We start from the raw sequence: 70,816 nt of genomic DNA on the forward strand, positions 1-70,816 counted from the left end.
ACATAGGCAGCTGTGACCAAAATGCCTTCTCCCCCTCTGGTGACCAAAAGAAAGTGCTGGCCATCCACAGTGGCCCTCAGCCCTGCTGTGAGGGCTGTACTGCGACTTGGCATGGCCCCATATTCAACTGCAGGGACAACTGAAGCTGGAGGGAAGGTCTGCATAGGGTGGATCTGCTGAAGTATCCCAGGGGCTTTGATGGTCCGACTTGAGCAGAAACAACAGCTCCACCTCCATCCCTATGACACCTCCCTGTCCATGAGCTGAGCGGATGGATAACCCCTTTCCTCCCCAGTGCCCCTCTTCTCCTCCGACTAAGAGGTCACCTTCAGCCCTAGGCGGTGTGCCCCTGGACCAGAGGCTGAAGAAGGGGCGGAGCGTCACGCTCAGCCCTGTAATGCCTGGCAGCCCCTCCGGCTGTTCGACACAGCCTGGTTCCAGCCCAGAGGCAGCGGAGGGGGAGTCGAGGCTGCCCACGGCTGTCTGCCCTGCACTGCTGGAGAAGGTGAGAGGCCTGGGGGAGACGGAGAGGGTGTGTGAGAAGACGGGCTGCAGTCGTAGTAGGGTGAAGGAGACTGGACAGGCAGTTTAAGGGGCACAGCTGGGCACCCCCCACGGACCAGTCTCTGGCTTTGTGGGCTGCCATAACATGTAGCGTACCCATTCCTGACATTTGGTGCTCAGCATGGTCTGGTTGGTGGTGAGCTCCTTTGAGCAGCTGTGCCCCAAAATGTTTCTCTACTTACGGGAGATTGCTCAGCGGTTGTGTGTGGTGCGGCAGTGCTGTGGTAACGGCACGTTGGTTGGGAAGAGAGCGTGATGTGGTTTGGTCCCAGCGAGATCACTGCCGATTTCTGATTGAGGTGGCTGTGGTTTAGGACTTCCCAGAGCTGTCTGTGGGGAGGCTGGTGGGGGTCTGTGCCTAAGGAGAACACTGCACAGTGCTGAGAAGGAGGCAGCCAGCAGTTCTCTCAGTGAGATTAGCTTGCTGGCCTGTTTTAGAAAGCAACTCATAAATCTATCAATAAAAAGGCCAGAAAAAACACTGTGATAAAATGTTCTGGTACCTTGCCTGTATCCACAGTTCACACTTGAGAGTAACTTTTAAGGGAAAAAAAAAAATAAAGCAAATTCAGGTTAGAAGTCCCGAACACATAGGGATAATCTTGCATAACATTTGATGAGGTTTTTGGGGGTAAATGACCTTCTTCATAAAATGTGCACCACATTTGAGGTCTAAAACCACTCATTTCGGCTTCAGTTATTGGTTCTTGCTGTAATGCCTTGAATTAGTGGGAGAGTGTCTCCAGTGAATTTCTAGAACCAGTGAAGGAGTGTGCAGAAGATAAAGTCACTTTCTCACTATCTATTTAATAAGCTAAAAAAACCTACCACCCTGAAAATTTCCCCTTTTGTCTGTACTTTCAGCGTTTTCATGGTTCTTCCCATGATTATTCTCTGATCCCTTTTTTTCTGTCAAATGTGGTCAACAATGTTAATTTGCTGAGTTGTCTCATCAATTGCATTAAAAAGATAGCATCCACTCACTAATTCTGTTGACCTTCAGACATCAGCCATCCTCCATAACTGGTCAGGAAATTTATCCTAGGGAAACCAGGCTTTCACATTAGTAGATTTTTGATATTCCAAAAAACACCATAAAAAAAGGAGATAAATAATAATGCAAAGCAGAGCGAACTGAAGGAATGCATTTCTAATGAAAACACAAGTCTGATGGTGCACAATATTCTCAGTTTCAGCGCAGAAGTCACTAGCAGGTGGCCAGCTCTTTAGAAATACAGCTTTCCCAACTCAGCTGATTTTCAGAGATTAAGTTTCAGACTGTCTCAAGGCGTATGCATGTAGAAACCTTGCAGAAAAAGATTTCAGCGTAAAAGGCATATAATCTCACAACAGATATCTTCTTTTATTAGAACTACTGCAAGTAAAGTTGAATGGCTGTATCTGGTTTTGGTTGCATTTTGTTTGGTTGGTTGATTTTGCTTTTTTTTTGTTTAGAGTGAGGCTTAATTTTTAAATTACTATCTGTCAAATTCTAGTTTATCTCTTGTTGATGTTTCATGCTTCTGATGCTCTCTGGACATTCTCTTCAGCAAGTTGAATGCAAAGATTGAATTTGTAACATCAGTACCTCATAGTCATTATTCTCTTATGCTTGCCCCTGTATCATTCAGGTGTAATCTGTATCAACTGCAGTCTATTTCTTAAGCAATTCTAAATCTTCCAACACATTAAGACCTACAAAGGATGTGAGGGCGTAGCAGATCTACATTTATGAGTTTACAAAGCATTCACTTTATTGAAAAAGTGGCACAGAGAGTTTAGATGAATCTGATTACCATGAAATTTAACTTTTTTTTTGTCCCTCAATACCTGATTGAACTCCTGTCTTCTTTGATAATTTGTAACACTTTTGATATGTGCATACACGTGCGTTTTATCAAGCAACACATTATTTATCTAGCTCCATTTTTGTGTTTTCTGAGGATTTCAATGCTTTTTCAAGATCCCTGTCAAAGGTAACATTATTATGATAGAGTTGAAATTTAATGAAATGTGTAACATGAGGACAACAATAGAACATGGTAGTTTCCACTCTACCGAGTCTTGCAAGTTTGCTTGTTCTTAAATCCATTGAAAACTGTGTGGCTTGTTGATTTTGATCAATGTCAGAATGAATTTGTGCAGATATTTTTTAGAGAATGTTCACTGGGTGGGATATTTCCAGCAGGTCCCTTACAAACAAAAGCCACAAGGCTGAGAATGGTTCAGAACATCCACCAAACATTTAGTGGTTAATGGAAAAATCCCTGAAGGTCAGCTCCTCACACAACCCTGAAACAGAAATTAATGTGATGGTTTGATAAAAGAGACACCAAGTGATATGAATTACTTGATAACTGAATCCAGTCAAGCAAAATTTGCTTCACTGTGGGCAGGGGAAAGTGCTCAGGTAGAAACAAAGGAGCCAATACTCAGAAAGGTATGTGAAGAGGAAGCAGAGCTGCTCCCCTGCAAGAGAGTAACGTGGAAAAGCACTGGAATCATAATGGATTTATAAGGTAGTGCAACTCTCAGTGCGTTGTTCTTGCTGAAAGATGTCTGGGGGTCACAGGAAAAGGCAGAAGGTAATTTTGGCTCAATGTTTCACAGGAAGTATTCCCACAGAAGCAGTCTGTGTTATAAGATGGTGCAGCAAATCTGGCAAAGTTTCAGAAAAGAGCTGTGAAATGGATCTGGGAGCTGGAGAAAAGGTCTTATTTTGAGAGCTGAACAGAATGTTGTTGGAAGGTGGCTAACGAATAAAGAGACTTAAAGGTGTCTTGATCTGCTCCCTCAAAGTGCAGTGTAAGTGAAAGCGTACAAAGTACATTCAGGAAACATTCTCCCTGTTTTTAAACTAACTGCTGTAGACATTGCAGAAGCAAAATGTGCCGGATGGTTTGTAAAGCCCATGCAAGGTGTTGATTAAATACACAGGCTGAGTTTCAGGCTGTGCCCTGCTGCTTTTACTCAGTCAAAGTAGATTAAATATGTGTCTTCATAGGTTGTAGCCATATCTCTGAACACAACGTCTCTAAACCCTGCAGTGGTCAGAAGGAAGGACATAAGAAAACTTTTCTTTAGATAGCAGCATCGGGCAGGTAAATTCAAATTAGGAAGTCATATAAATACGTAATGCACTCAATCACAGTTTGCCTTTGGATCAAGCGTGCACGATGGAGGTGCCCTAAATGCTGTTTATTTGGTTTGTATTAATGCTCTGTAGAAGGTTGGACTAGAAAATGATCCCAATGTGCCATATGCTCAGGGACATTTATAATAGAGAATTTTTTCTATGAGGAGAAATGGAGAAAGCTGAGACTCTTCTGGTCAGAGAAGAGAAGTCTCAGAGTTATACAGATACCTAATGGGAGGCAGTGATGAAGATGGATCCAGCATCTTTTCATCAGGAGATCCCACTTACAGGACAAGAGAAGATGTACACAAATTAAAACAAGGAATTCCACTTGTACGAGGTAAAACAGATTTGAAGCACGGAAAGGATATGCAGGAAAGCACAGTTCTGAAAAGGGATCTGCCTGCTGCCTTCAGTATACCCCAGCCAAATGGTGAGTGTATCTTGGCCTGTGCCTTGAAGGCCTCCTGTCCAAATCTGGTCACACAGCAAAGGGCAAACAGCACTCTAGAAGGTAACAGTGGTATATGCAAAGCACCCAAGCACACTGTACTCACTGGTGGCCCAAATGTAGCCCACACTTAACTTCCTAGTGAAATGTCAAACTCACATCAGCATTACCTCAAGGACAGCAATGGCCAAATCCTGCAAAATGTTCTACAGTGAATGCAGTTGATTTCTAAGGAATCCTGATCAGAAATATGGGTTTGCCATTCTCCCTAAAGACAATTTTAGCCATGTTATGTGGCTGATCTGCTTTCCCATGCTGGCTATTTCACTGATTCTTTGCTTTGTGTCTGAACAGTTTACAAACTGAAATATGTTGACTTTGAGAGCTGGAGTGAGAACCAAGAACATACAGAGAAGCATATCCTCTCACTTACAAGAGCAAGATATGGTATAGTGAATATGAGAAAATTATATAATTAACAGAATAGTTGAATCATATATTAAATAATTGATGATAATAAAAACTGATAAATTAATATATAGGTGCTTGAAAATTATATCACTATTGAATGACTCATTAAGTGGATGCAAAGATAAGATTCCAGTCTTTGGATTAGATAGTGCTAACAGGTGGCCAGCCTACAGTGGGAGAAATTTTATCTAAGTCAAGTTGAGAAATTAAGTTATCTGAGAAGATTGTGAACCATTTGCTGACAAGAAATTGTATAAGACCATGAATTTGATATAGGAGAAATACTATCATCAGAAGAAATCTTTTTATGCTTTATCAGAAATATAAATCTAACAAGGCAAGCTGATATCTTTCCTTTACTCCATTCCCTAGTTAGTATGACATTAGCCTATCTAATATCACAGAGAGGACTATGTGCTTTAAAGGTCTATTACATTTAAATCTTTTTTCTCTATATTCCTAGATAGGACTCTTTTAAAGGCTTTCTCAGATATTCCTTCTAATGTCTAAATATGACAAAATCAGTTTGAAAGTGTCAGCATCAAGGTGGATGCATGGACAGGTTCTGCGATGCCTTTGCTGGTATGCAGTTTCGCAGGCTGTGGTGGCTGAACAGCAAACAGGAGGACATCAAAACAAAATCCCTAAAATACTTTCCAGAATGACTTTACTGTGCCTCCCCACCCTTCATTTATCCCCTCCCCTGCACACACTTGTTCAATGTTGAATACCCCATGGACTGCGCTAACTTTGGTTGCTGTTGGCTCTCTCACCAAGCCAAAGCCTGTTCAGAAATGTAGGGCCAATCACTTGGTAGTTACACATTTAACAATACAATCTAGGTGAGAAGGGAAGCGAAATGAAGGGGAATGTTCCACAGGCAGTCCTATGCTCCTGTAGAAATCTAGCCTTTTCTCTTCAATAATTCTGTTTCTACATTACTGGACTCTACAGATTTCGCAACACTGGGGGCTAGAAATTGAAGGAACTGCAATAAGCTCTTGTTGCAGGTAGAGCAATGTAAAACTTAAGAGAAAATGCTGCATTCTTTCTTTCACTCTTACTCCCACTCATATTCCTAGGATGCCATCAGCCTTTATAACAACTTGAGATCCTACTCCCTTCCTTAAGGTCAGAATGTTACATGGAAAGAGATTTTGAGTTTATGGTTTTACACTACATCTCTGTCTCACTGCACAGTAAAGGTCGAACCTTCAGGCTTTGTGTTGCACTCTGGACTGCAGTAGGCAGTAACCAGCAGCTCCAGAGGGATGATCCTTCCCAGGGGAGGTTAAGTTGGATATCAGGAAAAACTTCTTTACTGAAAGGGTTGTCAAACACTGGAGTGGGCTCCCCAGGGAGGTGGTTGAGTCACCATCCCTGGATGTGTTTAAAAACTGTTTGGATGTGGTACTCAGGGACATGATTTAGCAAAGGGTTGTTAGAGTTGTATGGTTAGGTTGTGGTTGATGATCTTTAAGGTCTTTTCCAACCTGAGCAATTCTATGATTCTATGATTCCCCTCTGTGCAGCACTGGTGAGGCCACATCAGCAGGTTAGGTCTGGTTCTGGGCTCCCCAGCGAAAAAGGGACATGGATGTAATGGAGAAAGTCTGTCAAAGGGCTGTAAAGATTATTAAGGAACTGGAGCATCTCTCATACAAAGAGACACTCAGGGAGCTGGAATGATTTATCTTTGAAGGGATCTTCTTACTTGATGGAAGGGTATAAAAAAGGTATGTCTAGAGTCTTATCAGTGGTACTGTGTGACAGGACAAGAAGCAGTGGGCACAGACAAACTCAGAATTCTTATATAAGCATAAGGAGAAACTTTTTAACCATAAAAGTGGTTAAACACTGGAACAAGCTGCCCAGAGCAGTTAGGGTATCTCCATCTTTGGAGATATTCAAAACCCACTTGATCACAGCCCAGATGAACTTGCTCTTATTGACCTTGCTCTGAGCAGAAGTTTGCACTCAATGATCTCCAGAGGTCCCTTCTGACCTCAGACATCCTGTGGTTCTGTGGTTCTGTGACCTTGTCCTGAAACTGAAACTTGGAGGGTTTCCCAGGACCAGGATGGCAGAGTCTCTATTTTCAGAATAAAATATAGACTGTGTGAGAATGTTGATACTTTAAAAAGTTCCCTTGTAGTATGCTAGGCGCACAGAAAACAAACAAACAAAAAACAGCAACAACAAAAAATATTTATCTGAAATGAGTCTGAATCATTTGGTTCTGGCACAAAATGGCACTGATTTTCCAAGTTTCCTTCCTGCTTAAGTTTCTTGGCTGCACAGATGAGTTTGGGTCAGAAATGTCAGAAGACACATGAGTTACTGATATCCCTTTGCCTACTCAGTGCATACCACATCTGCTCATTGCCTTTTTGTCATGGGCTAGCTGTGCCTCTGTCTAAGGCACCATTTGTGCTGCTGCCTTAAACTTTCTCTTCAGTAAGCACAAGGGCTGGGGCTCTGTGTAGAAAGACACGGATGAGGTGTCTGCAGTAGGCTGACGAAGGCAGGAGAGTTGGGTCTTGCTTCACAATCTGGAACGCTGTTGATGTTTTACTTACTGATGAACATCAGTACGTAGAATAAAAAGAGGCCTGGAAAGCCAGTATCCAGTACAGATACGGCAAGACAGTTCAAGTATTTGAAATGAGAGGCCTCAGGCCTACAATTAGAGAGAGATGAGCATTTGGCTGGAGGCCAGAAAGGATTAGAAGTTCCTTCAGTACATGGGCCTTCCATATGGTGACAGCCTTTGCCTAGAAATGCACTCTAAAAAAAACACCAACTCAACCCTAGTGCAGCCAAGAGAGTACTCAGAATCCATGTAGCAGAAATATCCCTTGCCATGGTACGGTTTGTGGCGTATGTGATCCATTTTTGCTCTGTGCATGTTGTTCTGTTTCTGACTCAGGCTTTGGTGTTTCTGCAGAGCTCAGCAATGGCTGAGAACTCATCTGTGGCAGTGGCACCAACAGCAGCACCAACCATGCTAGAGGAGCTCCTGGAGATCACGGCTCAGAGCCTGGTGCGCACTGAAGTGGCTGAGCACTATGAGGTTATTCGGGAGCTGGGCAGGGGCAAGTACGGCCATGTGATGCTAGTGACCCACAGGCAGAGAGGTAAGGAACTGGCTGCACCCTGTGAGCTGTTGTGCTCGGTCTCCTCTCCACTTGCCCACATGCATGGGCTGATAGGGTCTTGGGTGTTTGGTGCCAGGAGTGTCAGGAGATTCCCAAGGGAACCAACAGGGCAGGGGCCTTCCAGACAGGCACCTTCCCATTGCACACAGCCAGTGGGTAGATAATGACGGGGGAACAGCCCAGAGCAACAGGCAGGACTGTGATGATGAGATAGGCCCAAGGTCAAGCTGGGAAGCCAGTCAACCGATCAGGACCATCAGGTCTCAGGGCCATGCATAGGCATGGATATCATACAGCTAGAAACCAGCGCCCCAACAACACAACATAGGCAGGGAGTGAAGCACTGGGCTTAAGTTGTTCTTCTGGGCCCATGGATCACCATGGTGTGGCTGAAGGTCTAAGGTGGAACTGGCCAAGGCCATTAAGGCCTATGAATGCCCTCAGAGCATTGAGAGTACTCATCTCCAGGTTGAACTGATGAACTCAGGTAGCCTGAATTTCTCTTCCCCTACCCAGTGTTCCTATGGCATGAACTGAATAGCTCAAAACTCACATGAGCAGCAGTATCTGTTTTCTTATCCCAGTATAAAACTTATCTCCATATAAAAGTTCTAGGCAGAGACTCCTGTGGCCCCTAATGAGTTTCTAGGCTCATTTCTGCTCAGTGCTCTCTCTGTCTGGTTTTGGTGTGAGTGACTTTCAGGGGAGATCTAACTCATTCTTCCCATCCCCAGGAACTCCTATGGCTCTCAAGCTGCTGCCCAAAGCCAGTACCAAGCTGCACACCTTCCTGTATGAGTACTGTGTGGCACTCTCCCTTGCCACCCACCCTGCTATCATTGGCATGTTTGGAATTGCAATCGAATCCAGTCAATATTATGGTTTCCTGTATGAACCAGCAATGCACAAAGACCTCATATCAATCATCAAACCCAGGGTGAGTGCTGAGACAAAGGCATGGGAATTGGGATGGCAGTGTTTGGCCTCCGCAGACTGGCTGGGGCAGAGGGAGAAAGTCAATGGGATGTGGGTCTTCCACTTCTGAGATCTACAGCTTTGAACAAGATTTGAGCTTGCAAGAACAGAAACTCAAAGACATTCCCTAATGAAGAGCAAAAACGAAAGCCCCCCACCTTGATAGGACTGACTAGATGCTGAGCAAGTGCAACATTGTTTATCTTTCTCCCTCTGCAGGATGGGATCCCTGAACCAGCTGCCAAGCATTGTGCCAAGCAGCTTGTGAGTGCTCTGGAGTTCATCCACAGCCGGGGGCTTGTGTATCGTGATGTCAAGCCTGAGAATGTGCTGCTTTTTGACCCTGAATGCCGGCGCATCAAACTGACTGATTTTGGGCTTACACGGCCCAAGGGTACCAAGCTCAAACTGGTGGCTGGAGTAATCCCCTACACCGCCCCTGAACTAAGCAATACCACTGATGCCCAAGGGGTGCCCATAGATGCCAGCATGGATGCATGGGCCTTCGGTGTGCTGCTGTTCTGCTTGCTGACTGGCTATTTCCCTTGGGAGCAAAGCCTGCCCAAAGACCCTTTCTTTGAGGATTTCATGCTGTGGCAGGAAACAGGCCTGGAAGAGAACTTGCCTCGCCACTGGAAGCGCCTGACAGCTGAGGCCGCTCTCATGTTGCGGAGCCTGCTGGCTCTGGATCCTGCCAAGCGTTGTCCTGTTGGTGGGGCTCTGCGCTATGTCAATTGCCCTTGGCGTCAAGATGAGGGGCACAGTGGGGACGCTGCTGTGAAGCCCTAGAGCCTGCTCCCCACAGGGGAGGGAAGTCACCTTGCAATGAGGTGTGGGGCTGAGGGCATCACAGTGGGCCTCCAGCAGTGTGGCTGTGAGATGTGCCATGGTAACCCAGAGATCAACTTCTCCACAGCACTATCCCTACCATCATGGAACCAAGCTCCTTCCCCAAGATGGTCCTCACTCTAAGCTCATCGTTGTCCATTGCCACCTCCTTCCTTGGGACTTGAAAATATCTCCTTTCTCACACAGATGAGAAATGTTCACACATGATGCTTCATGTGTGAAGCATCAATTTGTATCCTGCCACTGGACACTCCGAGGTGGTTTCTGGGGATGCAGCACCTGCATTACCTTTGAAATAGAGCAGATATCTACTTCTTTGTTTCCACGTGTGGCTCTTCTTCTCTTGTAATAAAATGTCTGCAGGGGATCTGTTTGCTGTGGGAGAGCATAGGTATGACAATGCCAGTGGCCTTCTAAGGACAAACTGCCAGAAGCAGGGGCCATATGACTCCACCAGGGCCCTTGAGGGGTGGCTTCAGGTATGTGAGGTGGAGGTGGTGGGAGCCCTCAGCATATCACTGCAGATGTTATCTGAGGACTGATGATGATGCTGAGAAAATGGTGGGAGCCAGTGTGGCGGGGTGTTGGAGGAAGGACTGTTAGTAAGAAGTAGACATAGAAGAATGTTCACAAGATGCTGCAAGGAAATGAGCAGAGGAAAAGGGTGGGTAGGAGCTAGGTGTGAGTGAGAACTGTAGCAGTACAGATCTGTGCCTTGCCTCTATCATGTATTCTTGCATTAACTTTTCAGAGATTTTCCCATCAACAGAGTTAGACATACATTTTATGTATTTCTTTGCTGTCTACTCCTCTCACTGTCTCTGAAGACATTTGTCCTGTTAATTCTACGGTGATTGCTACTGGTTGGAATTCTCTTTTCTACTTTATTTTCTTCTTGTAAAGTTTCTTAATACAAAACACATAGGTTGCTCTGTAGGATTTCCCCTCTTAAAGGTCTCCCTTGTGAACAGGAAGGAGATACAAGGAACCACAGGTGATGTCTTTATATATTTCTTCCCATTTCCTTCCGTTGAGGAGCAGATGACAGTGGGTTATTAACAGCTGAAGTTACAGTTTTAGTTCATGAGTCTCCTCATCTAGTTCCTTTTATTCAGGAAAAGATCCTTTAGCAAACACTGTCATCCTTGATGAAGTACAATTCAGCCCTCTCCCTCCATGAGTGGCCAAAGCACAATTTGAAAGGGAAGCTCAGTGCCATGAACATCTTGATTTGTGATTCAGCTGAGAAAACAGTAGTGCTGTGAGGATGGTTTGTCTGGGTTTTGCTGGGAAAGGATAACAGAGGAGCTATAGTCACAGGCAGGGCACATTAATTTGTCCATTAAAACAATTATGAAGATACCTCCCAACAGTTTTACACTGTTGTCTTGCTCTCAATCCTAACCCTCCTTCACTTGGACCACTCTCTCCTCACAAAGCCAGGCCCCTTCTGTATGAGCATCTACTACCACTTCATCCTTCCTCCTGACCTGAGTCCTTCAGACCCAAGAAAGAACTTCCAGTGGCAGCCCAAGAATACCTCCCTTGTTCAGCTTCCAGGTCCTAAGACAACATTGCCTATCTTTTGATTCCTGCCTTTCCCTCTAGAAGACCTTCCTTCTCCCATTTCTTATAATCTCCCCAACCACACCCCATCCCCATCAACAACCCTCTCCTAATCCTGATCTCTGTAGGTATACATTTTAATCTTGAAAAAAGTTAACAAGGAGAGAATTAGGAATTAGAAGCTCTTCTTAATTTCCTACCATTTTCTTCAGGCAACTGCTCTTGGTAATTCTTTCCAGCTCAAATCACAATGCTGTTGGAAATGTCTTCAGCTCAGTTTTCATTTTCAGTGATTATATAACTTTTAAAAATGTGTTACCTAGCATCCCATCCTTTCAAAGACCAAGGGATCTACAGGCCAGGTAGCTAATGCCTATCCAGTGAAAAAATAATGCAGAATCTAATAGAGGTGCTAATTGAAAGAGAACTAAAGATCAGAAACATCATTTTGTGGACTGCAACCCTCAGTGTTCTACCTGAAAATCGTGTTTGATAAAGTTGTGATTGATAAAGTAAATCCATAGCCTTATGGTGCAAAATTTTGTAAGGCATGACTTATTGATATAAATAAAATTATAGTACATTGTATTGGTTAAAACAATACACTATGCAAAGTCATTAAAGTATATAAAGAGAATTGAGAACTTGCAATTTAGAGAAGAAATAATTGGGAATGGTCTTTGATTATTTTGGTTGGTTTCTGCAGGGAGCAGTAGTAGAATGAAAACTATCAATACTTGAACCAGTGATTTGAAGTTATATACAAAACCACTTCAAATAAAAACCCACAGATAACACAAAACTGAATAGACTGATAAACAGGCCACTCAAAGAGTTCTGTATAACTTGGTGAGATGGGTGTATTCAAACAAAATGCATTATCTTGCAGATAGAAGAACTGTCTTCAGGTAGGAGCACATAGGAATAAAAATCGTACTTATACAAGGATTCCTGAAAAGCACACAAAAATCTTTGCAATACCTAGAGGAAACATAAGATTGTGTGAGTTCTCATTGTGGTATTCTGCCAAAAACACTGACGGATCCCTTGCAGGGCTGAATGGAGTGCAGACACGCAAAGTGGTCAAATCTCCAGCAGAGATAGCTAGCAAGATTCCTGCTGGCCTAAACAGGAGCGCAGGAAGTAGGAGCCTACAATCAGGGTTTGATAACTGTAGAAGGAAATTCTGGAGATGGTACCATTTACATGCAAAGTAGAAACAGGAGACAATTTAGCAATGAACCCTAGTTCATTGCTTGAAGCTGTAAGAAGGCACTGTTACAGTCCAGTCCTGAAATTTTGGTGGAAGGTGTTTCTGCTGCCAGAAAGTTGTGTGCTATACGACTTAGTGATGAAATCAGCACTGTGACCGCACCAAGCTCTTGATGTTGGTTCAGACAGTGTTACAATGAAGCAAGAGCAGCAGCCAGCACTGTGGCCAAAGACGTGCCTGGATCCAAGTGCCCAGCCTGGGCTCTTTTATCAGTGGCTCACCCATAATTGCAGCTGGATTTCTTAAATCAATGAATAAGGGGACCTGTTGAAGCCTATCCACAGGGGGTCTGAAAGAAGATCTACTTGTCCCCATCACCCCCACAGCAGCTGCTGGGAGAGACCGAATGGAACGGAGCTGCGTGCAAACACGCTGGCCCTTTGCACGCTCTGCTGCTTTCTGCAAGTAGGCTGGCTGAGTGCCTGGTGCAGTAAAAGGGCAAGACTTCAGTTAATGTAGGCACAAGGTATGGGGTGGATCTGGTGTCGTCCCCAAAGAGGCATCAGGTGACTGCAAAGGGAAGGGAAAGACCTGGTACTTCACTCCTCTCAGAGATGGAATGAAGAGGTAAATTGGTCAATTACAGATCTCATTGCACTCTGTGAATTTTGGATGCAGCAACTGCAGAACAAGAAGTGTGAACACAGCTCCTGATGCCCTAGTGCATGCATCCCATGGCTCTGGAGAACATGTGGTCTGTACGGTTGGATGTTGTGGTCAGTGCCATCTCACCCTTCTGTAGATAGACAGAGGAAAGTCACACTGTTAGACTGGCTCACCCTGTAACAATAAGCAGAAAACAGGTCCAGCTTTCAGGATCTCTATAGTTAAGCTTCTGTGCTCATTTCTAGAAGCTTGCAGCATATAATCTTCCTTCTACCATCTGCAGTTTCAAGCCTGGCACTCAGTTACTTCCATCTCTTCCCGCTTGAATCATTCTGAGGACTGTGCCTTAGGTTTATTAGGAAAGTTAGAGAAGGACTAATCCTCTGTATTCCTCAGACTTCCCTTGTAGCGCTGTCTTCTGAACAAGGCTCCTGCTTTACACTCCTGTGATATCAGGTGTTAAGAGTGTCGAAGAACTGAGCAACCCAAAAATGGGTGCAGGAAAGCATAGCAAGCTACGGAATGTAACAGGGCAGATCTGAGACTACATACTGCCATTGCTGCCTCCTCCTTCATTGCTTTTTCTTGACTTTTGACATTCACCTCAAAGGCAAAATGGGCCAGAGCTTCGATAAGCACAATTAATCAAACAAACAAAACAAAAAATAAGACACTGCTCTGAACAAGCATCCTTCTGAGCACAGGAGTGGAAAGAGACAATAACTGGAGGATAGAGACAGTAAGGATTTGTTACCTTTCATCCTTACTGACGTGGGCAGTCTGGCCACAACTGCAGCCCAGTTGCTTTCTTCTAGAGTTTCTAGAGCTCTTCCCTTCCCTGACTGGAAAATATGAGATGGTTCATGGAGTGCCAGCCATAAATCTTAAATTAAATTTTTTATTACTGAATCTTATATCCTTGAGTGGAGATATGTGAACAAGAGAAAAATGGCTTAGGCAGAGAGATCAAAGGAACAGGTTCCATATTTCCCTCATCCCATACCTTGGGTTGCACTGTACCTCACTTCCCATAGTATAACATTAAATCTCCTTGTGCTCTGATGGGCTGTCAGTGTCAGTGTTGACCACAAGATGACAACTGACTACTACTAACTCCCAAAACTGTTCTCTGAATCCTAGATTTCCCTGCTCACAGCTCTCACAGCCAAGCTCTGCCAACCAATAGTCTGGGCCTGTCCATATACAGGCCTGTCCGTTGCTGTGGCTGTGTTTCTGTTTTTCCCTGAGGCTGACAGGCAGTTGGTCATGTGTGTAAGCCCTATCCCTCAGCTCAGCTTTGTGCAAGAGAGGGAGGAAGGGATATTTGGCTGGGCCTAGGGTGGTGACAGAAGGTGGTCACAGTTGTCACGCAGACTAATTGCACTTGTAACGTGTCTTTGCTGTTTACAAGCTGCCCCCCACCAAGGAGTTGTGTCTCTGGCTGACCCCGATGCTTCAGGATGGAACAACACAATTTTCCTGCTCTCGCTTGGGGCCCTGGCAGTACCTTTTGAGTGCTAACTCTGACCAAGGTCAACCTCTGCCAGAACTTTCCTGATGAAATTTACTGTAAGGGATTAATACAGTCTGCTTTTCAGCTTATCGCTGATGTGCAGCTACCGGTTACTGGTCACTGGTTATAGGCTTCAAACAGTCCCTTGAACAGGCATCTCTCAGCCCCATGTCCTTGTCCCCAGCCATGATCCTTGCCTGCCTCAGATGACTGTCTTCCACTGATGGAGTGGGAGACAGAGGCACAGCAAGGACAGCCATGTGCTGACATTGCTTGGCTCTGCTGAATTTGCGCTTTCCAAAGCCAAGTAGGAAACAGGGACAGCTTTCACATCCCCTTGTCCTTCTGTTGACAGTTGTTGCTATTGACACTTTCTCTTGAGAAATTGTTTCATCTTATTAAGGACAGTAAATTTTGAAGAGATTGCTGAACAAAGGGCTAACATAATCAGCATTCCCAGGAGCATGTTGGGCAGGCTTAACTCCTGGCAATTCCTTCTGCAGAGCCTCTTTGCTTGCATCCCTCTCAGAATCTAATGAAAAATTCATGGCTGCTCAGCCTTATTGGTAGGAATATGCTCAATGGCCTGCACTGTTATGATGTGCTGCTACAGGTCAATGCTCTGAGGTTCATGGATGTGGACAAGAGATGCGGGGACAGGGCTGAAGAGACAGACAGGTGGAGCAGAGACCAAGAAAGGGAAAGAGAAGAAACAAGAGCACACAAGGAAGATCTCTGAAAGCTCCTCAGGTCATGAAGGAGAGAAGTCGTTAGTAAGTGTCTTTCTTCAGTGTAAGGAATGTTAGTCCATAGCAGCATGAGCATTGCAATGCCATCCAGGCCCCACATGCATGGAGATATTCTCACCACCCAGATGGTCCCTTGGGCATAGCACAGCTTCCATGTTTCCATGATCTGTGTGGATCATTGCATAGAAATGCAGTGCTGCTAGGAGTCTTGGACTAGGACAGTCTTGTGTCATCAATGGTTGGATCTATTGCATAAATTAGCTGTACAGTGCAAAACTGCTGCATTCATTCCATATTGACTAGTCCAAAGGCATGGAAGTTCAACATCTGCTCATGTTGCTCGGTCCCTGGACTCTGGAAACTTATGTCCTCAGGCTTGCCCTCCTTCATACTCACACTGCTCATAGCACATCAGAGAAGACTGCAGCACCTTTATCCCACTAGGACTGCCCATCACTCAGCTGGAAACATATAAGCACACTTGCCAGAGGAGCAGCTGCTGTTTGGGTAGGATGGGTACCTTCTATTCCCAGTACTGGAAGAGTTTAGGGCAAGGGGATGCTGGGGCTCCTGGCAACTTTCTGCATGGCTTTGAAGGTAGCCATTGCCAATCTCTGTTTAAGTTTACTGTTGCTGGGCTACCTCCAGGAACTGCTGAACTGGTTGGCATCTTCTGGACTGCTTCATAATGGAAATCTGGGATTAAGGCGAGCTGTGATAGGCAGCAATTCTGACCAGCCCCTGAGCAGCCTGCAATCCTCCCACTAGTCTTTGGCTGCACAACGGCATGTCAGGAATTGGATAGGGCTGGCAGAGACTGGGCTGTAACAGGATGCCCCTGTCCTTTTCTCTCCTTCCATCACTGGGTTTATGGCACGTGGTGCGTAGGGGCTGCCAGGTGGTCATAGGAATGTTGAGGCATCAAAAGGGAAAGTATTGTTGCTGCAGCAGGGTAAATGGATGTCATTGTCAAATTCTACAGCCTTTGCATATTTGGCCACCCACCACCAAGATTGGTTTGGTTCAGTTGGTGAAATCTCACTGATTAGAAGTTTGGACACTGAGATGTAAATTAGGTCACCCAGAAGATGGGAGCGGGGAACAATATTCAGTAATTCTGACTTCAGAACTCCTTAACTGGCAGATATGTTACTATATTCCCAGAGCTGGGCAAAGAACCAGAAGTCCTAACCCTGAGTCTCAATTTTCCTTTCCACCACTTCCTTTCCATTGCCATTAACCCCCACTCACTGGACTTCATCTTAGGATTGTATTCTTTGAAAGGAGACTTTGACACATTAACAGCATAAGATTGAGCTGAGTCAGGGAAGTATGAATGCCTAGGACTGGGGCTAAACAGATCAGTGACAGGAATGTGTTTTTCAATAGGGAGGTCACCAGACGTGCCCACAGAAGTCTGTAGAAATATATTTAGAAAAGAACTGTGAGAATTATTCAAGGTCTTGAAGCTTTGCTGAAGGAAACAAGAAAAGAAGATAAATTTTATTTAATAGCATGAATCTGAACATGCTTGTATAGGACAGTTGATTGCTGTCATGATGCAGGTTGGAGCCCTTCCAAGGATCTTCACAATGGAGTCTCCAAATGAATTAAGCTAGACTTCATAAACTGTTGTTTTGCTAAATTCTTATATCCAGCACCACAGTCCTATGTATCTTCGCTAACATATGCATAGTCTATTGCTATTACTTTTCTTAAACAAATACATCTCCTGATTATCTGAACTATGTACAAAAGACTGTTCTGTTCACCCATTCCTTCATCTGCTGAAACAAATAGAAACAATTAGAAACAAACCCTAACCCTAATTACTTATATATAACTTGGTGAGTGCTCAATTTCCACATTAGTCTGTGAAGTGGTCAGATTCTCCACTCATTTAATTTACATGCTGAAACAAAAGAATTGGTTTGGGCACAACAGGAACTGCCTGGGAGGAATCTCCATAGAATTCCAAAGCACACATTTGAATGCTCCTGCTGCAATTAGTTAAACAGTTGTGAATGTGGATAGGAGTTCAGTCAGTTACAGAATCATAGAATGTTAGGGGTTGGAAAAGACGTCTGGAAATCATCTAGTCCAACCTCCCCGCTTAAAGCAGGTTTCCTACAATAGGTTGCACAGGAAAGCTTCCAGCTGTGTTTTAAATATCTCTAGCGGAGACTCCACAACCTCTCTGGGCAACGTGTGCTCTGTCACTCTGAGAGTAAATAAGCTTTTCTTCATGTTTGGATAGAACTTCCTGTCATTGCTCGTCAGTCAAGGGAATTAATGTCTTGTGTGTGCTAAATGTGGATAAAGGCAGAGACCTGCCATCCAGCTTCACAGTAGGTTTAACCTTTGGACGAACTGGAGTTTGACACTTGTAGCTTAAATTGCACAGCTCTTGCTACACACCAAATGACTAGAAATAATGACATGGTATCATTCATAAACAATACAATTTTGCTGTAGCTGAAGAATGAGGGGCTGATTGGCACAGACGTACGTCTTTCTACACAATCCCATAAAGAATTCCTACAGAAGGAGAATGTTTGAGGACTTTAATTGCTGGAGTTATGTTCTGGCAAAAGGCTCTGAAAGCAGTATCTCTCTGCACAGTCAATATGCTAAGCTCTGATACAGGTTTTGTTTCTCTTTAGTGGCTCTTTGGACTCTTTTCAGCTTGCTGCCCATAGGATGGCTAAAGCAGGAGCGTTTGCAGGTTAGAATTGTGCGAGGAAGGGCAGCAGGTCAGGATGAACACTCAGGATGGATTTCACAGCCCTGCCTCTAAACTTTCTTCTTGTTCTTAAGGTCTGGGAACAATTGTACGGGGAAACTGCTGTTCTCACATAGATAATCAGAGATAGCAAAGAAGAAAGAGTAATGGGAACGCTTTGCTGGAGGCCAGGGACCTTTGCTTACCAAGCAGAAAAGCAGACATTTTTTCTGAGACAGGGTCACTTTAGGAAGGATAGTGTTCCACTCCCTTTTCCAGCTTTTCCCTTTATCTCAGGATCTCTCAAGATGCTGGCAGAAATGTTCACGCTGATTCACAGAGCCATTGCCTTGCAGATCTCCCTCATTAGCCTTAGTTAGCTTCACTGTCTTTATTTGTATTTGTGACTTGGACAGATCACATGTGTCACATGCACAACCTGTGTGCGTGCCGCTGCCTGTCACTCATCTTCTGCCTTCCTCAGAAATTCTGACATACAGACCATGAACTACCAGGACCAGGGCTATGATCTGGGCAGCTGAGACACCAGAGCTGCTAAATTTCTTTCTGCGTGGGCTTGAAAAGGCATCTATTATCATCTTATCACCCCTACTTAAATCCGTATAGGAGCTAGCCCATCTTGAAAGCTCGAAGGAGCTGGTCTGTCCCCATCCTACCTCATCAACAGAGCAATTCTTCCTCCCTGCTTAGTTTCTAAATGGTGTCCTGTTTTTCGCAGGTACCTCTAGGGGGTGTTTCACTGCAGGAATTCTCATGACCATTTCTCAGTCCTTTGCATGCTCATACTGCTGTGTTTCAGCAGCTAAGCCTCCAGTGCTGGGAGTGAACCAAGGACCCAGACACTCATACCCACTAGCTCCCATCTCAGCAATCCACATTGGCTCAGGATTTAGTAACACAACCTGCTTTTCACTGCTGCGAGCTTCTCCCACTAGGACCAAGTTCCTCCCATGCTCAGTTTCAGATGGAAATTGAAGCTAACACTTCAAATCAAGCTAGCACTACTAGTATCTGCTGAACTGCATTAGCCCTGTTAGCACTTGTACTCAAAAATAATGCTCAGTGCTCAGTTTTGAGAGCTGTATGCCTCTGTTTAGGTTCTCTGCTCTTCCTAAGCAACCAGGACCTAGGTAGTTACACGCTTTTTGCTTTACCAGAAAAGTTGCTGCAACTTTCCACTGTCAAGGAAGACGGGACAAGGCAGCTCTGATTTGTTGCTCTCCTATAAACTTGCATGATCCCAAAATGAAGGGAACAAGAGAAAGATCCTGTCAGAGATCCTGAGGAGTCAGAAATGGAGCTCCCATGAGATTTGTAGCAGTAGCTTTTCTTAGAGAATGAGTCACCATAGCTGAAAAGCAAGGCAGCACAACCAGCATTAAGATGATGTTCCAGTGCAAGCCTGTGCCAAATCTATGCAGCAGAGGATCTTTCCTAAGCAGGAAAGATCCTTTTCAGATATGCCTGCTTTGCCAACTCTCTCCACAGATCACCTTCCATCTCTCTGGACTACCTTACCTCTTGTAATTACTTAACTTTTGGCACTGCCCTTAATTCAAAAGCAATGCTGGAGACTTGCCTTTCCTGGCCTTTGGCCTTTTTCCACTTACTAGAGACGTGTTAATGAGAAGACCTCATATCTAATCACCTAGTCAAGGCACTAGCAAAATGCCAGCCAGCACAGTAGCTGAATGTGAAAAATAAGAAACCAGCTAATGTCAGCTTAGACTGCTGCTTGAAGGGTCCTTAGAGGAGGGTTAGGTTCACTGCAAAACCCAGCTGAGGGTGAGGGCCATCAGCTCCTGCCCCCAGTTGGTGAGACAGACCTGGCAATGAGCAGCAGAGAAAGTGGCGATGTATGCGTGGGAGAAAGGTCAGGAGATTGCAGAGGGCTTTGCACCTGCAGCCTGGGTGATGGGAATGGCCAGTGAGTGATGAATAGGAGCAGCTGGCAGAGAGGCTCACCACCAGACAGTCCGGTTAGAGAGTGGGAACTCAGCAATTCTCATGCTGGACGGGTTTTTTACGATGCACTGAGAACTAGGTGACATAAGGCACATAAATCAAGGCAGCTTCTTGAAACTGAGACAATCTGTGGCCCTGATGCCCTCAGGCTGGAGCAGCTGAGGTGACACTGGATAGTCCCTGTGTACATGGGCCCTGTCTGTGCTAGCAGGGAGACCACTCTCCTGCACTGGAGGAAGGGACAAATGTTGTTTTTTGAGGATCTAACTTAGTTACGTATGAATTTTACAGAAACCAGCAGTTTTCTTCTCATGGTATAAAAAGACACTATGCCGTATCAGAGATAATGAAATCTAAGCTCCAACCAAACATTTAAATATTTCGTGTGCATTTATTTTTTGGCTTATTATACTATGAAATCACACTAATGAGTTCTATTACATTTGCCCATTCACATCTATGAATCATTAAGGTTGAAAAAGACCTGTAAGATCAGCCAGTCCAACCATCAGCACACCCCTACCATACCAACTAGCCATGTCCCTCAGTGCCATACCCACACAGCTCCTGAACACCCCAGGGATGATGACTCCAACACCTCCCTGTTTTTTCTATTTCTTGTCTCCTCTTCCGTTTCTCTCTTGGGGTCTCTGCACTGCCCACCTCAGAAAATGAGAGTGTACACATGCCTGCCTGCTCCACTGTCTCTCCTTGAGTCATTTGAGGCAGGCCTTCATTTCCTTTCAACCCCTGCCACTCATGTATGGCATTAAAAGTTCATTCTCTCCCAAGAGACACCAGGAAGAGCGAGTGCTCCCTGTGGATGTGACGTGGGGCCATTGTCAAGATGCAGCAGGAGCAGGCTGCTCCACAGGAAAAGGTGGGCCAAGGACTGAGGCTGACAGCAGGGCAGGCAGGGACAGCTCATAGGCAAGGGGGACAAGCAGGAAAAGCAGGGCATCCAGAGATGGTGACCAGGGTCAGCCAAGAGCCCAGTTCATCAGGCAAGCCCTTCACAACAAGGCAAGTGCGAGTCACTCAATCAAAACAGCACTGGGGTCAAGGAACAGACACAGATAAAAGGTAGCTCAGGTGAGGAGCAAGGGACTGGGCCTGGGCTTAAATGCACCTCCTGGGGGAAAAAGAGAGGCATCTCCCACTCCACACTTTTGATGGCAGCCTAATTGAAGATGACACATCTGTGCTTCCTGCACAAGCATTCAAACCATGGGAAAGAGGCAAGGAGAGTGCTGTCAGAGCCCCGGAAGTGGTGTCCCATATTCAGGGAGCAGGCAGATGCCAGGATTCCTTTCAGTGCCTGTACTGCTGCTGTTCAGTACTAAACACCAGGAGCCTCACTGTAGCACTGAGACTGGTCCTAAATAACCTAGGGAGAAACACCATAAAGATGCAGATTCTAGCACATGTACAACAGGTTCAGTGTCTTGCAGAGAACGTACTGAAGCATTACCCTCCTATCATCTGAGTTTAGCAAATTGTCTCTGTTGTATCACAGAGAGGACTTGTTTACAAAGCAAACGCTGTCAGTCCATTTAATTGACTCTTTAACATGGTGAGAAATGTTCCCTGGCAGAGAGCTCCTGGGAAGCCCTCCAAGATGTGAAATGGAGAGGTACTTCTACGCAGAGAGGACAAACAGGGCTAGTTCCTCCCAACTGAATCATCACTCCTGGGATGATGGTACAAGTTCAGGAGTTGCAATAGCCACAGCCTGTATAATAGCAATTTTTAACAGTGCTTGGCATGGTTATGATGGAGGAGGGAAGTTTTCCCAGCTTGTTCTTTATGGTAAAATGGCTCAAGGTTGGTTGTTCCCTGTCCATCTGAACTGTGTAAGGGATTTGCTGCTGCTTATGCAACATGTGGCATCTATGAAAAGGGAGCAAACGTGCCTTATACAACAGAAGACAGTGGATCCCAGAGTCTCTTCTTCACAGCTTTAGCCCAAACAAATACTGCCTGGACTGACTCTGGAGCCAGTCAGTTTAGCTTGTATAGGCCACGCAACTTGGTAGTGCAGAGAAAACTAGCAAGCCTGCATATTACCAAGACTGCTCAGATCCATTTGAAACCCTGCTTTTGATTGCTTGTGCTTTTGTCAGATTGGATTGCTCAGGCTGGAACTGCTCAAGCTACAGTGCATCTTCCCCCTGCAGGACACAGTCAGAAAACATCAATCTGAAAGGAAGCAATTTTTCTAAGCATAGGAGAAACACATTTGTAGCAGAAAGGGTCAGTTTGTAGAGAAACAAAAATGTTGTTTCATAGCTCTGCATAATCATCTTCCTGGAAAAACCCACCCAGATCCGACACAGCTGAGTCACTGCTGTGCACCCAAAGCCAGGATCCTAGCCCTGAACGGACTGCACCCAGCAGCTGCTGGCTGCCACAAGCTGGGTGTGACCACGGGATGGAGAGGAATCTGCAGACTGTGCTTGGGGAACCTCCTCCAAGCACCTGCAAAGATGAGCATTGTCAGTGCAGAGAGAGGAGATGGAAGAAGGAAAGGAACTAGGCCCAGGAACACAGCAAAAGAGGCTTAGAAATGAGTCTGAATTCTGATGCCAAATGGCTTTTCCATGAGTTTAGCTGCACAATGAACGATCAGAGTGAGGGTCCTAGGATGACATGAAATGCTGGATTTAAGAGGGAATTGTTATGGAAACAGTTCAAGAAACTGAGCTTTTGAAGATTCAGATCGTGCTGGTGACAAACGTATGGCATGCTGGTGATGCTGGGAGAAAGCTGCCATTCTTCAGCTTACTGTTCAGTCCAGCTGCAGTCCCCTTATGGCAGCGATATACTTACATTGCCCTCCAGTGGTGAGCATTGCGTTTTGCCAGGTTAACAGAAAAATCTGAAGGCCACTGAAACACTTCATTTCGGTATCCCACAATTCAGATTCGGCCCCAAATCGTAACAGTGGGTTTGTGGTTAAACAAAACAGTGGGCATGACAATTACTCCTGTCTTGAAAGCATACCACCTTGAGCTGCATTGCTTTCAATAATCTGGTTTAATGCTTTCAGTTGCATGCCACTGTCCTCTGTGCAAGACTTAAACGTCAACTATGTGTTAAATAACATTGATGATAATGCTACATGTTATTTTGAAAACCAGAAAAGCCTCAGGAAAAACCCTTCATTTTTAGAATTTTGTCAATGTTCCACTACCAGTCTTCAAACATTCCACATGAAGGTCTCATTTAAGATGAGATAATACTCACATACATACAAAGACCTGTTTCCTTAAGTCAGATTAATGAGAACAGGGAGAAGCCTCCCTGCAGTAAAAAAATAAAAATAAAAATAAAAAATCCCTCCAAAACTAAACCCCAAATCCAACCAAGTTTTAATTTTCACATCCCCTGGCCTGATGCTCTGCAAGTCGTTTTGGAATTGGGAGTGATCTGATCTACGTTACTGCCTGCAAGCTGCAAGCAGCTGTGAACCAATGCAACATACACAGAGCAGAGCACTACCACAGCTTCCTCCCCTCCAGTGGCAGTGCTGCTGCACAGAGCCCTCCTTGCTTCACAGCTGTAAAGCAGACAAAATGTTCAAATGCAAACAATAGAAGGGGTGCCCAGCTTTTCTCTTTCACCCGGGCATCCCACATTTCAAACAAACGTCTTCTAAACCACGCTGAAAAAAAAAAAAAGTAACTGTAACAGTTAATAGGTGAAACTTTAAAACAATTTGACAATGGAATTCAGTTTTGGAGAAGACAGGAAACAGGATTTCATGAGAGAAACGAATGAAACATGAATAACAAACCATTTTCTCACTTGCTTTCTATCAGATGTACAATTTCACCATCAGGTAGAAAAGGTACAATACAACTCCTATGGAAGTTACAGCAACAGTTGGTTTTTTTTTTTGTTTTTTTTTTTTTTTTTTTGCTACAGAGCAACAGAAGAGACAGCTCTGTATGAGCCATTAGATTTATGGGATATTAAGAATCACTATTACAATCATGAATTGATTCAGAATGCCAGACTTCAGCAGCAGTAAAAGCAATTTACTGCTTTGCTCATTGGACTGCGTGTAAATAAAACAATTTTTGAACAAGGCAAAAAACCCCAAAACCAATAAACAATCACGAAACAAGTTATGCTACTCAGTTTCTAACAATTACAATAGTGCTTCACAGTCCTTAATTAGTTCTAGAAATACATTTTTATCCACATTTTAAGGTGGAACTTTCTCATCACAAAAAAATCAATTTTCTTTAGCCTTCCTCTGCTGACACTCGCTGAAGGACATTCTTTCATTTAAAGTAGTGCATAATCTTAATGCACTACTGGAACAAAACATACCAGCTAACTGTACTATAGGTAGGTTTCTCTGTTCTACTATGCTCTGAAACTTAAAACTCCGTATATGAAATATAACCTGTGTAATGCTGATATTTTCAATACTCTGTGCAGTTCTGGTGTAACCCTTCTGTGCATGGAAGTAGTACTTATTGGTCAATTTTACTCGTCACTGAAAATGCACTCCTTCATAGCAGCACAGGTAAGTTCTAGAAAAACAAACAACAATAAAGAAAAAAAAAGCCCACACCTGGATGAATGTGCATACCTCTGAAAAAAAAAGAATTCTTGCACATAGCTCAGCAACACCCTACAAGGAAAAGATTAACCTCGGCTTTTATTGTGTTGATATACCAAATGAAGATTAAAATACTCAGAAAAGCTGTTTGAAGATTCTGCACGGATCAAATAAGATTATTATCTTTCTAAAACCTTTCAGAGTGGCACTGAAATGCCCAGAGGCACGTATTTTATATATGGTATAAAGCAGTTCATTCAGCTCGTTTCTTGTAATGCGATGTTCATTCGTGCCAATATTCAAATGGCTCTAACACTGAATAAACTCAAGGCTGTCAAGATCTGGGAATGCATCATGGGTGTTTAAGCAGCTGGTATTAAGTATCACAAGTGAAAACTGGCAAGCAATTGGAAACATGTTATGTGGTACCTTAAATCTTCAAATGCAAACTTCATAATCAATATATTTAGCATGTAAGAATTACTGGAGGCTGTAACTATTTTCAGCTTCATGCACTACAGAGTGACAGGTTTCTTAAAATGGAAATCTGTGGGCTTTGCTTACAAGCAGTTAAAGACCTCAGCTGTAGGAACAATGGAAAAGGACCTATGAAATTCTATTCATGCACAGAATCATAGAATCACAAAGTTGGAAAGGACCTACAAGATTATCCTGTCCAACCACCCTCCTACCACCATTACTACCCACTAAGCAACTAAACCATTAGCATTATCCACACCTCTCCCCCTCTACTAATGCTTTTTCAAAATGTTTTTCCTAAGAATATTTACAACTGCCTACAAAAAGACGCAATGCCAGTTCTGAAACAAGTCTTGAAACCATCAGTGCTAAATTGCATTTTATTTCCAACAATTAGCCATTACAGTATCTGAAACAGTGTCCAAAATAAATAGCTGAAGATGAAGCATCAGAATACTACCGTCTTCGCTACTGCTGTGGCCCCCATAACTTCTCTAGATTTTTAACCTTTACTCTTCAGACTCTCCAGGCCTACGGATATCATCGATCTTCAGAATCATTCTAACGACCTGAGTTGCCAGAGAAATCTGCTGTTTCTTACCAATCAAGGTTTCTATAACATGTTGCTGTTTCATATCTGTTAAAAAAAGATGTGAAAGCATTAGATACCCTCCTCAAAACAAATGTAATATTTACCCAAGACAGTTATTTTCCATGTAATTTTAAAGAATGTAATAACATTATTTCTCTTGGCAATCGTAATTAATTTGTATAAATTACAGCTTTAAGCCTGGGTTCTTCCCAAAGATCTTAGAACATTAAACTCTCTTTTCACAACTAACTCTTCCTCATTTGTTACTTTATCTTCCTGCATTTCTGTATACAGATATCAGAAGCATCCTAAGAGTAGAGCAGTCAGTGAAAGCTGAAGTGCCACAATACAGAAATATCAAGGAACTACTATGCATTTACATAAGCACAACATCTGACGTTTCAAAATTTCCTCTTTCCCCCATAAATAAACATCAGAATAAGAATTTGAAATCTAAGTTCAGATGAAAATAAATGCCCATACAGTGACATTTTAAATCTGTCAGTTACAGATTTTCTTCTTCTTGTACATCATCTATCTCTCCACCCCCATTCCCACTTACAAAGTAAGGTAAGAGACTTTGTAATTCTGACAGACATTAAAAAATAAACGAAAAAAAAGAGTGCTGATAAAATAGAAAGTTTTCGAATTTCTGAGGAAGGAAGTCCTATCATGTTCCCTTTTCTCCACGTTACACTTCTTACCATTTGTTCCTTTCTGCAAACAATCAATGCCAAGAGCGGGATTGTTTTCCTTCACTTGCCTAGCCCGCACTTCAGTCATTGTCTGAATTGGATTCATTCCACTGTTCTCTGAAAGGGCCATGGGGATTACCTCCAGGGCATCTGCAAACGCCCTCATCGCATACTGTTCCAAAGATGGGCACTAGGAAATACAAAATAAAAACGATACAGCTTTTATTTCCAAAGGGAGCAAAAGTGCACTATCACACTAGCTGTAGAATACAGCATGAGGTTTTCTTGGCAATATTCACCTCAATAACTGAAAGAGTATTCTGAGTAACTACCCGCAAATAAAAACCATTTTATACTGCTCGTATCAGAAAAAGTCCTTGCAACACCTTTATAAAAGGGTGAAGTAGAACTTTAATACTGGTCATCAGTAAATGTCAGGAAGTTCCATAATATGAGTTTTCTGGAAACTCTTTGAAGTTTTTTAGAAGCTCTTCAAATAACAGACTGTAATAGCATTCAGCTACACAGACCTCCCTGGAAATTATGCGAAGCTGGGCTCAGGTTGAGCTTGGACTTGATGATCTCGTTGAAGGTCTTTTCCAACCTGAGCAGTTCTGCGATTCTATGATTCTACAGTCTCTTTCTTTCTCAAGGGAAATAAGGAAAGTCGTAAATGCTCCTCCCTTACCTTATCTGCTGCTTCACTGACTGCCAAGGCACATGAAATTTCAGCTGCACCACCACCATACACAATGCGGTTATCACGAACGAGATTCCGGATCACACACAGCGCATCATGAAGAGATCGCTTTGCTTCTTCAATAATCTGAAATGGTACAACAGCACATACTTCATACCACACACAACTGAAGAATATGAAGATGCATTTCCTAATATAGAAAAAAAAATGCAATAAACAATAGGCCTTCCAATACTTGAAGGAAGCATATTAACAGGAGCGGGAATAGCTGTTCACAAGGGTGGACAGTGATAGGACAAGGGGGAATGGTTTTAAACTGAGACAGGGGAGGTTTAGGTCAGATATTAGGAGCAAGTTTTTCACTCAGAGGGTGGTGACGCACTGGAACAGGTTGCCCAAAGAGGCTGTGGATGCCCCATCCCGGGAGGCATTCGAGGCCAGGCTGGATGTGGCTCTGGGGAGCCTGGTGTGGTGGTTTGCAACCCTCACACAACAAGGGGTTGAAACTAGATGATCACTGTGGTCCTTTTCAACCCAGGCCCTTCTATGATAGGATTGATGCGACTTTAACACAAACAGCATGGCCTACAAACCCCCACCTCCCTAAATTTTTCCACACTGCAGGTAAAGTTTAGACAAAAGTAATTGAAGAGTTAATAGGCTCTTAAAATGAAAGAGACTACATATTCAACAACTTATGTATAAAACATCACTAACTAGCTGCTGTGACTTGACCCAGCAGGTTGCCAGTTTGCATCAGCTGTCCTGGTTCTGTCACTTCCCAACTCCTTGTGCTGCCTCAAGCCCTCAATGACAGGGCAGCATCAAGAGCAGAAAAGTCCTTGGTTTTGTCCAGAACCACACAGCAACAATGAGAACATCTGATACACATATCAGTACTATTTCCCTAAATCCAAAACCTATCACCATACCAGCTACTAGAGGAAAATTAACTATCCCACCCAAAACCAGGACACAAACCAAGGATCTTACCATCTTATTTCCTCCTCTGATGAAAATGGTCACAGCTCTAGAATTCTGACACTGTTCAATGACAAGCATTCTGTCCTTTGTTGTGCCAAAGGAGATTTCTCTGACAATACCAGCAAAACCCAGTTTCTCTGGTGTGAGCTCACAGAAACGAGGAACGATGCGTCCTCCAGTTGCAATGGCGATTAACTGGAATTAAACAATCAGGTATTTTGAGAAAACTTTTCCACAATGACTTTTAATAAAGTAAAGCTAGAAGAAGTGAACCTGTCAAATATCTCCAAAGAAGTTACCTTCCCATCTTGATTCTAAAACAAGACAGAAAGCAAAACCACTCCTAGCCACATAAAACCTGTAAGGAGAATTACGCATGGAATCCAGTACACACCACAATCCCATTAACTACAGCTTCTTTCCATGTACAGATCCCCAGTGATTTTGCTTCAGCATCTGCCAGTACTACATAATGATAGTATAATTCTACTCAGAAAGCTTAAACTTCTCACTTGTACAGCAGACTACTCAACGAAGGCTTGAGATCTGGTAAAAATCCCAGTTTGAGAAGATTTTACTTACTTCTATTTCAGGTCCACCAACCCAACGAACAGCAGGCAGCTCATTCTGAAGCAGCAAGTGGTTTGCCTCATCATCAAAACCCCACTGGCAAATAGCAAGGTTTGCACCAGTGTCTTTTATCTGAAAGTAGCACATAATGACAATCATCAGCACCAACACAAAAAGTGAAGAATTTCATGAACAAATTTCTTAGTTGTTTTAGTCCTACTTTTTTCAAAACAGCAGTCTGAAAGAGACACATTTATCTGCACATAAAGAAATGAAAGTAAATTTCAAACGAGAGTGTTATCTATTACTTAGATAAACTTCACTTTCATTCATACACTTAGAACTGTCTACATGTTGTCTCTTATCTGGATTATTAGCTTATCTGTAGAAATAAATGAAAAAAATACAGAAACGTAATTCTGAAGACTCTACCTGTTTCACCATCTCTTCAAACTTCTCTTTCTCGTATTTCTGCAGTGCCTTGTAATCGTCTACAGATGTGACATCAAGCTTATGCTTGGTTTTAGGCTTTGGTGGTTCAAATGGGCAGGTCAGGATTGCAATTTTAGCATCTTTAAGTTCCTGTACAAAAATAAAAAGTTGAGGGTTTGATGACAGTCACACCTTCTTCTTGTATTTGCACAATGGAGACATTCCCTTTAAAAAAGTAGAGACTGTAGGATCCTTGGTGATCATTTAAATGATTCTAAAGTGTTATACTCAAACAATTTTCTCAGAAAGTTCACTTGAAAGAAACTGCACAGCGTCAAAATACAAGTGTTTAAGCACTCATCAGTCTTCACTCATTTAAATACTAGATGTTTAAAAAAGAAGAAAGCTTCCTATCCACAATGGAGATTGAAAATACTTCTCACTCACTTTCACAGACACTTCAGACTGTGTGACTGGTATTTTCCTCTAGCTTTCCACAGGATAAACATCAGTGCAAACTAAATGCTATGCATTAAATGCTATTTAAACTGTTACAGATGAGATGCAGACACAGGACTCGCTCACCTTAGGCATCTGTGGATGACTGAAATCTTTATCCACAATCACTCCCTTTATTAGCTGTGTATCTTCCAGTCTGCCTCCCACTTTGCCCTGTACTTTGATCAGTTCAAAATCAACATCCTTACGTTCCATATCTGCTACTGTCAGTACAGCATTCACAGCAATTTCTGCCATTTGTCTGTGACAACGGTTAACTCTAAATTTAAAGAAAATACAATGAAGTTGTGTTATATTTGAACATTCAGAAGAAACTGATTCTATCAATTTTGAACAGAAAAAGAATATGTATATATAGCTAACATATTTTGTTTGCTGCATGAAGAGAAGGCATCCAGCTCACTGATGCACAGGAATATGAACATGCTAAATGTGACAGAAAAAAATTGTATAGTTTGTCTACATACCCTTTGTGAACATAGTCTCAAGACATCAACAGGAAACAAGTGAGGAGAATTAAATACTACTCAAAACATTCAAGTCACACAAGCCACTGTTAAGACAGGCCTGCCAAGGAAGGTCTTACAATGATAATCATAAACTGCACTTCACAACAACTTCTGTCCCAAAGGAATTAAAAATGGCACACTGCCATCTGTATTTTTCTGTCTTTAACTTTCTCTCATGTCTTTCCTATGATTTTACATACTGACCTCACAACGGTATCTTAAAAAGCTGGTCCCTAAAGAGTAACAGACAAAAATTGGCCAAAGAAATACAGTTGAGAAATAACACTGATGCTTATTTGTTCTATGCTGCATAGCAAAAAAAAATTATATACAGTGAAAGCATCTCCATCCCTAGGGTCTAAATTTATATATATATTGAGAACCTGTAACGAAAATTGCAATTGTGAATACAGAACTTTTCTGAGTCTGTTCAGATAAAAAAAACACAAAAAACCAACAACTTTCTAAAAATAACTGGATGTTAGGACTCAAAGTTTCTAAGTATCAAGATATAGTAATACAGAACAGAATGGGTAGAAAGAAAATGATTTTGCAGCTGTTTAACTTCACAAAATCGCTCCTTGGAGAATAAGGGGTTCACAATTTCTTATCCTGAAATACGAATTCATTGAGAAATTTGCTGCAAATATAATAAAACCTTCAGCAGCTTCTCCAATAACAACAACAATGTAATCATCCATCAAAACACTTCTTTTTTCAACTAAAGAGTATGTATGGAAAACATACACACTTTCATTAAGCTTTTACAAACTTACACTTTAGAGCCTAGCGTGGTCTTTGCTGTCTGGATCAGAGGTTCGATGTTCTGTGGATCAACTGGAAAGCTGTCACTGATTTTGTCCAGATGCTCAACAGCAATACGAGCTGCCTGCTCATAACCATCAGCTATTCTGATAGGGTGAATACCACGATCTAGTAATTGTTCAGCCTGTTCCAATAATGCTCCAGCCAGAACTGTAAAACAGAATTCAAAAACAGACGTTTACTCTTCCACAGATGGGGGCATGATACACAGTCAAGAGCTCAAAAGTATGCCTTAAGATTTCTTCTACCGTATTTTAATGGTTTGAGGTTTATTAGGTAATAAGAATGGTTATTCACCACCAAACTCATGTTCACTAAGAAAACTGCATTATTTAGACAAAAAAAACCCAAAAACCTCCAGAAGGCAATAGTGATCACTATGGAAGAAAACCATGAAAATAAGTTCAGACAAATAGGAGGACTTTCAACAGTAATTTTAAACGCAACCACAGTAAAAAAATTAAAGTCACAAAAACATCTTTCTAATTAAAATGCTAAATGCTAACATCTTTCCAATTAAAAGAAACTAAAAAGAGTACTGAAGAAGTAAATATTCCAAAATGCACTATGGGAAAGCTACTTTCCTTCTTAAAATACACTTGAAAATATGATTTTATAACTGGAAATCCCACATTAAGGAAATATTTAGGTTGGACATCAGGGGGAAGATCTTTACTACGAGAGTGGTGAGGTGCTGGAACAGGCTGCCCAGAGAGGTTGTGGATGACCCATCCCTGGAGGTGTTCAAGGCCAGGCTGGATGGGTCCCTGGGCAGCCCGGTCTACTATTACATGTGGAGGCTGGCAGCCCTGCCTGCAGCAGGGCTTCTGGAGTTTGATTCTGTGGTTTTATGATTAAGCATAAACTGCTCTTACCCACGACTCCAGTGGTTCCATCTCCAATCTCATCATCCTGAGATTTGGCCAGCTCCACCATAAGCTTGGCTATCTGGTGATCCACATCCATCATGTTCAGGATGGTGGCTCCATCATTTGTCACTGTCACCTCACCATCTTTGTCCACCATCATTTTATCCAAGCCTGAAAAAAAAAAAAAAAAAAAACCTCAAAAAGTGAGTGAAAAAAGCTAGAAACCCACAGAAAACAACAGCAGAAAAGAATTAATATAGTCATTTCATTGTTACCATTGGGCCCAAGGGACGTTCTCAGAGTACTTGCCACAGCCTTTGCTGCCATGATGTGAGACTGTAAAACAACGGAGAAAACAGGTAAGTCGCTGCTCGGCCCCAAGCCGTAATACAAAGGTAACTTCAGGGCCGTAAGCTCAATGCGGACAGCCGCGTGTGGCTGAAGGCAGACCAATCCGCACGCGGCCTAACGGCGGCATGGCGGCACGGCCCAGTGAGGTCTCCCTCTGCAGGCAGATCTGGGCCCGCCCGCCCGCTCGCTCACCTTGAGAGCCTCGAGCCCCATGAGGCGCGTTTTGCGCTCCTGGTCCTTGAGGATGAGGAAGGGCCGCCCATACTCATCAAACGCCAGCGTCCCCATGGCCGACATGGCTGCAGTAGCGCCCACCCGAGCACAAGCCGGATCCCGCCGCGCCCGCCGCGTCGTGACGTCAGCACGCTCGCCCGCTCCCAGCGCCGCGCCTGCGCAGAGAGCCGCCCCGAGACTTATTTCTCGGCGGGAGCTGTGTGGCGCCTGGGCTGGAGCGTTCTGGAAGCGTCTGAAGCTGCGGTAGTAGCGCGGTGCTGTATAGCCCTGCCCAACAGCGCGGGGGGGCGGGTAAGGAAAGGGGGTATCCTTGGGTGGAATACAGGACCTAAGCGGCCTGCGCAGGGGTGACGTGAAGAAGGGGAGTGAGGACAGACGCACCGCGGGTTCAGAAAGGTGCTTTCTCCCCTCCCCCCAGATCGCAGTGAGAAGGGTGCTCCTGCGCTCCCTCCCCTGCCGTGTTGGGATGGTGTTGCCCTCCTCTAGAAGTAGCGCTGCGCGCGGCGGTTAGCGGTGCGTGCGCCTTCTGGTCTGCGTGCTGCCGTGCGTTCTTTCGGGCTGTCCTGCGCCGGGTAGGACCCCGGCTTTACAGACTTGTAGGAGGTGGAGGGGACTTCGTAGTCTCACCTTCTAAAGCAGGTTTCCTCCGGTGTGTTGCCTGGGGAAGCATCCCAGGCCGGCCTTGATTATCTCCAGAGAAGGAGGCTCTGCAGCCTCTTTGGGCTTAAGCACTACCTGCTTTACTCTTTCCCCAGAAAGACAGCCTAGCACCTCGGCTTACTAAAAACACAAACTTACCACCTAGAAATCGACTGAAGAGTTATAAGAGGTTTTCCTGCCCCTAGTGTCTTCGTTGTACCTGTACACGCTGTACCATCATTGGTACAGTGGTGTATTGCTTTTTCTGTTCAGGAAGCAGTCGGTAAACGTGCTATAATGTGTCTGCTCTCAGGTGTGATGCCTGGTGCCCCGACAGCAGACAGCCCCTTGCCAGCAAGCTCTGAGAATGGTTCTGGAAGAAGACACTGGGGGCTGTGGATCACGGCTGGCATTGGTGGGACCCTGGTGGCGCTGTATGCTGTCGTCACCCCCTTTGTGGCTCCGGCTCTGAGGAGAGTCTGCCTGCCCTTTGTTCCTGCAACTTCAGCTCAGATTGAGAACGTCCTGAAAATGTTACAAGGCAGAAGAGGCTCTGTAGTTGACATTGGTAGTGGGGACGGCCGTATTGTAAGTTGTAGGCATCTTCCTTCTCTATTTCTTCTCAAGCGTGTGGCAAATACTCCAGCTGTGATCTGTTTTCTCCTATTTTATGAATATTTTGTCCCTGGCATCCACTGTTTTTGAGTCCCGTGCAAAGCTGCAAACCCAAGAATGTTTTACGTTCAGTTTGGGTGAGCGATCAATAGTTCTGTTCCTTTCTTACCCTCAGCTTGACAAAGTGGTGTTCAGAATCATAACCTTATCCTGTTCCTTGGAAAGAATTATGCTGTTCACATAAAAAGATGTAAGTAAAGTATTGGCACTGTGTTTCCCCGGAAGTTGTATTCTGTGTAGGTTTATAGCTGTAGTATGAGTGTCTATGAGCTTAAACAGCCCTCTTCTTTTGGAAATGCAGCTCTGCCTTTACTATATAGAAGTGATAGCACAACAAAAGAGAACAAGAAATGAATGATGGATTGAAAAATGGAAATGTCATGGTGTCATTAAAGCTACAGGCTTCACACCTTTGTGCTGTGCTGGGTGCCCCTTTTCAAAACGGTTATGGTAAAAAGAGAGAAAAAAAAAAAGATAGTTCTTGAATGCTATCTTTGTCCATATTTCATGTGAATATGGTTCAACTATTTGTCTGTACACAAAGTTTGATTTGGAAATCAGAATCTGTGAAGGATTTGGGCCTTTGTGAGAAACAGAAAAAAGCACATTGGTACAAGAGGATTGCAATTCTTGATGTCCTTTCTAGTTGGTATTCTGGCTTTTAACCCTCATGTGATGCACGTAATTTGAATGTATATGTGTGAATGTATGTAGTACCTGAGCATCTGATTTGTGTGTGTGTGCGTGTGTATTAAAATGTGTGTATGCACATCATTACCTAAATGGAAACTGAAGACCACTTGGAGGGCCAGGTGCCTAAAGCTGGGTGCTAGGTATTGCCTTAGTGCATCTGTGTTGAAGAAAGTTAAGCTTCTGGTCATATATTCTTAGGTATTTAGCACCCACTCATGTTGTATGTGGATAAATGTGACTATATCTTTATTTTAAGCATGGTAAAAGTGTTTCTGTATGCTTGCAAATTGGTGTGCATGATGGAAGAAGAATAATTTTAATAGCATGATGTGCAGACTACATATGGGATATTGTGTGAAAAAACTTGCATTTCTTCCTGACTCCACCTTGTCTCTTCTGTAATTTATAATAAATCAGGCTTTTCGTGATTAGAGCTTGGCAGTAAGCTTTTAAATTATGACTGAATCCAGTTTTTTGATGTTTCTAAGAACTAATTCAAAAGAGCATACTTAGAGTCCTTCTATTGAAAGATGCCAGCTTGAAATCTAAAATGACCTATCAAATGCCTGCCTGTCACTGCTTCTCAACAAGGTTAAATGCTCTGAGCACATCTGCCTGTGTGTTACACTGCCTACATGGTCAGTTTTAGTACTCTTTAGATCAAAGGTGGTATCATGAATATGTTAAGTTTAACTTTGGTGTAAATCATAGATGTACAAGAAGCTTGCAGCTTTGTCCTGTGATGTTTAAGTGATTTATTTTTTTTTGTATCAATATCAGTTTCAATGGAACTTGTCACAATAGTAAAATACAGTTTGAATTTTTGGTTGCTATACTAATATTCTCTTTGGAAATAAGATCTGATTACTTACTGAAGTGCATTCCTTTGATTTGCATTATAAATAAGTCTCTTTTCTCTTATGTGTTGAGGTGAATGTACTTTCGAGCACTTTCTCTGTTTCTAAGTGAAGGTTTCTTTTCTTCTTTGTAGGTGATAGCAGCTGCAAAAAGGGGATTTGAAGCTGTTGGTTATGAGTTAAATCCCTGGTTAGTCTGGTACTCCAGATACCGTGCCTGGAGGGATGGGGTACATCACAACGCCAAGTTTTATATTTCAGATCTATGGAAGGTAGGTGGTGAAGAAGCTAACAATGAATCTGGAATGTCTGAGAGATTACTTGGTTTGGAGGTTACTTTCTTGAAAGAACTAGAATGCTGTCTGACCACAGGTTGCTGTACTGGACTTTGGGAAGAGTGCTTCAACTGTAGAGGCAAAGGTCACCACACAGCACGCTGCTTTGCTGCTTTTGTGCTTCAGTGTCTTGCTGCACTTGCACACTATGCTCGTTGAGCATACTGTGTTGTACTCCTATGTTGAGTGATGGAGGCTGCTGTAATATCAAGCTTCCCTGAGACCCCTTTCTGTTGAGTCAGTAACACACAAACTTAATTTGATATTTCCTTAGATGCGTGTTCTTTTATGCAGTGTGTTATGCCATTTCAGGTGTTGCTTTAAGCAACACTTAAGGTGCAACTGAGAATTTTTTTGCAGTGTTCAATTATTCCAATCAAAATCGCTTCTTCAGTTAAATTTTTTTGCTGTTGTATTTGTCTCTCTCCAGCTATTCCTATCAGTCTTCAAGTGGTATTTCATAATTGGTAAAGTGAATGCAAGGAATTTGGTGAACAAGTGCGAATGTACTCTTTTTATCTCTGTTCAAGTGAGGAGTGTTGGAAAACTGGGTGCTGGTGAGAAGAACCCAGGCACTGAAATTGGGAACTTCAATTTTTAGCTAACATCTAGCATAAACATAACAGACCTCAATATAAATAGGAGTTCTGGCAGAACTTAGCAGTGAGTGAAGTTCCACAAGGATTTTCTTGTCCTCCTGGAACTGATGCCACATTCTTGACCAGGCTGTAGTTGTCTAGTTCACGGCATTTTAAAGTGGTCTGTATATGAAAATTCATGTGAAGTTGATACAGGATTTCAATTCTTGGTATTTTTTGAACTAAGTTCCTGTTAAAAGGACTGTAGTTAGAGGGCTTACACTAGAAGAATGATGAGAACTTTTGAAATTATAAATGGTGTGGGGTTTTTTTTGTTTTTCATATATATTTTTAAGATTTGTTATTTTTTTTCTAGGTTTCTTTTTCACGTTATACAAATGTTGTTGTTTTTGGGGTACCTCAAATGGTAAGTTTACCAATTTTGCGTTGCTTAAATGCTTCAAAACCAGTTCATCTGCAAAAGAAATTAACCTACGAAACATCAAAGGCAGTACTAATATCTAGGTATTTTCAGTTGTTTATGTTTGTGATAAAACCTGATAAAACTTGTGGCAATATACAGGCTGGGGTTGTTTTTGGTGTCTTTGCTATCCGTTAGTCAAGGTCAGAAGTAAAATGAAAACTGTTGTGCTGAAGTTGCTTTGAGAAGGTGATAGATTGGTTCTTCAAAATTTCAGTTTTTCGCACTGGAAAGAAATGGGATGTTCTCTGCTCGATCTCCCTGCAAACTGTTTACAGCTGCTTTCTGTGAACTTGTTACTTGCAGTGTTGAACTTCCATTGTGTTATCCAAAAATGCTTTCACCTCCGATCAGGCCAGCAGCTAGTGTACTGAAATAATCCCTTGCTCGTGTTAGATGGTGAGGATTTAGAAAGAGAGGCAGATACTTCAAGTGTAGTATGTGTAAAGGCGCGTATTCTTTTTAGGAGAGCTTTGTAGCTTGTGTTGATCCACACACGTCTCTGGTGAAAATGGGTTATTCAAGATTGCTGAGATATTGTTGCATAGATGCTGTTTACTTGGTGTGTTAGATCAGTCAGAGTTTTCTTTTGCTTTCAGCTTCATCTAGTTCTTATTTTTCTCTTTTTACTAGAATAGAGAAAAAAAAATCTTAAGATTTGCTATTTTGATTTTTTTTTTTTTTAATTAGTGTTTTCTATGTATGTTGAATGAGCACATGGAAATTAAATTGAAATATCCTATAGATGCTTCTGTATTGCTCCTTCTTCTGCTGGGGCAGGTGTGGAATGAAAGAGGTCTGCAGAGCTCTACATGATGCCATGCTGCATCATACACTGATGGTATTGCTGGGGTAGCAATAGGGAGGTGTATTTGCCGAGAAGCATAGGGATGTTTCCCTGCAGTTTGCTTGTTCTTTGCAGTATTGGAATTAAATGCTTACTTCACATTCGTGCCTAAAATCACGTTGAAAACCAAAGAGAAAATGCACTACTTTTTACTTCTTTATTATTTTTCTCTAGTGATGCTTTAGTGAGAACTAATACAGTGCTTGTGCTATAGATGTTTCCAGGTTTGAATGTTGTGTGTTCTCTAGCTTGAGTTCCAGAAGGGGGCAGTGTGAAGATTGGAATCTGGAGTCAGAAATTCTGCATTTGCACCAAGGGCAGAAGTGCAGATGAAGAAAGCTATTTCCGTAAACTAGAAGTAAACAAATACCCTGGAAATACTGGCTGAATTTTTAAAGTAATTGTATAAAATGGGGGAAAGTTAGTAACAGATATGGTGGAAAGAGTAGCTATAAGTTTCAGAATAACATTCAGTAAATACCAGGCTGAATACTTCCAATAAAAATCCCGTCAGAAATGTAACAGACCCAAACATACAAACTACTGTGTTTCCTCACAGTTAATTCCCTTGTTCTCTTTTAAATTTACTTCTCAAGTTGTGAATGCTTAGCCTTCTGAATGCCTAAATTGATTTTGTAGAAACTAATGCATTTTTTCTTTTTTTACTGAAGGCAGTAGATGTCTTTTAGCTTTTATAGTAACAATGGTCTGATTTGATGCTGTCACACTGTGCTTTTATTTTACATCCAAGATCAGCTAACAGAGCTGGGATGTATTGATCTTCAGGGAAAACTGTGAGACCTCTCTGGTCTTACAATCATCTGGGGGAAGATGATATTTTTCAGTGAGTCATTGCAAAGAGACTTATTTGTTTGGGATGGGATGGCAGAATTTTTACCAGGTGTTCATGTTCACAACTTCTGTTGAATTTTAACTGTATGTATACTATACAAAAGGTTTTACTGAACTGTATATCTATGTAGACATTTTAAAAAGCAATAAAATCATATTGATACCAAATAAAGTATGGTGATAGCATCTAAAATTACTGTGCGTTTTATCTTAACACTACTTTGCCTCAAAGATATGATTCTTTTTGGCTGAAGTATTAATGAAGTTTTCTAATTTGAGACATGAGATGTCACTATCTTTCAGAGTTAATTGTTGGACCAGGTCCACATTCGTAACCTATTGTAATGGCTATACCAACTTAGTCCTTCCTTTTCTGGTGTGTTAGCTCAGTTTGAGAGATTAAATTGGGCTTGCTTTTCTCGTTTATTTAAGGTATAGTAGCAAAAATGTTTAAAAGCATTTGCTATATGGACAAAATCAGAGCAGGCAATGCTTCATAGATCTGATGTACCAATTAGTTACCTCTGAATAATTTTACTAAAATATTTAGTTGTAATCTAAACCTAGCTATAGTGGGAGGCTGCATCAAAAATGTACAACTTACAAGTGTATGATAATGGAAGTCAGCTTCAGCTTTTGGAAATATTAGAAAACAACACAAACTGAAAAAAAAAAATGTTCTGTTTGTTTTGGTTTTATCTCGTGTCCTTCCTGACTTAAATTGAACTGTATTTGTCAGTAGTTTCTGTCCTTTTAACCTTTTTAATAGCTAAATGCTATGCCATTATATCAAAGCATATCAAAGATCAACATGAATAGATTTTAATTCTGGAGCTTGCTGCTGTAATTACTTGCTATAGTAGATAGTGTTTGTAGAAAGGAATTTCAAACTGATATGTAGTGATCTACTTAAGCATAACATCAGACTCTTCTAAAGGAGAGAAAAGATAGATCTGTAAAGTAGGGTTTCTTTTTCTTCCCCTTATGATTAAAATATCTCTCTGAGGTTGGAAAGAAATTCTTTTGAAGTCTAAATGTGTTAATACATCTCTCCAGTCCGTAATGGAATTTTTGGCATATTTAAGATAAAATATTTGGGCAGTGTTGCTCTGCTCTGAAGGAGTAATGATATATATCCCCTTACGAAATTGGGCTGATTCAAAAGCCAGTGGAAGAAAGCTGTACTGAGCAGCTCTTTAGCCAAAGCATATGATGTTCCATACAGTACTGCTGAAGGTGCTCATGTCAGTGTGTTAATAGGCAGGGGGAAACAAAGTTCAATTTCAGAGCTGCTTAACACGGCAGTACTTTACTGTGTGGTGCTGGCAGAGAACTTGCTTTGGATTGCTGACCAAACGTATTTTGAGTGTCCCAAGAACTGATTTGAGGTTAGACAGGGAATCGTGAGAGGTTTTGGCTTTTGAGTATCACACAACAGTTTATGCAGCTTAGATGTTACAAATAGTATAAAGTCAGGGTGCTAAACTCTCATGCTCTACAGAGGAGAATCATGAGTGAAGAAAATAATGAATTAGAATTTGCTAAGTATTTTCTTCTTGTTTGTGGTTGTTTTTTTTCCTAATGTTTTTTTTTTTTCCCTCAAAATCGCAATCCCTGGGCTTGTCTTAGACACTTGAATTAGAAAATGCTACCGGTTTATACTGTTTCTTAAAGTATTCTATTGCTGCTCCACAGATGCCGGAGTTAGAGAAGAAACTCAAAGAAGAACTTGAATGTAATGCCAGAATCATAGCTTGTCGTTTTCCATTCCCCTGCTGGATCCCAGATCATACAGCTGGAGAGGGAGTAGACACTGTATGGGCCTATGATTTGAAATATTCTGGAGGATTTGAAGCAAGAAACTTGAAAACTACACCAGAAAGAGAATCGTGAACATCCAGTGTGTTTATGTACTGAAACTTTCAGCTTTGACTTCATTTGTTCCATAAGTGTAATGCAAAATATACCTCAGGGTATGGAGGGCTATGTTCTCTAAAATGATGGGGAGTACACTGATTATTTGAAAACACAGAAAGGTATAGTTTAAGGATGTAATGCGGTTGATAAAAGAATGAGAAATCGTTACAGAAATCAATAACTGGGATATGGAAAATTGAGTAAAACAAGGTACAGTAATGTTAAGGGGAACTTGTAAGTTCAAATACTTGAATTGGCTAACCTAAAATGTGTGTTCTTTTTGATCTTATGTAACATTTGCTACTGTTTTTGGGGGTGGTATGCCATTGGCTTCTCAAATGAGCCGTAGTTCCCAAATGTCTTCATTAGTTAAGCTAAACAAGCATAATCAATATACATCATACATCAAACCGATGCAAACTGAGTGTGGAGAGGCTGGTATTTTGTACTTCAGTCATAAATGTGTGTTTTTAAATGGGATACGACACAACAAGCAAATATAATGAGTACATTCGTTAACAGAATTGCATCCCTTCATTCTGATTGTGCATCTTTATTTCTATGGAGATAAAACTGCAGGAATGAGCTCTTGCTGGCATAGGTCTTCGCAGATGACCCTGATTTTGTCCTAAGGTCTCTGATTTGCAGAGGGGAGCTATCACTGCTTTAAGGTTGTCCTTTTCTAACATGGTTGCAACTCTTGTCTGTTTTGTAACATTCTGCTTACTTTACCTTTCTTTTGGTTCTTGAGTAAAGTTTGACCATCTTCTCCAATTAACAATAAGTGAAAATAAAATAGTAGCCTACCTTGGCCCCATTATAAAGCAACAGAATGGCTGCAAGGGGCTTCCAAAGATAATTTAGTTCAATCCTCCTCAAGCAAGGCTGGCTAGTCAGTTGCCCATGGTCGTGTCAGTCAGCTTCTGAACATCTCTGAGGAGGGAGACTTTGCTATGTAGTGTCCATGTAAGTTTGTCAGACCTCTGTATGTGAACTATCTGTAGAACTAAGCTGGAACAAGTTAGGAATTTGTCACCTGACCAGACACTTTTTTTGGGTCAACAAAATGCCAACAAAAAGTGATGTTTCATTAGCAGTTGAAAAGGTGTATTTCTTGGGCTTACAGTATGTGACTTGAAAATAAATGGTACAGTAGAATCTCATGTACACAAAAAGAAGAAGGGAGCAAATGTATGTGCTAGAGCCTGCAATGGAAAGGATGATTGCAGTCTTGCATATGGTCAAGTGCAGCTGTGAACATCAAGACTATCTCTTGATGAATACTTATTACTGGTGAACCAACCTTTACAGCATTTCACTACAGTGTCACATAGATCTTGTTAAACTACGTTAAACCCTTTCAATGTTATTTAAGAGATGTAAGTATTACAGTGATATGACTGGGTACAGTGGTTTATCTAAAACGTCTATGTTTAATATCCATTTAATGGCCTTAAAACTACAATCTCAAAGGATGTCTGAAACTGTTTCTACTAAAGTAGACTATACAGAAGGGATGTTAGCTTACCAAGCCGGGAGTCCTTCCCTGACTATTTGTAAAAGATTTTGATAAAGTAAGGTTTGTCTCATCTGTCATGCTTTGCTTTGACCCATCTTTCTGCTACTTGCTTTCACTGACATTCACTCATGTTAGATTGCCTGGAATAAAGCAGATATATTTTCCCTTGTGTTTGGCTATGTATTTGTCTATTGTATTATAATTTACTTGCCTGTTAACACATAAATCTGATTTTCCCAGTTCTGCCTTTAAAGACTGTGGTGTGGACTTCTTAGTTATCACCTACTGCTCCACAAATACTTGTTGAAGAGAGTGAGGTAGAATTAATGATGTGGTGGCCTGAGCTTCAAGAACATTAAGTGCTGTTCTCAAGGCAAGGAGGAATTTATGATAGCTTTTAAAGCAAAGCAGAGGCCTATTTCTTACTCTGGACATACACCATTTGTTAAGGATCTACACTGAGATAAGCAGTGGTCTATAGGGTTTTTATTCCTTATTATATTAAGGAATGCAGTGCATTTCTTGTTTTCATGCCTGAAGTGCAAAACAAAGTGAATTGTTCTGATTTATACAGGGAACTGAGAAAGCATTTTCTTTTTATGTCATTTTCAGTTTTCCCGATCACTTACTAGTATTTAATCGAGTAAGGTATCAAACAAGCATAACCATGGCTTCAGTTTTCACTGTATGAATTATATTGCTACACTTCCAATTGCTCAGATAATTATGATTTCATTGATGTGCTGCTTCAAAGTACCAATTTGTTACTTTTGAAAACTAAAAAAGCCTTTGAGAACAGGCTTAATCAAATTATAGTGCCAGACTAAAGCCACAAGAAGGAAACCCCCAAGCTATGCATACTGCTGTTCAAAATTAAGGTAATTCAAATGCACAGAAAAAAAAACAAAAACAATCGTTTTATCTTTGATTGTTTTCTAGTAGAATCACCTGAGTTTTGGGAGCTACTTGTCCCTTGATGTATCTTAGCAGAGAAGAAATGTTGCTGCGTTGCCAAATGAGTAATGCTTTACTGAAGTTCAGTAGAATTTGATCTGTGTGAAAATAAATCCTAGTTCTTTGGGCAGTGGTTTGATTATGAGAGAGCCATCTGATATGCACATTGCTTGGTGTGTGTTGCACAGTCAGTATGGCTACTCCAGTCTCAACCAAGCTTGTCCAGATCTGTGTATTTGTTTGATGAGCTTTAGGCATTTCTGTATTACTAGGTGTTTTCAAGTTCTTGACTTACCCTCTGGAGTGTGATAATATGCTGTCATTTAGTCTAATACTGCTCCAAGGAAGCTCATCCTCCATCTCTGCATTGCTGTTTATTTGTGACTCATGAATTGTAGCCAGGTAAGGAGATGCAAAATAAAATTTATAGTACAGTGCTTCATTTCAGAAGGGTAGGGGAATGAGTATTATCTGTGGGGAAAACACTTCCAGGGCCCAGGCTTAGGGAAAGTCTTTTAACTTTAATAAAGGATATGTCTCATGAGGCACCAGAGATCACCTACATTCTGCACTGGTATTGTTTTTAAGACATTTCTCATCTGAACGTACTTTGAAAAAATGTTACCACTATTGCAATACCATTAAGAGATCTGAAGAGGAAGTAGGCATAGGTAACATCTTTTCATGTTCTATGTTTTGCACTGTGGGGTGAAGAGAGGAAGGGTATCTATAGGCAGAGTATGGCACTTTGAACCATTCCAAAAGCAGTGTGACAGACTAGCATCATATATCTGTGTATTACTCATTGGATTTGTGCATTCATATTAAGAATGAGCTGTGGGGAAATGAGAGTCAGAAGTGAGTCTGATGCCATTAGGCGTGATTGGAACAGGGATTTCTCATTGATTACCTCAGACTTCTGTAGTTTATTTTTATTATGGTTTGCAAATACTGAAGCATTATTCAAGGAAACATGATTCTTTCAAATACATGATTCAAGAGGGCACTCTAACATCGGATTTAATGACAATAAATTCTGATTTAAGTTATTTTTCTTTTCCTAAGTTTGCAGTTTGCATATGTCTAGATTTATGATGTAGCTGCAACCTGTTCCCCCCCCTCTCCCCCACAGAAATAGCTCATTTCTGCCAGAAGAATTCTGGAATTCTTGATTAAAAATGTGGCTTCTATATTTAATTGTTAAAAAATTACGCCTGTGTGTGAAAGCTGTAAAAATGAATCTTGGTATTTTTTTTTTGTTGTTGTTTAATCTTTATTCATCCTCGTATCCTTAACTTAAGAAGACTTTATTAGTTGTTGGCTCTTTCTTCATTCTGTTTTTTTATTTCTTCCTCTTATTTCAGCATTTGTTTTTATTTTTTATAGTGTCTTACAGTTTTGATTATGTGCTCTCACAAATTCTTTTTTGTAAACTGGTAGCTTTATTTTATCAGCAAACCTTGTAGGAAGACTTAGTGTTTTGCAGGAATGTCTTTTTTCTCTGTAGATTTTTTTTTTAAACATGTATTTAACTTTAAACCCCTTGTTTTATTTAGCTGTCTGTATGCTGACACAGCATCATTTTTATTTCCAGTAAATGAAAGAAAAACACATCCACCCATATGGTTTTGAGACTGAAAAACAGCCTTGGTCTACAACAATTCTGGCTGTTTAGTAGTTTTAAGTACTTAATTTAGCATTTTTATTATATTTCATCACTTGGGAAATGAACACAGCCCTTTTACCCATTCAGTAGTTCTTCTCGTTGGGTTATTTGTTCAGGTGGGATTTTTGCTGATTTCTTTTTCTTAGTATAATGTTGGGTTTTCTATTACAGACTTCGGTTGAAATGTGGAACTGATGTTTTTGCTGTGAATTGCTGAGTAGTCCCTGAAAAATCATTGTAATACAGCCGAGGGAACTGCTATGATTGGTTAAAAAAAAAAACAAAAACAACTTAAGTTGGTTAAGTTTAAGTTTAAAAGTTAAAAAAAGCCAACTGCTTTACCAGTAAATGTGAAGGGATACTTCTTGGTTTACTGTGTGTGCTGTGCTCTTTGAAAATAAAGTATGTTTTGCAAGACCCTACTGAAGCCTGTGGAATAAAGTTTTGAGGTGACTGGAGGTCTTTGCAGTGTCAAAAATAGAAAATTAATGGCTTTCTCCCTGAGGACTGTGGGCTGCTTCTGAAGAAACCAGAAGTAATTTAAAGGACTGATCTACTGTCAGTAGGTTTGCTGCCCGTGGTCTTGTCATCCCATAGGAAAATTTCAGTATATTTGAAGTGAACATTTGAGGGTCACTGAACTAAAAATATGGATTTAGATATGACGGTATTGACCAGTGAAAACGAGTTTATCAAATTGGGGGGTTTCTGCCTTCTTTCTGTTATCCCTTGATTTGGGCTGTTGAGCCTTGAATCTCTGCTCTAAACAAGTGCTTCTGGTAAGCACTTCATCTCTGAGTGAGAGCAGGGGGTTTGTTTTTGCATGTTTTCCCATTGCTCTCTAATCAATTCTAGCTTTGAAAAATAAAGTGTGAGGAGGGAACAGAATGAACAATGGGAGGATCGGCGGAAGTTCTGGGAGAGAAATGAGTGGTGTGGTGTATAGCCCAAAATCCAAAGGGTCTTCTCTGTCACCATCACTCTAGCCTTCTCAATGCTGATCAGTCTTTTTTTCTAGGACTACGTAGCTCTTACATACGTAGTTCAGAGCATGCACAAATCAAACTAACTCATATGTCCAAATGTGCTGTAACTCAGATTCTCTACAGAGGTCCTCATCATTTGTTTCCCTATATGTTTTATTGTTTCTTCCTTTTCTTCAGCACGTGTGGAAGCCAAGTTTATATCCTGACTACCTTTGTGCTTAATTCATATGTAAGTTTTGTGAGTATAATCAACACTGATGAAGTTTATTAGTGAACATAAATCTCACCCTGCATCAGTTCTGAACAAGAACAGAACAGGTAATGGTCACGATGTGTGAATACAAATGCTATTGAGTGACAAAGATGATCAGAGTCTCTTGCTGCTTCAGTGCTTTAATTTCAGTTGTCAGTCTGGTATGTCAAGCAAAGTCCAGGGAATGCAAGGCTAATAGTCGCAAAGTAGCACTGTTGTGTGGTAATTTAAAATAACTGTGTATTCTATTAAGTCTTGAGATTATTTTTTTTTTTAATAAAGTGTTACAGAATAAACAATATTGAAAGAAACAGAAGACCAATACCAGAACAAAAAAATCTCCAGCCCCCTCTGAGTGACAGCATCACTGATTTAAAAGGAAACTGCATTTATCACCCTGAAAAGGCGTAGAAACAGCTTCTACTGTGAAAACAATCTCTGGTTTCAGGGACTGGCTAGTTTTTACCAAAGTGAGTTAAGTATAACAGGTTAAATCCACACTGATTTAACAAATGCTTAAGCTTCCTAGAACTGCCTTATTGTTGTAAGCCTCTCAGACGTGCCATCTAAATTAGGTTGTTTGCTTGTTCTAATAAAAATCCTGATCAGATAGAACTCTTCTGAGGATTATTTGTCTGAGTGGAAAATTAGGCAGCCTAAGCACACTTCCAGGAAACAGGAGACTTGGGTGCTGTTATATTTGCCTGATACTGGTTGCTCTTCCAAATGATCTATAGTGAATCTCATGCCTCCTCTTCCTCTGCATCCCATAATGAGTGATACTCCTGCTGCAGTTCCCATGGCTCATGGTGCCCTTAATTTGGGCTTCCACTCACCTTTATGCCCCTGCCCTCCTCTGGTTCTGGGAAGGGTGGCTGATGGCTTCTTGGGTGGGACTGGGAGCAAGCAGGAATTATTTGGGCTTTCTCCACTGCTTTCATCTTTTTGTGCTCCTGTGTGGGTGTGCAGGGAACTTTTTATCAGTTAGCTGAGGAAGGTTTCCTCCTTACAGCAGCATAATATACGTAGTAGTAAAACTATTATATGGTGAAATCCTCTCAGTTGGCAGCTGCATGTCCGCATCTACTGCTGGAAGAGTGCATTTTCAGATGGCTGCTGCTGAGGGTGGCAGTACTTGTGCCATTACACAATGAATGGAGCTAGAGATAGGTCAGATGCTCACATGTGTGCCATATTCTTACTGATGACTGGAAGACATAGCACCTGTGGTGCTTCATGACTTTTTTTTTTTTTTCTTTCTTTCTTCAGTCTTGTGTTTTTCTTAGCTATTTCTACATCAAGTAGTTCTTACCATTTGATGTCTCCTGGTTATAGCTTTTGAACTGTATTTGGATTCTGCTTTTTATATGAGTGTTAGTCTGGTTCTTCTCTATATTTGATGATTTCCATTTTTTTGTAGGACAGAAGTTCAAACTATCACTGTTAAATATAGATTGGCTACAATCCAGTTCAGGCACTGTGGCCTTCTTACTGTATTATTTACTTCAATTTTTATTTTTTACCCTTTTTTACATAGTCTGTGTTAGTTCCTTTTGGAATTGTTACTAAATCAGCATAAATCAATGTGACTTTTTTTTTTTTTTTTCTCTTCAGAAATTCTTTGGGTAGATCAGTCATGGTCTATGTTTGTAAGGCTATGTTCTCATTTCTTGCTTTTATATTTTAATTATTCTTAGGTACAAAGAAGATAATCTGAGGGAAGGACTGTTTTCCTTAGGCCTAACTTTCGTCAAAATGGCATGTAAGATAGGAAAAAGTTTCATGAGACTTGGCAGCTCTTCCTGTTACAGCTCACTATCTTTACAAGCCCAAATGCCTTTCAGCCTGACGTTACCATCAGTTTAAAGTACAGTTACTGTCTTGATCTTCTCTTTCAGAAGCTGTTTGGCAGGGATCAGCTTAACCAACTCAAGGCCAGCCGTGGTGCGAGTTACATTTGTCTGGAAAGCAAGCTACTGAAATTCATAGATTCTTCCTAGCCCAGTTTTTTTTGGGTAACTTTTCAAGAGTCAGAGTTGAAAACTTGACGTTTATCCTCTCTAAATATGAACATCAAGACAAAACACTGCTTTCTCTATCTATAGGGAAAATACATGTTAAATTATGTGTCAACAAATACGTTGCCTTCACCATGGCAATCAAATCTCTTTATCTACCAATTAAGCAAATATAATAAAAGGTTATTAGTCCAGCAACAAAGCTGTTGAACAACAGTACTGCTTTCTGCCTCTTATCACCAAATCATGAAAAACAATTGTGAAATCAGACCAGTCTTGTGAAGTCAAAAAGCAGATCAGAATGGATGTACAGAATACGTGAGGTGATTCTACAAAGGAAGCCTAAATTATTCGTTGAAAGATTAGTGACAGTCCTTCCTTAGCCCCTAAACTGAAAGGCTTTTCTTTGCATCACCTTACATAGAATGCTACTTTTGCTGCAATACACTAATGCACGTAATTCAGACCACTAGAATTAAAAAGCTGCATGGGAGAATGGTGGTGTTCCTGCTCAAGCTCACCAGCTTGGTAACATTAATCAGCTACAGTGAGGCTTGGACGTTCAGCGTGTGCTGAACACTGACAGTACAGCAGGAACCTGAAAATCAGGTAGTCAATATGCTTCTTCAGCTGGGACTGATAATGAACAGCACAAAAGAGCCACCTGAACTGAAAAGCATTAAAGCTGCTTCTTAGAAGCAAGAAGGCTGTGTTGCCTGCTTTCAAAGTGTTTATTGGAAAGTGCATGGGAACTGTTGAGTCAGGCTTGAATCCTTGATTGATCACCTGGGGAAAGGACTGAGTCAGCCATGGGAGCACAGGTGAAGGCAATTCAGCTGTGTGACCAGAAGGGGTGGAGCCTGGCTGCGTCTCTCCTAGACACATTTAAGGGCTGACTGCCACTAGGGAAGGGTCTTTTTCTAGAGATCTCTCCCTGGTGGAGCTTTCCCCTGCAAACCTAGAATCTGCTGATACAGGTGAGCAATCTTCTTCCATTCTTTTATAGCACCTTTCTATTCTGCTGGTTCTTTTGTCATCATGCCTTTGTAGTAATACCTTTTCCATTGTATTGATCTGTGTAGTTACTACAGAAAGTGATAGAGAAGAAGTGTGTAGTCTTATTTAAATTGTTTTCTGTATTGTAGTGCTGTTAAACTCTCTATTATTTCTATATACATTAGAGGAGATCAGTTCAGTAGGTGGACTTAACTGATTATGCTGATAAAAGTAATTTGAAAAATCGTTTGTTTGTTCCCTCAAACACTGTGGCCTATATGCAGCATAGTTCTGATCTAAATGCTGTATATATATATATATATATATATATATATATATGTATAATATAATTATTATATATATAAAGGTACTAAGAAGCTATGGTATTAATATACTTGTTCTTTAAGAAAAACTTGATACTATCTGATTTTAAAATGTTTTTCTGCACGTTCCACAGATGATCTGTTTGTGGTTGGTTGATATATTTATAAGGAGCCAGTAAGTTGCACAACCTGCAAAGACTGTTATCGTTTTACCTTCAAATTGTTCTTGCTATTTTCAGTTGCCTTCCACTTTCTCGATCAAACTCTATTACTTGCTTCTCCAGATAGAGGTATAAATTTTGTTTGCGTATTAGCAGTGCTCTATTTGCTGCTTAACCTGCTCTGACCTCCACCACCCACGCGTTTTTTTTCCTCCCTTTCTTGCTACCAGGTTTTTGAAGTTTTAGTTTAAATTAGGATATTCTCGACTTCTACATTAGATACATTTGCTTAAGTCATAGAAGCCATAGTTTGAAGATAGCAGCAGGAGGATTAATTCAGCACCTTCGCCAAATAGATTAACTTGTACTTAAAAGAAGCCTTATTCCTAGATTCTAAAGCTCCTTATAGAAAATCATCTTCAAGATGTGAGACTGAGGAAAACAAACAAACAAAAACCCAATGAAGTATGTGATATCTTCCAAGGGGTGAAGTTTATAAAGACCTCTCTTAATGCATTCTGAAATGTATCTGGAGATACAGTCCGTACTACAGTTGCTAGTTGCCTCAAATAAAGAGCAGGAGGGAAAGCAGAGACTGAGACAATATGTTAACAGCTGGTAGAACTCTTGTGACTTGCAAAGTAGAACTAACTTTCTATCTCCTAAAAGAAGTCTAGATAGAGTGAGTAAAGATATTAACCTTTCCTAGTGATAAATCTCTGTGAAGTGTAATTGGTTTGAGTCTTCTATGCTTTTATATTTGCTGGCTCTTGGCTGCTTGAATAGTCTGTTGGCATTTGACCTATGGAAAATGAGGCTGATCTCAATGCTAAGGTTGTGCACGGCTCCTGCATCTGCAGGTGGATATTTGTATGACCATACGCAATTATCCTACTGCGCTATTCTGAGTTTCCCAGATTGCTCTTGCATAATTCAACAAAACTAACAAAAACAAAACCTGAACTAGTGTTTTTTCAAATTAGTCAGTATGCTGTCCATTTTTGTTTTTAAGTGCATTTATTTAATTTAGAAGCCTCATTTTTTCTGCTTGTTTGGTTTCTCAGTGAGATGGCGTTCATGCACTTAACTTTATTAGTATTCACTCAGTACGGGTAGTGTGAAAATATAGGAATAAATACCCTTCCAGCAGGTTGCAGCCTTCATTTTGTACATGAATCTTAGTGGAAGTTATGAAGAAATGGTACCATTTGAACTGATTGGAAAGAAAATTGAAACAATAATGAAGGTGCAGACTTAAATAATAGTAAACCTTCTGACTAGAAAACTGTCTTTTTACTGATGCTCTATTAAACTGCAGCAAAGCAGTCTTTAGTCTTTTACTGTTTGATGTTACGTGTTGCGGTGTTTGTAGTGCAATGTATGTTTAAAGTATGTCATAATCCTTCTGGATTTTGGTCAGTTTGATGCTTCTGTGTCTTTCTAGATGTAGCTCTGCTCCTGGGTGAGTTGTTAATGGTAAGGTAGCCAAACAGTCACTATGTTGTAGTATGCAATTCTACCTACTTAAATAGAGGAGCTACTCAACTATTAGCTTCTTTCTGTCATTATGCTCAATCTGCCTGACCCTCAAACAGTAATAATGATAGCATAAAGGGTGCAATGGGGAAAGTGGCTAAAAATAAATACTCATTCATGATAAATTCTCATGACCTCAACGGTGAGGGGAAATTACTTGCTTTTATTGTCAGATGAGCTAACCTTTCAATTTTCAGAGAAAGCTTTTACGATGAGATCAGAGGACAACGTCATGTGATAGGTTTTATTTAAAAGAAGCAAACCTAACATTCACTCCTGTTTGTTTGCTTCCTGGCACTAGGTAAACAGACAAATATTTCTTCTTTGAAGAAGAGCATCTGAGATATTGAGACAAATGAAATGCCTGGAGGATATAACTCCTTTATTCTATTACAGATTTCTCTAGATAAAATCCTAAGCAACTTCATCAACTGTATCTCAGAAATAGTTGGTAACATGAATTGTGACTGCATCCTGTTGTAACTCTTTAAACTTTGCTCCAAACCACGTGCAAAAGGACTTTGGCATCGTTAAGTTGGGAGCATTTGTTTGCCAGCTGTAGCAACTCAATGCCTTTTGGATGCTTATCTTCAGTGAAAAGTCATGATTTGGTCAGTGCGTTTCCCTGCATGGACAAGATATACTTCACCTTTTAATAAATAGCAGGCTTTTATTTGTGTCTCCAAATGTTTAAAGGATCCCTCAGAGTTCTTGCTAACCAACCAGTGCTGATGAGGGCACAGGGACTGAACAGCTGCAAGCTCATCAGCTATTTCCCATCCTGACCTGCATGTGACCAGCAGGAAATGGAGCTATGGGCCTGGTTCTATTTTATGCATTTTGTAAGTGAGAGCCTTCTGCTTTCTGATGGGCCCCTGCCCTTGGTTGTGGATGTGCTCTGTGGGTGTTTCCAGACTGACTTCTCATGACCTGGCTCCTGATGTTGCCTAGTTCTCAGCCCCAATATATGCTTACCATTAGCCTGTCTTAGTTTACTTCTCTTTAGGACTCTGCACTTTTGTTTGTTCTGTGAACTCCTGGTAAGGCTATGCTGCCAGCACTGTTGGTTCTGTAACTCTGTTTTGTTTAGATTTTTCTTCTGTGAGTTTGTTTGTCAATATGTTTTCATGAACTTGGGTGCATTTTCTACTCTTTTCCTCATGGTAATCAGGCAAGCAGAGATTTCTTTTGTGCCTGAAACCCAGACAGTAATTTGTCAGATTGTCGTAAAATAACAGCAGTATGTTAACATATATAACTCTGAAGCCATTATTAGAACTATTTCAACAAACTCTTGTTCAATTATTTATTTCAGATGGGATGTTATATTCATTGTGCTTTTGTGATAATCTTTCTTTCTTATTCAGTGCATAGGCTTGGTGTTTTGTTGTTTTTGCTACCCAGAATCTGCTGAGTAATAACATAAGGGTTTTGATGCTGCTTTTTTTATCAGTTTAATTGAGATTAAGCAACGGAGGTGTCAAGACTTACTGTAACATTGCTCCTTCCTGAATTCCTGACATCTGCACATGACTTTTGTTCCTTCTACCTTTCCTGGTCGATATACTATTGGAATTGGTACTTGTTTTAAGTAGGCTTCAACTATTTCCTTTGATATTTAATAATTTGTTGGGCACCTTCATTGTGAGAGCAGTAGCAAGTGTAAAAAAAAAAAAAAAAAAAAAACAAAACAAAAAAAAAAAAAAAACAGAATTGAGAAGAACATGTATCATGAACAAGTTGTATTTAATTTGTGCCTAATCTTGCACATATTTTGTTTTGTTCGTAATGCATGGAGACTAACACAGGTGGTCTGATCTGGAAGAAATGGTAGAATAAATGCTGTACTTTGGCAAATGTCCTTTAATACCATGTCATGACCTTTAATACCATTAGGACAACATGCCTCTGAAATTACTCTTATTTGATGAGGACATTTTAAAAGATGAATTTAGGACATAAGTTTTTTTTCCTTTTTCAGGAGTTATGTAATGGAGAGGAGCTACACTGATACAGTGAGAACTAAATCTTTGAAGGCCATAAAAATGGCAATCTGGAGGAAAAAAAAAAAGTAAAATGAACAAAACATAGATATTCAAAGAATAGCCTGGAACGCTTAGTTTGTCTGTAAACAAAATGTTATTGGATTTTAATTCGAAGGAAAGCATTCTGATTTGTGTAATCTTTTTCTTGGTTAAAGCTATTCACTGAATTGCGACCTAATGCACAAACAGCTTTGTCTCTGAATATGTGTTTTCTAAAAGCAAATGAGCCTTGTTAAATATTGCCTGGGTTTCTATGCAACGTGCCATAGCACTCTGTACATAGGTAATTATGCTCTAGCTGCAGTCTTTTCCTTTTCAGGTATATGAGTGACACTCCTAACTTAACAAAAACTGAAGGGAACTCATGCATAGCGTAGCCATTTTCCCCAGTGATTTTCCACATGTTGAATGGGGTAAAGTGCTATTTGGTTTAATAATTGGAATAAAAATGTCTCGTTTATGTAAATGTTGGATCTCTATTATATTACATTGTTTTCTGAATTTTTAACCTAAACATTATTTGTTTTTATATTGCTATAATTTAGTCAAACTTAATTGGAATATTTTTCACTACTGAAATTAAATACACAGGAGTGTCCTGTTTTCCTGTGAAATATACTCCGTTTGTATGTGTTGTAATTCTTTCTCTGCCTGAGGGAATTTAACTCGTGTTCCTATAGTACTTGAGCATGGAACTGTTTTATTCTGTATGCATAATTAAAGCAGCCCCTGCTGCAGGGGTTGTGTGAGTTCCTCCTCTGCCAGCAGAGGAAGAGACCAAGCAGCGACTTCTAAACCTCTCTTACGTCTCATGTTCACTGTGTCCCCCTTATTTTCAACAAATCAGTGCTGTCTGTGTGTTATTAGTATGCTGTGGAGGTGACGGGAAACCTGCAGCCCTCTCCTAGGGAGGCTTTGCCCTGTGTTTCCCCACTGCTGCTGACTCTGCTGCTTCTTCCTTCACCCAGATGAAGTGATGGGGTGTGAGGAGAGGTACTGTCATTCTGGGCACCTTTTGGCCTTCACTGCTATGTTATCATGGTGCTGCTTGTGTGGAGGATGAACCTACTCATTTTCTGTCAGTAAATATTTCAGGCGGCTCTGACGCTTCTCTTTATCTTACTGCCCTTTCTTTTCCATCATATTTTTTGGACTTAAATGACAGTCAAGAGACAGATACCTGTCTTACTGTTCAGTCAAGTGCTCCAAGTCCTCAGCTCTTATCACCAATTACATTTTAAGTTTCAACTAGACAGGCTGTCTTGATCTCCTAATCTTGTGGCTAATGTGCACAAACTAATTGATGTGGAAACATACACATGTAGTACAGTTAACACCTATTTAATGTGCGGTCCTTCATAATGTGCTTTATTTTATAGTCTCTTGCAATCCATAATTCAGTGTAAGATTGGGCAGCCTGTTCCAGGGAGATGGAGGAGTCACTATCCCTGAAGGTATTTGAGAACTGTGTGCATGTGGCACTGAGGGACATGGAAGTCAGAAACCTGAAACTTGAGTAATGATTTTTATCAGTGTTTCAGCAGAAAACATGATAATGTGTGACAACAGAAAAGCTTTTGTTTGGTTATCTTCAGAATATTTCAATTACTAAAGTTCTAAGTCAGTCCCTTCAAGACAGGAGTGAACTTATTTTACTTGAGAACTTTTGGTCAGTAGATGGAACTAGGGTACCTGTTTTGTTATTTACACCATTTAGCATCTTGCATTCATACTGAGAAGGTAAATAAGGTATTTCATAGTTAATATAATTACTTGAAAAGTTTCAACAATCTGTCAAGAACTCCTTTCCACAAACTGAATTCCTAATACAGCAAGATACATATATATAATTTTCATAGTCTGTGGCAGATTTCAATGGTAAGTTGCTGGTGAGTAGGGGAGGGTTTTTCTATGCATAATTGTTTTGCTTTTGTTCTGTTGTTCTGACTTAAATGTTGACAATTTATCTTTGCTGAATGACACTGCAATGTCAGATACTTCTAGCTAGTATGTATGCATTTAGATGAGGAAACAGAACTATCATGATAGGTTTTCATTTTAATAAACACACAAACATGGCAATAGAAGTTAGTGTCTGAAGAAAACGTATTACCTGTTCTTATTGGTAATACAGAGACAATTTTTTGTGCAAAAAATGATGCTGCATATTCTGAGTATGTTCTAAGTATCTACGTCAAGTTCAACAGTGGAAATGTTCTGCCTCTTGTTGGTAATCTATGAATGACGCTCTAATATTACTGTGTGAAGGTGAATGTTATTTAGAAATATATAGAGGCAGATGGTAAGGAGAAGAGAGAATTTGAAGTAATAACCAAAAGAAGAGTAGCTGTGCAAAATATGTGAAGGTTTTGAGTTGGAGCTCTTGTTGCAATGAAGTAACTTGGTTTAAAAAAAAAAAGACGGATTTCAGAGTACAGTTAATCTGCTAGTCACATCAAGCAAAAGGAAGAGGAAATAGGAATGGAATAATACCATTAGGAACTGAATCTTACAGGTCAGTGTCTATATTCTGTAGTGCTTGTTTTCTTTCATTTTGAAAGGATCATGCATAAATTCATTTGCAGTGTATCTATTTTTTTGTCACTGACTCATCCTGATAAAAGTCTATCATTGAAGAGTTTCACGTCATAAAAAAAAATGGATTGTTTATAGAGTCACAGTTTTCCTGTAATTGATAAGACTGTAGTTGGAAGGTCTTCAAACAGTTAATATTCTTGGATTACTTTTTGTTAAATATGGAGCCAGTAATTGTGAAGGTGTTTATAAAATTAGAGGTTTTGGTGTACTGTATGGCCTCTTGCTTTACTCTTAACGGTAAACAGCTTATTGAAAAAATGAGCTGCTTAGGAAGCTTTTGTCATAACAATGACCTGAGGTCGTGCATACATATACTTGCAAAATCTATTTGAAGCCTGTCCTAACTTCTTGCCTACTTAGCTATGTTTTTAGCAGTTGATTTCCCATGAAAAAGTGAAGCCATGTTGACTTTGAACAAAACCATAATTTACCAGCTGTGTTCAAACCTGTTGCATAACAAAAAGCCTCTATTTTGCTGTCGGTACTGTGATGACTATACTATTTGATTTACTTTTACTGGAAAATGATTTCAGCAAGGTGATTTTGCTAGCTAGAGATAAGTGATCATGTAAGCCCAGTTGGAAGAATGTTGTTGACTTTCTTGCTGCACAAAAATCAATGAATATATCTTTAGAATTATTAAAGTGTGAGTGGCAGCTCCCACAGTAGATTTCTATGAATTTTGCCTAGTTAAATTTCATACTCTTCCAAAACTATGTTTAGCTTTCAAAAAATTTAGGGGATGGTCTTTGTACAAAATACAGATTCCATTATTGTCAAGGGAGGGGTGAAAAAACCCTATAAGTTCCTCCAATAGAGTATTTTCATGGTATCTTCTAAAGAATACAAATTATGCATTTGTTTTCTTGATACGTTTGAGGACAAACTTCGGTAGAACCAGGAATGTTTTTGGTAGGATTTTGGGGACCAGACTTTTGTCAGGGAGAAATACCATCAGTGCAGGTTTTTTTTTTCCAGTTTTTATTTTTTTAAACTGGATGTTAGAAGACAGTTGTATTTACATTAATATTCTGTTTTCATCCAGTTGTTCAGTAGTAATCCCAAGTATTTCTTAACATTCAAATTTGTATTCACCTGTCCTTGAGCACTAGAGTTCCTTTTGGCATGGTAACCTCTAGAAGTGCTGGCAGAATAGAGAAATGCTTGAGAGTTCCATTGTCCTTCCATAGATGTAGCATCAAAGGAGATTTTACAGGAGCAACAAATTCTTCGATGTTCCTTTGAACCACTGTTTAAAAAAATCTAGGTAGTTTATCTAGCACATTTATTGGAAGCTTTTCTTTGGCCACAGTTGATATGCAGTGTGTTTGTGGAGGCCTGTCGGTCTGCTCAGTGGAAACCTTTGTTTTAAAACTGGCTTCAGGTTTCTACTGCAGCACTATTTAATAACAGCATGTTGCCAACAGATTGAGAACAGGATGGTTTGGGGTTAAGTGTAAGATTAAAATGTCTCTTGCTTATGTTTAAACAAATACCTTCCCACGTTCGTTTTATGTTGTGTGCTATACGTCGTTGTACTTCACCTGATCTTATATGGGATGTTGAGCATTATGCATTGTCATGGACTTACCAAAGGCAGAATTACTCCACACCTTTCATTGAGAGATATACTTGAACAGTTTTGGGGTGATGAGCATACCCCAGTTCTCACCGATTTCTACTGAAATAGTGGAGATGGAAACTCAGGCTTAAATCTGACTGACTTTGCAAATTTTAAATCATCATTGGAATCAGGGTCAGATTTAATATGATTAGTCAAGAGAGACCAACTGCATTACCAAACAAACCTTCTCACTCAGTAAAAACATTGTCGTTTGAGAACACTTTCATTTGTGACAAAGACCTGTACCTTGAGTTTAAGACTGTTTAATGAAATGTACAGAAGGTGAACTTTGGTATGTTATGAGCAGCTGTGACAATGAATGTCTTTCAGTGGGTCACACATCTGCAGTTCTTAAAATTTGTTTTTTCTTGTTGTGAAGAGTTTTCTAACCACCATTTCGCTTGTTTTATTAAATTCCATGTATTTGGAATTTAACTGCAAAGTTCCTGCTCTGCCTTTGTGTTTCTTCACTGCTTTTATTTCTTGTTTTTCCTACTTTACAAATGTTTGCCTTTTATTAAGGAGAAACTGGCTTTACCAGTCAGTAACTGTCAAGCCAGGTGGAGGTGGAGGGCAGCATCCATTTGGCAGACCTTGAAGTCACTGATAAAGCTTTGTGTTCTGTCCAGTACTGCATATGAGTGAATCAGCCCTAAAGATTACCAAATGCCTTTATGTATTTTTCTTAGTTTCACTGCTCTTCTATGTATTGTCTTGTGTTAAGAAAACTGGTTCAGATGTTAGCAGGAGCTCTAGCCTGACTCACCTAATGCTTTTTCTTCTGATGATTCCCATGGAGAGGGGAAAGGTTCTTGAAATGCTTTGCAGTTGAAAGCTGTGCTGTTGAAATATCAAGCTTGGCTTTTGTTTTGAATGTAAAATGTTCTAGTTGTGTTGTCTTTATTGAAGGTCTACAGATTTAGCAATGACTGTTACCATGAGACAAAGCAGCAGATGCTCTCAGCTCATTGAACCACAGCTAACTGCTTAGGATTTGTAAGTGACAGGATCTTGCTGGCATCATTGACTCCTTGAGTTTATCAGTTTTGTGGTAATTAATACAACACTTTCCATTTAAATTCCTGTCAGTGCAGTTCCATTGCCTCAGGCTTCGTTTACCTTGCTTCTCAGTGTCAAAGGCAGTTAGAGCCCACAGCTTTCTCCCTGGACTTCTCCAATCAATGTAAATTTATAGGACAGGAAAGGGATTGCAGAAAACTTCTATTCCTGAATTGGTGAGAAGAGGTAAATTTCTGCCTGAGGAGGAAGCTCAGTTGTGTCATTTACCTTTCTTGCTTCCTGTGTTCTCATCTTGCTTGCATCCAGCATTGTTTGGAATAAGGGGATGGGCCCTACTATTTATGCATTGCCTTTTGTAGAACCCTTGTAAACCTGCTTGTTCTTTTACAGCGCATGTCTGTGTCTCACTGATTTTTTCGCTACCTCTTTTTGTGCTCTTTACTTTGGTTTTAGATCTTGGCTTTTCAAAATGCCTGTTTCTGCAAACCATTTATGTTTTCATCAATAAGTCTCCTGAATGTTTTTCAAATCTACAGTAAGTCTGTAGAGACTATTAAATGGTTCCCTCAAATATTCGTGGTGCGCACATTTCTTGGTTGTGTTTCCTATAAGGAGAAATTATGAAATAGATAGGAATTTGTTTTCTAATCATAGAATGACTCAGTTTTGAAGGGACCTTGAGGACCTTGAATTCCTGGGTCACTGTATGTTTCAAAATCATAACATCAAATACACTGTGTCTACTCTGTGACATTTACTCTTGCAAGCCAAATCAGGAGCTGTCATTCTCACTGTCTCCATGAACTAGATTGAGAAACTGAATGAGACTGCTGATATGAACTGTAATGTTAAATGAAGAAAATGCGACTTGAATACTTATAAAATTCACAGTTATATCTAGTCAGAGATATGAGGTTGCAGAATGGTAAACTTTTAAAGTTTCAAAAATGTTGTTTGTTTTTCCTTTTCCTAAAATATCTTTATAAATGTGGGGATCTGGGAAGAGCCAGATAAGATAAGGCACTCCTGAAGTTTTAATGCACCAGGTAATTTAATAACAGGTTGAAAAGATTATTTTATGACTTGAGCAGAGAAAGATTGACTCATTGGATTGTCCCATTGCATATTGTGAAAACAGTGTCTTTCAGTAATTGCTAATAGCTCTTATGCAAAAGGTAATAGTGGCATTCTAGAAAAGCAGCATGCATAGATTTTTGAATTAGATGAAACTATTTTAGAAGTATATTATTTGAACTTCGTGCTACCTTCCAAATTTCCTATAATTTTTCCATTACTGAAGAGGTAACTTGAAACTTGGTCATATAAATACACAAAGCTGATAAATTACTCTGCCTGATTGAATATGATTCTACTTTGAGTTCAGCACTGTTTTTCTGTTGTATGTCTTTGTACTGGTTTGAATTGCTTGTGTAGCAGGTCAAACCAAATAAGTAGGTTTGTGAAAGACCTACAATTAATTAAGCTTGCCACAACAATCCTGATGTGGAATGTGGCCTTTGTATTGTGTAGAATATCAGCTGTCAGCTGGTGGACTGGAGGAATAACTGTCTGCCATTGTGCAGGTACTGGAATACGAACCACAGGCTGTGATGAATGTGTTTCTGGCATCTGCTAATTATTTTTGTCTTGTTTATAGTAGATCTGATTGACTTGTACTTTACAACAGTAGTTAACTTTATAAGAAGAAAGTTCTTGTATAAAAACACTCTGAAAGCTTTGAAGAAAATGAATTTTCTAATGAAACAACAACAAAAAAAGCATTTCTGAATCATCATTAAGCCCCATGGGCATATATTCAGTTTGTTACTGTCCCTGTGGTGACATTGTGATCATAACCTGTAGTGTTCCACCTTGATCTTTTTAGAAACCTCTACTGCCTTGGCCAGTGAAAGCCACTGCTAGCTCTGAGATTGAAAGCGCTTTCTATAACAAATACATGGAATTTAGCAAAGCTTTAGCCTTCTATTATTTATATTATGGGTTTATATTATAGTGTGCTTATTTCTCTAAAAAGCTCAGTTTTTAACTTGACACAGATATTGTGCATGCAGCCCATAACTGCACTGTAAGAGCGAGTCTGGGGAAAAAACTGAAGGCATCTGTAATGTGTTGGGGATAGTAAGCATGATCACCAGGAGCAGTTAGAGATCCTGCATTCTCAAGGTCCGTTAAAGATTTTGGTGTGTGAAATTACACAATTTCATATTCTGTAATCTTTAAGTGCACCTGCTTGCTGCGTGCTACTGGCTAGCAAAGCAAGTGGATGTGTTGTTTGTGCAGAGTTATCGACCATAGATTTGATAGCACTAAGTAACAATGCTGTTGCTGTAAAATTAGGAGGAGAATAGAGTTAACATTGAGTCCTGTGTTGAGAAAATGGCTATTTGTATCATATTTTGTCCTTACTCTTCTAAGTAAAGAGACTGAGGAAGCCAACCTTTTGTTCTCCTTTGTGTTACATTTTCAAGGTTGTGAACCTTACTGTGACACAATAGCTGTAATATGAAGGTCTTTGCCGTTGCTAGTTTATTCAACAAAATGCTTTCTTCTTCTGAACTATTTCAAGATCAACAATTCAGGATACTTATTAACATTCCAGCATGTAAAATGAAGAGGGAAAATCAAGGTCTACATAAAACCTCATAAGGTTTTAGAGATTTTATTGAATGTGTTGCTACAAAACTTGCTGTTTTCTAGTCCAAAGAAACAACTTGCATTTAGACATAGGGAGAAAATGTATTCTTAATTGTTACATGGTAACTTATTTTAATTTTTCTTATTTACTCTCCAGGACAAGGCATCAGATTAATTTTCAAGAAAATAATTTCTTCAAAATAGAGTGCTTTACTAACAACAGTGAGTAAAGAGTAGTTAGATTTACGTATTCACTTGTAATGATACGTTTTTGAATATCAGACATATTGTTGGCAGCGAAGGGATTGAAAGTGGTTTGTCCATCTGTAATTAGGAGACTTTAGAAATAGCACAAGTGCTTTTTCTTTTTTTTCTTCTTTTTCTTTTCTTTTTCTTTTTCTTTTTTTTTTTTTTTTTTTTTTGCACTATTCTAGGTGAGAAAACAGGACAGATGTTCTTTCAGAGGTCACTCAAAGGACTGATAGCTCTCTTTATGTAAGGAATGCTATGTCTTGGCTTGGATTTATTCCATGGCTGGAACCCTCACTCCTCAAATTAGAAAACCATTGATTTTTCTATTATGCCAGGATTAAGATCAGTTTATTTCCTGACTTTACCAACCTACATATATGGGGGTAAAGACCTCAACCAAACCATGTATGTGAATATGAGCAGGGATGCATTTTTATTCAGTTAATTAATTTGTCTGTTGAATGGTACCAGTTATTTTTATGTAAGCAGTAGAGAGATACACTTTTAAGAAAGAAAAGGTGAGAAACAACTTTCTTTCCAAATTCAACATGTAGGTTTCAAAGAAATTTTAGCAGGAAAAGGATTTAGAGTGTTACTTTTTTTTGATTGTTAAGTGAGTAGACTAAAAAAAGGGAAAATTCACTTTAGGGTTTTTCTTTGGATGTCTCAGTCCCACCTTGGGGTCTTAAATCTAGCTACAGTATCTTACTGCAGTTTTACTACTTTTCCTATGATTCTTTATTTATCATTTTTTTGCTCAAAGAATGTTATAGTTTTGTTAACCTGTGAATTCAGCTGAAATAGTTTGGTTTGAGAAGTATTGATCAAACTGCACAGGGGAAATGTTCAGAATTTTTCCTTCTGCACCCTACTGCTTTTACATGCTGTTTAAAAGCTGCTTAAATTCCTCTGAGGCTGCAGGAATTCCCAAATGTTTCTCTTTGCAGAAAGGAGATCTAAGAAAAGCTTACATCTTCTCTATCATGAGGCCTAGCCCAACTTGTAAGGGCTGGTTAAGCATCTGAATAAAGTATAAGAATCAGCTGGATACTGCAAGGTAAAGATTAGAGGGGTCTGACGTGGAGCAAGATGTTTAGATCTGTTCTGTACTAGCTTTGCCAGTGAAGTCTACTGGCTGTAGACCCAGTTCACATTTGCCAAAAGATTCTTTTTCTGTATTTTTCAAAGACTAAGTTACTTACCTAATTGCACCATAAAGTGCCTAGTTGGATTGAGAAGTAGGGAAACTTTGTGGCACTTGTCACTTTGGGTCCTGGTTCTTGGTTTCCTTCCATTAGGTCTTGCAGGGGAGAGGAAGGAAAAGTCAGGTATTTATACTCAAGTCTCAGCTTGATATAGATTAAAAGAAGAATGCGTGTGTGTGTGTGTGTGTGTGTGTGTGTATATATATGTATATAGGGGAGGTTTAGCTTGGATATCAGGAAAAACTTCTTTACAGAAAGGTCTGTTAAGCACTGGAATAGGCTCCCCAGGGAGGTGGTTGAGTCACCATCCCTGGATGTGTTTAAAAACCGTTTGGATGTGGTGCTCAGGGAAATGATTTAGCAAAGGGTTGTTAGGGTAGCATGGTTAGATTGTGGTTGGACTTAGTGATCTTTAAGGTCTCTTCCAACCTGAGCAATTCTATGTGTGCATACACAAACACGAATACATACATCTTAGATGATTGTATACACATGTTATAAAACCTGAGTGCTTTTGCTTTATCAGAACGTTCAGTTTTGAATGTCCTCTGCATGAAGGTGGGTAACTAATGCTTTATGAGTAGATGAGGAAAGTACAAGACTGGAAAAGTCTAGTTGAACCTATTACTAAATAATATTCCATATTTTATTTATCCAGCTAAAACTTTCTTTTATTATAAATAAATCCTTAATAATGTGGTAAATAAGCAATTCTTTTTTCAGTCTTTTTTGGAGCCCGGGCCTTGCAATTAGTATAGTAATCTAAAATGGGGGGAAAAAAGAGCAAATATCAAATCTTGTGTTTTCCTAACTAATCACAGGATCTAAAATTTGGATTTTGGAGAAGGAAAAACCTCAAAAAAGCTTTAGTATGGACACATCTTTATTATTCTGGCATCAGTAGTACATCCTTATACATCCTTAAATCATGAGCTAATTATCAGAATATCATAGGCATTGTCTAAAAAAATCCTGGAATTTTAAAGTGGATGCCTTTTAATTGCCCTCTGTAGTTGTACTGCCATTTAGCTATACTGGTGTGCTACTTCCACATTCTTCTTTATGGTGGCAGAATCTTTATTGAGGCCTGAACAGCTATACTTGGGAAGTAAGCTGAGGATATAGGCCAGAAATTGTCTATTTGAATAACAAGATTTAAGAAAAAGTCTGTGTGTACTTTCTTGAGTAGATTTTATTCTCTCCTGATGCCTCTACAGTGAAAAAGAAAACACAACAAATCATTGCTTCTTCAGAACATTAATTCTTAAGTGTCTAAAGAGTGGTTTCCATGAAGAGATTGTGTAACTTTCTAATCTTTGAGAGCTTTATAGCTTTATTCTGTCCTGGAGATTCTCCTGAAGTCATATGTAGCTCTTTGCTGAAGTGTTCCAGTTAGGTAGTTCAAGTTTTTGCTTAAATGAATGAAAGACTTATTATTATTATTATTATTATTATTATTATTAGATATGTGACGTAGCTGCTTAAAATGTGACTGACTTAAGCAAAATGAAAATGCCACCCTTGTAGCATCCCCTTCTATTTCCCTTTATGTGAATTCCTTGTCTCTGTCATGGCTTTTTGTGATGAGTTTTCATTGTTAATACAAGGACAACGTTTCTTTGGAAAACTTTAAATGGACAATATTTTGGTTGGGGCCTAGTTCTTCGGCTACTGAAGTATTTTGGATTTTTCAGGTGAAACAAGTGATTTGCTATTGTCTTAACTCACAGGATTCGTGTTTAGCAGGCCAGACTGTGCTATCAGAGCAAGTACATCTGTCGTGTTGGAAAATACTGTCATCATAAGATTTTAGAACTTCAGTGTTTCAACACTGTATTTTCATGGTGTTGGATGCAGTCCTTCCTCTTAAGTAAAAAGCGCTTTTATTATTGTGGTCACTGGCAGCAGAGACTACAGTTTGAATCCTTCCAACACTGCTGCATGGTAAGTAGGTGGGATGAGTGTGTGATTTAGAGATGAGTAACTCAAGCAAACATAACAAATGAACTGCTGATCTCTTACTCTATATTGGCAGATGTACAAGTTTTAATTGGAGGAGGGTGAGCTAGAGCGTGTAAAATGTGGATCGCTGTGAAAGTTCCATCTCAACTTGAAATCAAAGAGTAACTTTCAATATTGCAAAAATATTTCTCATTTCCATGCCCTTTAATATGTTTTTAACCTATGATATGTAGGGAAATAAATCATAACCTGTGGGGAAGCACAGAGCCAGTGTTAATTGAGTACTCAGAAAGTGGGAGAGAATAAGCACAGGTCGTAGTGTTCAGCAAGCACAACAAAACTGTAGTTTGTTAGTAACATTTGAATGGATAGAATTTATAGATAAATAAATCCTCTCCATACCTATGCTGATACCTTGTTTAATTATTTAAATTTTCTCCTGAAAACTAAGATGACTTTAAAAAATATTGTACTGTAACATGACCACTTCTCAAGTACTGCACAGATACTGTGAAATAAATATGCTAAGAGAGGAAATAACTTCATTTTACAGAGAAAATAATGAGGTACAGAGCATTTTAAATCTAAAAGTGTCATATTCTCTAACTTTGCACGTCTTTAAAATGTCTGGAATATATGATATCATATTTTTTTTATTATGAAAATGGGCTTCCCGGAGACTTCAGATGTACTTTTTTTTTTTTTTTTTTTTTTACATCATCACAATTTCTTCAAATCTGGCATTTTTTGGACAGTGGAGACACGGCATTTGGTTGATCAGTGGTGAAAAGTTCAGTTTGCTTAAGGCTGAGAGCTTCAGGACTGATGAGGCAAAGGTCAGACCAGTGATGCCTCCCAGGAATGCATTTAACTGCCTTAATCATATGGCCATCCTTCTATCTCCTGCAGTCCTGGGACTCGATTGGAACTCATCTTTCCTATCTTGTGATATTCCTATAGAGGTGTTCCATGGACAGAGAACTGCTTCAGAGGTGATTCCCAAGAGGCATATTTTCCTCTTTTGCATGGAAAAAATCAGGCTTTGTTTGGCCTGTGAAGGGAGTGCAGAAACATTGAATCCAAATACTGGGGAAAAGTAGAAGTTGCAAGAAGTTGGAGCAGAGATGTAACATGGAAATAGCTTGAAGTATAGCAGTATTTTGTATGCCCAAGAAAGGACCTGTTTCAGCTATTGAAGTATTAACTGTAAGCAATGCTGCTAGCTTTATTTATCCTAATTCTTGCTAATTATCTTCCTCTAATCTTAGCTCTCACGAGCAACGGATGTGTCTAGCTCTACAGAAATCTTAAGTTTTCTTTGAGTTTTCGAAAGTCATAGTGAGCTCTTGTGACCTGGGTCTTGGCTTCCAGTTCTGTCTGGTGGGTCATGTAGAGGAGCAGCTGTTTGTCTTCTACACAGAGTTTTGGGCCAGATGCTGAACTTCTGTATGAAGTTCAGTTGCAAAAGCCATATTTGCAGAAATGTTGTGCTATTATTCCTGGCTTAATTATCAATTTGATACAATGCTAGAGTAAATGTAATAGTAAATAGTAAATGACTTTATACTTCTTAAAAGTTAGAGGTTTTTACTGCATAATATGCTCTACTTTTTCTATAAGCTAATTAAGAGCAAATTATAAAACAGACCATTACTTGGTGTACACGGACATTTCTATATCACAAATAATACACTGTCTTATATCTGCTTCTTGAGTAACAATCAAGTTGAGAGCCTGAAATGAATGAGGCATTTTCTGCTCAAAGCTCAAATGGAGAGATTAGTACTGTCACTTCCTTGATTAGTGCTGTCATTTGACTTTCAACACTAAAACATAATAAGCAGGGTGATGCAAAGAGAAAAGTGCATGATAGTCATTTTCTTTGCTGTGTCTAACTTCATGCAGCCATACAGCAGTGCTGATAGCCAAGTAATTCTACAGTGTAACTCAAACATTTCAAATCTGTATGAATTCATTGTTTCTTCTTATTGCCAGCCCTGTCAAAATTAATGCTAAAATGTTTTGGCAAGAGTTTCCACAGTAATTGGTGTATTGTGTTTCTGTTAAAATATATTCTAGTGAAGTATTCCTCTAAAGAAAACCCCTTCAGTCTGTTCTGATATGTGAATTTATTGAAATGTGCATTCGGAAATATTCCTGTCAGCCTATTGTATCTGTGTGTGCTTTGAGTTAGCAATACATCAGTCTGGAAGAAATCCCACTTCCTTTTTGTATTTTCACTTAATTGCACATACGACACCTATATAAACATCCTTTAAAGTAATGAGTCTCTATGACTACCTGAAAGGGGGTTGTAATGAGGAGAGGGTTGGCCTCTTTCCCTGCATAACTGGCAATAGGACTAGAGGGAATGGCCTCAAGATGCTTTAGAGGAGGTTCAGGGTGAACGTTAGGAAAAATTTTTCCAGTAGAGTGGTCAGGCACTGGAATGGGCTGCCCAGGGAGGTGATGGAGTCATCGTCCCTGGAGGCATTCCAGAAACATTTAAGTGTTGTGCTAAGGGATGTGGTTAGTTAGTTTTACTGGTGGTAGGTAAATGGTTGGACTAGATGGTCTTGGAGGTATTTTCCAACCTTGGTGATTCTATGACCAAGGTCTCCTTAAGTCATTGAATACATAATCTTGACTTCCCTACCACTGTATTAACTGAAATATACATTCATAGCCCATTTCTTTAAACTGGCACCTCTGACAGACTGTGGGCAGTTCCAGCCAGCTCATTCCTGAGCCTCCTGTGAGAGAAAAATGAAAGATACAGCTACTAACAGTGATTTGTTTTATACTCATCACATGTTTGGGCACCTTGCACATTCAGTAGATTTCATTGCTGCCCTTACTTACATGAACAAGAATTTTGCTGCTGTCCTGGCATCAGATTCAAAGACTGCAATGTCTCATGTGTCTTCCTGCAAGTGTGTGTGCTGTGAGTGTTGCCACAAGCCTTCCTGCTAGATGGTATTCTCAAAGAATGGCCTGAAGTAGTTCACATCAGTGGTGCTCATTGGAATCTTTTCCCTTTCCTGGAGACTCAGCATGTGTGCTGGCCAATGAAGGCTGGCAGCCTGGGTTGGTGGTGTTGGTCTCTGCAGGCTTGCTCCAACCCATGTTCTACTGGGAGGCTACTTGACTGCTCTGCTCTGCTCTTCCTTGGGGCAGCTGCTGCTGCTTCTGAGCTGCCATTTGGTCTGCTTGTTCCAAGAATGCTTCCTTATGAAGTGTGGGAAAGCTTGCTGCTCCATCCATGTCCAAGGCAAAGTGGTTCTTTTTGTGAAAGAAAAGCATGTATATACATACAGAGAATGGATAGTTAAACATGGTGTTGTTTTTTTTTCATTTTTTTTCTCCCCTATTCCTTGATTAGATTAGATTACTCAAAGCAACAGAAAAGTTGCTGTCAGGTTTCACTTCAAGTCTAGGCATTGTATTCCAAGTCTTCCAGGACTCACTCCATTAACTTGAATTTGCTGATAGAAAACATAACACCTAGTGTTGGTTACAAGGAGAATTTCTTTGTTACTATGTAAGTTTCATATGTGTGACATGATGCTATTTCAGCAGAAAAGCATTATTGAAATTGTAAGGATGTACCATCTTTTATGGTTTACATCTTGCTCTTTCATCAGCAAGATCTTCTTTATTTATGAGGGATTATATTTATCTCTCCAGTATTTTGCAGCCCTTAATGTTACTCCTAAATCTGCAAGACTGATGAAAGATTTATTCCATGTCAGGACACAGTTACTTTTAACTCTGCTTTGACTTGTTCTAGTCTGGATCTGTTATCTTTATGGCAACACTACTTACATTCTGGCTTGAAGGACAGGTTGGATGGGGCCCTGGGCAGCTGAACTGCTGGGTGGCAGCCCTGCCCACAGCAGGGGTTGGGGCTGGGTGGGCTTTGAGGTTCTTTGCAACAACATATTCTGTGATTTCTATGATTTATTCTGAAGGATTTGTTCATCAAACCTAAACAACTTTGCCTCCTTTATTTGCTCACTTATCTGATAGCTAGACAGATTAAAAAACTGAAATGTTCATAATGCAGTGTGAAACTATTTAGCTATTTTTATTACTGATTTTGTTTATTTTTTTTGTTTTCCGTCCTTCCTGAACTTGTTATTCCAGAGTAAGTTGTTACATTACAAGTATAAAGATAAGAGGACCGTTCAGTTAGCAAACACAATCCTTCTGATTGTGCCTTTAGGAAAGGAATGAATTTTACTGGCCACCCAAGTGCCTGTTCCAAACATCAGACTCCTTTTGTTAGCTGCCTGTATTTTTGTATCAAGTAATATTGGGAAGATACAGTATTTAGTTCCACTGTTTTTAGTCTCAAAATTTGTGTATGTATGCGCACTGATTAAGTCTTCAAGAGATGATCTGCAGCGTGTGTTGAGCTTCATAATTACTTAAGCTTCAGTAGCAGTTGTTTTTTTTTTTTTGGGGGGGGAGGGAGAGGGGAGGAGGGGGGGGGACGGGAGAAGAGGTATATTTAATTCAGAATGGTGCTGAGAGTTAATTTTTATACCTGTTAAGAGTTCTGTCCTAGATTAACATCCTGCAGTTATGACTGAGATTTCAGGCTTGTAATATTCTGCTACTTATGAGTTAGAACTAAGATACGGAGGTATTTTCTATTAAAACCTGTCATTTGTATTTCTCTGCTAATGTTTTCATTAATTATTTTGAATTTATTCTGAGCATTCCAATGTAATTCCACATCTTAATTTCAGAACTACTGGAATAAACGCCAGTAAATTTAGAAGTGAAATTTAGCATGTACTTTTGAAAATGGGGTAGAGCAGTAGGTTTTTTTTTCTTAGCAAAAAGATCACAGTACAGACATGCAGCGTTGTGACTAAAATGTAAATCTACTAAATCTAGTTTTATTTCAATTGAATGTTTACTTCACATCTCAGCTGCCCAACTTTTTCTGACTGACTGGAATGAATGATGTATGGAGCATATTGATGAGTGTTATGTTTTAGAAGAAGTGACATTAACTTGGTTACGTGACTGTAGTTTAATTAAAATGCCAGAAGAGAGAGAACTGTGCAATTTCTAAAATAAAGTGAAAAGCTATGGTATATGGATATTTCATCAAGGATGACTTAAAGTTTCAATGGCACATTACATGCATATAATAAGGTTACTAAGCAATGGAAATTTTGCAGAGGCAGTTGAGTATTTTACTGTGTTCTTTCGTGTTTTTTGGAACCTGGTTGTTATTGTTTGTTTGATTTTATGTAACAATGAAGTGCTACGTTGCTAGCTTTCAAAGGCAGAGTGAGGAGAACTTGAAGAAATGTGGCTGAGGTACAGTCAGAGATGAAAGCTTGAAATCTGGGATTAAAAAAAAGGTTGAGCTAAGCAACAGGCGGATGTGCAAATTGGAGATCAGAAAGGGCTTTTATCGTGGGTGTATCAGGAAATGCTTACATGATACCTGTATGGAATTTCTAATCCAGGAGGAGTTTAACACAGGTCTGTGTTTCTCCTCTTTCCTTAAAGCAGTTTGGTGCTGCTCAATATCCTTCTCTGGTTCTAGCTCAGCATTCAGAAGGTATTTTCACAGAGATAATTGAAGGCAAAAAAAACCTAAGAGAAAATGACTGTCAGTGCTTCCTCAGCATGGTTTTCACCAACCATTTTCTTGGGCATTGCAGGGGGTATATAAAAGGATAGCTGACACGAGATGGCCAGTTTGAAAAGCCTGGCTGTGGCACTTGGAGAGTCCTTTGTTTTGGGTTTTATATGGCTAACCCCAGTACTTGAGCATCTTGAGACGTCCAAGCAACTAATAAGTTTGTATTTCTTCATGTGGTGGAGGCCAAGTGGAATACAAAAGCCAAGTTACAACTAATTATATCTCCACTTCTGTCTCCCTCCACTGGCCACAGTGTAGTGTTAGTGCTTCCACTACTATCTGCAGGATTGTTTGGTGGTTGAATTACTTTCTCACCTGAAGCACTTTTTTCCTTATGTTTCATTGCAGTTTGGAGACATTGTAGCTGAATTTTATTATCTAGCCTGGTGGTGTTTTGGTTTTTGGTTGCTTATTGTAGAATAAATATACCACCCTCAGAAGCAGTGTTCTGCCCACAGACTAGTCTCGCATTAAGGTCTTTTGCTACGAATGCTAAGTAAGTTGGAACTTGCAAAGCATGTTGTAGCTTAGCAACCAGGATGCTGCTATTTAACAGCTGATTTGTGAAATTCAGAGCAATCAGAAATGTCTTTCCTTATTTCTTGAACATATCCAATGTGTAAAAAGTGAAGATCTTAACATGAGGTAAAGATTTAATTTCTAGATTTGGCATTCTTAATGTATTAGTACTTACTTTCCAAATCTTGATAGCAGAATGAGAACTCATTTTTTTTTTTTTTTTTTTAATAAATGAGAAGAACAAACATGACCCTGATGTCATGAAAATGACTTGTTTTTCTAACTCTTTTAAATGTTTGATATTTGCATATGAATTTCCATTTATTTCCAGTAAAGTTTTTTTGTCTTTAATGGAAATTCTGAATTCTGGTCTTTTAATATGCAGCAAAAGCACTAAGCTGATTTCAGTTTTAATGCAGGTTACTAGAATTTATTTATACTTTCATATGTTGTTATAGTGCCATCTGGTTTACATTCCTTTTGCCTGCAGCAAACAATAAAGCAAAATCATAGAATCACAGAATGGCCTGGATTGAAAAGGACAACAGTGACCTTCTGGTTTCAACCCCCCTGCTATGTGCAGGGTTGCCAACCACCAGACCAGGCTGCCCAGAGCCTTGAATGCCTCCA

The 70,816-nt window shown here is 40.2% G+C and overlaps 3 protein-coding genes and 1 long non-coding RNA gene across 7 annotated transcripts; 3 read left to right on the plus strand and 1 right to left on the minus strand.

The window, feature by feature from the left end:
• The first annotated feature begins 271 nt into the window (after positions 1-271).
• Positions 272-9,918, plus strand: SBK2 (SH3 domain binding kinase family member 2). Its single transcript, XM_052703911.1, has 4 exons — positions 272-505; positions 7,552-7,759; positions 8,515-8,717; positions 8,975-9,918. The coding sequence occupies exons 1-4, from the start codon at positions 272-274 to the stop codon at positions 9,542-9,544; spliced, it is 1,215 nt and encodes a 404-aa protein (XP_052559871.1). The 3' UTR covers positions 9,545-9,918.
• A 15,516-nt stretch (positions 9,919-25,434) lies between these two features.
• Positions 25,435-32,475, minus strand: CCT5 (chaperonin containing TCP1 subunit 5). Its single transcript, XM_052703907.1, has 11 exons — positions 32,311-32,475; positions 32,043-32,103; positions 31,774-31,938; positions 30,850-31,048; positions 29,631-29,823; positions 29,046-29,195; positions 28,626-28,745; positions 28,053-28,238; positions 27,048-27,185; positions 26,369-26,549; positions 25,435-25,709 (listed from the first exon to the last, which is right to left on the minus strand). The coding sequence occupies exons 1-11, from the start codon at positions 32,413-32,415 to the stop codon at positions 25,582-25,584; spliced, it is 1,626 nt and encodes a 541-aa protein (XP_052559867.1). The 5' UTR covers positions 32,416-32,475; the 3' UTR covers positions 25,435-25,581.
• Positions 32,476-32,523: 48 nt separating this feature from the next.
• ATPSCKMT (ATP synthase c subunit lysine N-methyltransferase) lies at positions 32,524-44,787 on the plus strand. Of its 4 annotated transcripts, none has more exons than XM_052703919.1 (5): positions 32,524-32,643; positions 33,305-33,579; positions 35,351-35,488; positions 36,506-36,556; positions 40,005-44,787. In XM_052703919.1, the coding sequence occupies exons 2-5, from the start codon at positions 33,310-33,312 to the stop codon at positions 40,200-40,202; spliced, it is 657 nt and encodes a 218-aa protein (XP_052559879.1). In that variant the 5' UTR covers positions 32,524-32,643; positions 33,305-33,309; the 3' UTR covers positions 40,203-44,787. The 4 variants fall into 4 exon arrangements, with proteins under 4 accessions (XP_052559879.1, XP_052559880.1, XP_052559881.1 ...); XM_052703920.1 differs by lacking the exon at positions 32,524-32,643 and adding an exon at positions 32,650-32,748; XM_052703921.1 differs by lacking the exon at positions 32,524-32,643 and adding an exon at positions 32,867-32,924.
• A 3,707-nt stretch (positions 44,788-48,494) lies between these two features.
• On the plus strand, positions 48,495-52,715 carry LOC128091022 (uncharacterized). Its single transcript, XR_008211182.1, has 3 exons — positions 48,495-48,599; positions 51,335-51,480; positions 52,620-52,715. It is a non-coding gene; the product is annotated as an uncharacterized LOC128091022 (long non-coding RNA).
• The last annotated feature ends 18,101 nt before the right edge of the window (positions 52,716-70,816 follow it).

This window comes from Tympanuchus pallidicinctus, unplaced genomic scaffold, assembly GCF_026119805.1.
Source record: "Tympanuchus pallidicinctus isolate F22 unplaced genomic scaffold, pur_lepc_1.0 scaffold5, whole genome shotgun sequence".
Classification (NCBI taxonomy): Eukaryota; Metazoa; Chordata; class Aves; order Galliformes; family Phasianidae; genus Tympanuchus; species Tympanuchus pallidicinctus.

Excerpts from the sequence above, each read along its gene's own strand:
- SBK2 (XM_052703911.1), top strand. The coding sequence starts at position 272 with ATGGATAACCCCTTTCCTCCCCAGTGCCCCTCTTCTCCTCCGACTAAG. Across the intron at positions 506-7,551 it reads GCCCTGCACTGCTGGAGAAG|GCTTTGGTGTTTCTGCAGAG; the intron begins GTGAGAGGCCTG and ends TTTCTGACTCAG. Across the intron at positions 7,760-8,514 it reads AGTGACCCACAGGCAGAGAG|GAACTCCTATGGCTCTCAAG; the intron begins GTAAGGAACTGG and ends TCCCATCCCCAG.
- CCT5 (XM_052703907.1), bottom strand. The coding sequence starts at position 32,415 with ATGTCGGCCATGGGGACGCTGGCGTTTGATGAGTATGGGCGGCCCTTC. Across the intron at positions 29,824-30,849 it reads ACCACGCTAGGCTCTAAAGT|AGTTAACCGTTGTCACAGAC; the intron begins GTAAGTTTGTAA and ends CTTTAAATTTAG. Across the intron at positions 27,186-28,052 it reads TCAGAGGAGGAAATAAGATG|ATTATTGAAGAAGCAAAGCG; the intron begins GTAAGATCCTTG and ends GTACCATTTCAG.
- ATPSCKMT (XM_052703919.1), top strand. The coding sequence starts at position 33,310 with ATGCCTGGTGCCCCGACAGCAGACAGCCCCTTGCCAGCAAGCTCTGAG. Across the intron at positions 33,580-35,350 it reads GTAGTGGGGACGGCCGTATT|GTGATAGCAGCTGCAAAAAG; the intron begins GTAAGTTGTAGG and ends TCTTCTTTGTAG. Across the intron at positions 36,557-40,004 it reads TTTTTGGGGTACCTCAAATG|ATGCCGGAGTTAGAGAAGAA; the intron begins GTAAGTTTACCA and ends GCTGCTCCACAG.